Source organism: Sus scrofa, chromosome 2 (assembly GCF_000003025.6).
Source record: "Sus scrofa isolate TJ Tabasco breed Duroc chromosome 2, Sscrofa11.1, whole genome shotgun sequence".
In the NCBI taxonomy this organism is placed as follows: domain Eukaryota; kingdom Metazoa; phylum Chordata; class Mammalia; order Artiodactyla; family Suidae; genus Sus; species Sus scrofa.
Genome location: NC_010444.4, coordinates 10,063,489 through 10,124,436, shown reverse-complemented (window position 1 = coordinate 10,124,436; position 60,948 = coordinate 10,063,489). Strand labels below are relative to the sequence as shown.

Genomic DNA, 60,948 nt, shown 5'->3' with positions numbered 1-60,948 from the left:
TATCCTGCTGTGCAGCACTGGGAACTATGTCTAATCACTTATGATGGAGCATGATAATGTGAGAAAAAAGAATCTATACATGTATGTGTAACTGGGTCACCCTACTATACAGTAGAAAATTGACAGAAATTCACAGAACACTGTAAGCCAACTATAATGAAAAAAATAAAAAAATAAATAAATAAATATATATATATATATATATATATATATATCAGCAAAAGATGCACATGCCACCAGGAAGGACCCTGAGTCAGTAGAAATATGGGCACAAACAAGATAGTTGGCTAGAGACAACACCCCACTCCTGACAACTTGGAGCACTGGCCCCCCATAAAAGCTATAGAAGCCACTCTTATTGTACACAGCTCTTTCTGTAAGCTCACCCCTGTGTGCTCTTTCACATGTACTGTGCTTTTTTTTAATTGGCCACACTTGTGGTGTGCATTGAACCTGAGCCACAGTAGTGACAGGCCAGGGATTGAACTTGAGCCACAGCAGTGACAACACTGTATCTTTAACCCACTGAGCTACCAGGGAATGCCACACATACTGTACTTTATTTTTGCTTTTTTAGGGCTACACCTGAGGCATATAAAAGTTCCCAGGCTAGGAGCTGAATCAGAGCCACAGCTGCCGACCTACGCCACAGCCACAGCAACTCAGGATCCAAGCCTTGTCTCTGACCTACACTGCAGCTCACGGTGATGCCGGATCTCCAACCCACTGAGCAAGGCTAGGAATGGAAGCACATCCTCATGGATAAAAGTCAAATTCGTTTCAGCTATGCCACAACAGGAACTCTCCATACTGTGCTTTTAATAAACTGCACCTGCTTCACGGTCTTGGTCACCTTGCTGAATTCTTCCCCCAAGGAAGATAAGAACCAAGGTCTCTCACTGCCGAACTCAAGCTCATTGTGTTACTCATAGGCCCTGGGTACCAGGGAACCAGGATGCCACAATGATGCTCCTGTGTTTGTTATTTCAATCTTATTGCCTATTTTTAGCACCGATGGGAGCTACTCCTTGCTGTCTATGACAGGAGTCAGCAAAATTTTACTTAAAGGGCCAGATTGTAAATATTTAAGCCTGTGAGCCATATAGTCCTAACAAGTGATGCAACGACTCAGCCTGAAAGCATGAAAGCCTATTACATGAAAGCAGATGTATTTCATGGATGTGGCTGTGTCCCCCCCAAAAAAACTGGAAGAAACAGGTCTTCAGATAGGTGTTTTGGGGAGAAGACTTTATGAACCCAATCCTGGCATCTCCTCATATCTAGAAAAGCGCTAAAATCCTTCATGGTGATGCCTGCTCCTCATGACTAGCGGGAAACTTCACCAAAGGAGAGTAACTTTCTGCTAAATTGTACCACCCCTTTCACCAAAATCACATATATACTGGCATTGCCCCCACTTTTTTGGAGCATTTTTTTTTCCAGAGCTATCTGAAATGCTGCCTCCCAGGCTATAGTCCTCACTTTGACGGCCCAAAAATTTAACTCACAATTCTCACATTGCGCATTTTTTAAAAGTCTACAAGTGTGACATCTTTTTCCTGTCCTACCCTTCCTGACAGTGGGCTAACCCCTATGTCACCCTGAGTCCATTCAAACCCCTTCTTCCTGTGATGGAACATGATGGAGGAAAATGTAAGAAAAAGAATGTATGTATATGTGTAACTGGGTCACTTTACTGTACAGCAGAAATTGACAGAACATTGTATCAACTACAATAAACAAAATTTTAAAAAAGCAAAAAACAACCCTTCTTCCTAGTCCCCTGCCCTGTGGGGTAACACATTTTTACTGCTCCAAATCATAACAAGTTTCAAAGCCCAGTTTACAGGCCATGTCTTGGAAACGTCTCCCAACCCCTACCGAGAGTACTTTGTCTTCTCAACTGCCACTGCACATTGGGGTCAAGTGCTGATTATATTTCATCTTTTGCTCTTATTTATGCTCCTTGAAAGGAGCCTCCAGTTCCGACTAACTTTGGTACCTTCTTCTTCTTCTTTTTATTTTTTTTATTTTGTTTGTCTTTTTAGTTTTTAGGGCCGCAGCCGTGGCACATGGATGTTCCCAGGCTGGGGGTCGAATTGAAGCTGTAGCTGCCAGTCTATGCCACAGCAACCTGGGATCCTGGCCACGTCTGCAACCTACACCACAGTTAACCACAGCGCTGGATCCTTAACCCACTGAGCAAGGCCAAGGATCCAACTTGCATCCTCATAGATACCAGTCAGGTTCCTTTCCGCTGAGCCACAAGGGAAACTCCAACTTTGGTATCTTCTAACTCCCTGGTACATAAATCAGATGCATAGAAAAACCCTACCCCCGCATCCCCTCCCCTCAGAAAAAGACTGTTTACACAAAGGATCCCCAAACTCCACGCCGCATTTGCAGCGCACTGTCGCGCACACTATTTCTCATTTTAAGACCCATGTTAGTAAAGAAACCATGGGACCAGGGCCTATTCACCAACTCTGATCACATTACCACTACTGGCTGCTTCGAACAATTCCTGGTAAATTTGGGATGGGGGCGGGGCGAAAACTGCCCCGCCCTCGGAGTCCTGCAGACGACATCATCTGCTTTCTTATCAGTCCTCTGCCAAAACCCCAGCGAAGTCGGTTCGCGGCCCGCGCTCCTCCCGGCGCAGGCGTGGCCGTCACAAGAGTGCCCCCGGCCCCAGGTAACCATCGAGTGCAGCAGGCGGATAGAAGGGCCCGAATCCAGGGCCGCTCCGTCCCTCGCTTCCGGCAACGCCTCGCTGCTCCAGGAGTGCTGTAGCCGCGTATGCAGTTTCCATGGGGACTGAAGATGGCGCCGCGAGGTGAGGTTCTGGAGGTGTGTGAGTTGCTGGTCCTGATCCCTTCAGTTTCCCCCCCCACCCCGCCCTCCTCTCCCAGCGTCGACCTGAACCCTCCATTCTCCTCACTTGTCCACAGCAGGGTTTAGCAGCCTCACCTACCCTGAGTGCCAGAAGGTCTCGAGATGTGGGTCTCAAATACCCCCAAATCCTTGGCTCAGCCTGTTCTAGGCCGGCTCAATAGGAATTTGCAGCGTGGCTTCACACTGGCCAGTGCTGTCTCTGGGTCCCAGTTTTCCTTCCTAAATAGCGACGAGGTTAGATCCCTGACTTTCACCCCCAAAGCCGAAGCGGTAGAGTTTGATGGCGATTCTGGAAAGGAGGAGATTGAAGGAAACACACACACACACTCACTCCTCATCAGCAAACAGAAGTGCCCCCAGGGACCCTTTCTGTCAGCTGAAACCCCTCCACACTCCGTACGCACACGCGCGTGCACACACACACACACACACACCACACAGACACCTTCTCATCAACAATCAGAAGTGCCGCCAGTGGCCCTTTCCACCAGCTGCGGCCTCCTGTTTCCTCCAAGTTAGACACAGAACCATTCAAATAACTGGGGTTGAGCTGCCTGCCCTCCAGCCCGTCTCTTTTCTCTGTGCTCCTATTTTCAGGTAAACGGTTATCTTCCACCCCCCTGGAAATCCTCTTCTTTCTGAACGGGTGGTATTATGCTACCTATTTCCTGCTGGAACTCTTCATATTTCTGTATAAAGGTAAGGTCTGGGGTTTAACTACCCTTTCCCCAACATCCCTTCCCCACTTCAGCCCAGAGCCAGCTCCCACCCAAAGCCTTATTTTTTCATTCTTTTCTGCTCCCCTGCAGCTCTTCTTCACTGCAAGGTCTCTTCATCAGATGGCTTCCTTGAGAATGATTCAGTAGGAAGCCACTCAGCAAGAATTTCTTGAGTTTGGGAAATGGGGGCTTCTCCCTTCTGACTCTCCCCTGTCACCTCTCTTTGCTGAACTCCACTTTAAGCCCATTGGTGACCCTCAGAAGCTATTCAGCGCCGTATATCCGTGTACATCTGATCTGATAACTGGAGAGTGGCGTCCCCACAGAATCTTTTTTTTTTTTAAGGTTTTATTGAAGTATAGTGATTGCAACTATAAATTGATTTGCAATGTTGCGATAATTTCTGCTGTACAACAGAGTGATTCATTTACACATATCCACATCTCCATTCCTTTCCAGATTCTTTTCCCATGTAGGTTATCACAGAATACTGAGTAGAGTTCCCTGTGCTATAAATAGCAGGTCCCCACTGACCACCCATCCATTCCATATGCAGTAGAGCCCCACAGACTCTTGGAGTTAGGAGTAAAAGCCCATAATTACGAGCCTGCCTCTAACAGACATAGCCGCACCATGAGTTAACGGATCCTGCCCGTATCTCAGTAAGTAGCTCATGGGAAGAGAACATGATAAGACTCATGTTCTCTTTATTCCCAAGTGAGTGGGAGACCTTGTGTGTGCTGTTCGACGTTGTTTGCAAACTCTGGCTTTTGTATCGCAGGTCTCCTGCTACCATATCCAACAGCCAATCTGGTCCTGGATGTGGTGATGCTCTTCCTTTATCTTGGCATTGAAGCAATTCGACTGTTTTTTGGTGAGTGTTGTCCAGAGGCTATTTCCATTCCTTGCGAGATGAGCTGGTATCTGTAACTTGATGAACAAAGAAAAGCACTTAACCTTGGCTCACAATGAGAGAGTGGATCTGGTGGCATATCCCGTTACACCCTCTCTGAAGTTTCAGGCGGCTTCATACTTGGGGTCAAGACTTACCTGTCTATTGCTCTGTTGCGCCACAGGTGGGTGGCGGCATGAGATATTAGATCATTCCTTCCCGATTATCTAACTACAGGAGTGCCTGGTTCCTCTCACTGGTTTCTTGGGAGAAGAGATTTCGTTGTAACTCCATGTCCAGGGCAGTAGATCAGCAATAAGGTCCCCTCCGGTTCTCTGAAAAAGGATTTCTCTAGGACAAGTTTACATCCCCGGAGGTACAGAGCAATCCCTCATGAGTTACCTCATCCCTGAAAACGGTGTTAAAACATACACTGAGGGAAAAAAATAACTTCAACAAAAAGAGGTTCACATAAAGAACTAAGAAAAAGATAACCTCGTTTTAAAAATTAGCAAGGGAGGAGTTCCCTTTGTGGCTCAGCAGGTTAAGAACCCAACTAGTATCCATGAGGATACGGGCTCAATTCCCGGCCCCGCTCAGTGGGTTAAGGATCCAGTGTTGCCGTGAGCTGTGGTGTAGGTCGCAGACATGGCTCAGATCCTGTGTGGCTGTGGCTGTGGCTGGTAGCTGCAGCTTCTCCATTTCAGCCCCTAGCCTGGGGACCTCCATATGCCGTGGGTGTGGCCCTAAAAAAAAGTGCACTGGGAGTTTCTGTTGTGGCTCAATGGCAATGTGCCTGACTAGTATCCATGAGGTTGTGGGTTCGATCCCTGCTCTTGCTCAGTGGGTTAAGGATCTGGTGTTGCCGTGAGCTGTGGTGTGGGTCGCAGACGTGGCTCAGATCCCGCATTGCTATGGCTCTGGTGTAGGCCAGAGGCTACAGCTCCCTAGCTGCGAAACTCCATATGCAGCGGGATCGGCCCAAGAAATGGCAAAAAAAAAGAAGAATCACAAAGGACCAGTAAACATTATAAAATGCCCAAACTCACTAATAAAAAGCAAATTGGAAAAACAAGGTGACATTTTTACCCATCAGATTAAAAAGATTTCCAAATACCCAGAATTCAAATGCCTGTTTGAGGAACAAGTCTCTGTTCCTGCACTCATGTGGGTATTTATATCCCATTTATTTATGGGATATAAATATAAATAAGTGCAGCCTTTTGGCTAATAGTTTTTTTGTTTGTTTGTTTGTTTTTGCTTTTTTTTTAGGGCCACACCTGTGGAAGTTCCCATGTTAGGTGTCGAATCTGAACTGTAGCTGATGGCCTACACCACAGCCACAGCAACTCGGGATCCGAGTCACATCTGTGACCTACACCACAGCTCATGCCAGAACCTTAATCCACTGAGCGAGGACAGGGATCAAACCTGAATTCTCATGGATGCTAGTCGGGTTCATTACTGCTGAGCCACGATGGGAACTCCTAAAATTCATATTCTTAGACCTAACGATTTCACTTCTAAAACTGGTTGAGGGAGTTCCCTGGTAATGCAGCGGGTTAAGAATCTGGCGTTGTCACTGCTGTGGCTCAGGCTCAATTCCTGGCCTCAGAACCTCCACATGCTGCAGATATGGCCAAAACCAAACCAACAAACAAATAAAAACTGGTTGAAAAAACCAAACAGGAGTTCCCATCATGGCGCAGTGGAAGCGAATCCTACTAGGAACCATGAGGTTGCGGGTTTGATCCCTGGCCTCACTCAGTGGGTTAAGGATCTGGCGTTGCCGTGAGCTGTGGTGTAGGTCGAAGATGCGGCTCAGATCTGGTGTTGGTGTGGCTCTGGCGTAGGCCGGCGGCTACAGCTCCGATTTGACCCCTAGCCTGGGAACCTCCATATGCCGTGAGTGCGGCCTTAAAAAGCAAAAAAAAAAAAAAAACCAAAAAACCCAAAACAAACTAAAACAAAAACCCAAAACCATGAGAAATACCCTAAACATCTATCAATACAGGATTAAATAAATTGTGATACTGGCTCAATGAAATTGTTCATAGCTATTAAAAAAGAGTAAGGTAGTTATGTGTAGAAAGAGGGCTATGCGAAGTGGTTAAATAAGTTGCAAAATAGTATGCAGAGTATGATTCTATTTTTATAACAATAAATAGTAATATGTGGAGTTCCCATTGTGGCTCAGTGGTTAACGAATCGGACTAGCATCCATGAGGACACAGGTTCGATCCCTGGCCTCGCTCAGTGGGTAAAGGATCTGGCATTGCCGTGAGCTGTGGTGTAGGTTGCAGACGCAGCTTGCATCCTGTGTTGCTGTGGCTGTGGCATAGGCCAGCAGCTGCAGCTCCAATTCAGCCGCTAGCCTGTGAACCTCCATATGCCTCAGGTGCGACCCTTAAAAAAAAAAAAAAGCAAAAAACAAAACAAAACAAATAGTGATATGTGACTATACACATACAAAAAGTCTGAACAGTATATGCATCATTCTGTAATAACTGCTATCTCTAGGAGGTGAGTCACAGGGTCTTTTAGTTTCTGTATTTTAAAAAACAATTTTCTGTATTAATTGAAAAGTTTTCAGTGATTATGTATTTTTGGTAATACATAAAAAAATTTTCTGGAGTTCCCATCGTGGCACGGCAGAAATGAATCTGACTAGGAACCATGAGGTTGCAGGTTCGAGCCCTGGCCTCACTCAGTGGGTTAAGGATCTGGCATTGCTGTGAGCTGTGGTGTAGGTCGCAGATACGGCTCAGATCCCATGTTGCTTGGCTGTGGTGTAGGCCAGCAGCTGTAGCTCCGATTAGACTCCTAGCCTAGAAACCTCCATATGCTGCGGGTGCGGCCCTAAAAAGACAAAAAAAAAAAAAAAAAATCTGAGGAAGTTCCTTGTGGCACAGCAAGTTAAGGATCATGCATTGCTGCAGCTAGGGCACAGGCCACAACTGTGGCACAGGTTCAATCCCTGGCCTGAGAACTTCCGCTTGCCGTGGTCGTGGCCCTAAAAGTTTTTTTTCCTCAAAGATTCCATTGTCCCTTGACTGGGAGCCAGACTGGAAGCAGGACCTTCCAGTGAATGACCCCAATCCTGTAGCTGCTCCAGAGCCTCTAGTTTGAACACAGGGGGGCCCGCTTTATAAATCTGCACGTCAGCATTCAGAACCATTTCTCTCTGCTTGCCAGTCCATGCCATTCCACCCACCTTTCCTCCAAGGCCTAGGAAAGCAGGCCACTTGGAGGTGACTCCATGGGCTGTGTCTGACAGGTACAAAGGGAAACCTCTGCCAGCGACAGATGCCACTTGGTATTAGTGTGGCCTTGACCTTCCCATCTGCCGTGATGGCCACCTATTACCTGCTGCTGCAGACGTATGTGCTCCGCCTGGAAGCCGTCATGAACAGCATCTTGCTCTTCTTCTGTGGCTCAGAGCTGCTGCTTGAGGTGCTCACCTTGACGGCTTTCTCCAGGTACTGCTGCTGAGGGGCCATCTCCTGTCCCCCGAGGGCTGGGTTCCCATCTCCGGGAGGGGTTCATTCTTCTTCCAAAACCCGAGGGGTCTAGAGGACTTTGACGGGGGAAAAGGGTGTCTGTAGGACTGCCTTTCCCAGCAGGGAGGTTACCCACTTAGGGAACTGGGAAGATATCCTCCTTGTTCTTTGGGGCCAAGAGGCTTGGAATACAGAACCGTTCAGGCCAGCTGCTCTTGTTCACTGGTCTTTTAACATTTTCTTTTTTTCTTTCTGCCATCAGTAGGGACAGGATTTGACGTGCAAAACTGTCAGCCAGCAGCCCTCACAGGCTGAGACCACACACACATCTGGTACTTGAGCCACACCAGTGAGGAATGCTGGGTCAAGTTGTCCTGGGAGAGGTGGCAGCTTTCCCTCAGCACAGACACTTGGGGAACAAACGGAGCCTAAGTCTGCTGGGCACCATCTTCTAAACCAGGCCTATCAGCCCAGGCCTCTTGTGCACTCCCGTATAGGGAGGGGCGAGACCGAGCCTCTCCTGGCCCTTCTCAGAACCAGTTCCCTTCTGACCTCCAGGTCTCCTCTTTGATCGTCGTGGCCAGAGCATCTTGTGCAGACCGTGTAGGCTTCTTAGGTGGGACGTGAGCCACACCCCCGTGTGTGCTGTGCCTCACATGTCCTGTAAACCATGGAGCGCCTCAGGAGGGCCTGCTCCCGGAGGGATGCAGAAGCCTCTCGTCCCATTTCTCAGAGACTGAGCTCCAGGACTTTTTAGTAGCTCATAGTGTTATTTTTCTACTCTCATCATGAAACAAACATTATTTTATAATAAATGTGTATTTTCTGTTGTGGGGCTTGTCGTCTTTTCCTTATGGCATCTGTCCCTAGAATCTCACCCGCTCCAAGAGAAGGTAGAGAGAGACTCTCCCAGCGGTTCATCCTCAGCGCTGCCTCGTGCTCCAGTGTGGACACACAGGCAGCGATGAGGGTGGCCTACTGGTTCTCTTCCCGCCGCTCCAGCGTCAGTTAATCCCGACGGCCCTGCCAGCGCCTGTATCCTGACTGCTTATATTCTTCACTTCTCCCTCAAAGCCAGCATCTTGTCTCCCCTTCCTCTTGTAGAAATTGTTGTCTTTCCAAGGTGAGGCGTGAGTAACTGGAAGAAGCATGTTCTAAACTTACCATTGTTTTCTGGTCATTTGTTTTAGGACTTCAAGTTAACATAAAAACAACACATACTTTTGTTCTTCAAGCTGGAGAAATGTTTCCCTAAATGAGTGTATCATTCCCTTCTCCAAGTAACTAGCTTTAAAGCGGTTTCTCATCCTGCATAATCGTGGCTTTTTTTTTTTTTTTTTTTTTTTTTTTTTTAAAAGCCCCAAGAAGCCACCAGGAATCATAACAGAATCCACTTTAGGAACCCTTGAGCCATATGGCCCCTCTGGTGTCAGATGAGTCCTAGAACATCTGCTCTTACTCAAAAAGTAATTGAACTTTAAGCACTTCATGCTGGTTTTAACTGCTTATTTCCTGTGAGCAGGTCATCCTCATCTAGTGTAGGCCTCCACTGTCCAAAGCGCTAATGCCTCTTCTTGTTTCCTATGTCCTTGCCCACCCCGCCCCAAACTGCCTTTAGGGTCCGTCCAGATGGTAGTAGACAAGTCTCATCAAGTGTGAAACGGTAAAAAAGCCAGTAGGAACCTCCCTGACATTTCAATCACATATCCCACTAATACCTTGATTTTCTGAGTCACTGCTTTTTTGTCTAGCCCTGCTTTGAGGAAATCACTGGCATCAAACTGAGGAAATCATTCTTCATGGCTGTTTCATTTAGAGTTTCATGGCTTAAGGTGACCCTCCCAGCAACACCGAAAAATGAATGGAAGTTCAGTTGGAAGTTTAGAGACAACTGAACTTGTCTCTAAATTGTCTCTAAGTTGAAAGCTTATAATTCAAAAAGGCTCTAGAGATCAATTTAACCTAATCCCCCACTGGGCAAGTTTAGTGATGAGGAAGTAACACAGCCAAGCATCGCACAACTGGTTATGCACTGCTTGGAAACTTGTGTCTCAACCTGGATCAAGTAAATTGCACTCCTTAAGGGCACCACATGAGGATGAGAATGGTTGAAATGGGATAGGATTAGAACAGGAAGTCCTCTCATTTTCTTCATGGTTATTTGGAAGCTTAGTGCATTGTGTTTCCTATGCACGGCTCAATAGATGTTCATCCTTCTTGATGCTTGTTGGAGCCAGCAGTGTGGATGCAGTTGGTCACAGCAGAGGAGAGCATCATTCAACAGACACAGAGTGTGGACGGCAGTCAGCGCAGCTAGTCTCTCAGGGTTAATGTGTCAGAGGCTGTACTCACTGCAGTGTCACGGGAAGCCACTATAGCCCATCCAGACCTGAAGGACTTACATTCTGGTACAGCGGAGAGGACAGAGCAAAGGAACAGGCCCTGGTCACAAGAGCTGGCAGAGGCCTGCTCAGGTATCCACACTCATACTCATACCTAACACTGTCAGGTGACTGCAGTGGCCTTCCCAGGGGCTGAAGTCTGGCTCATTTCAGGAAGCACTTAGGACGCAGACTCACATATCTGGCTTTAGTCCATGGCAGCAATTTAAAGGAGACAAATACTCATTCAGTGCTTGCAGAGTATATTTAATCCATGCAAGTCCTGTAAGGCAGAAAGTAGTCAACGTGGATGTTAATCAGGTCCAAGGGTATTAAGCTTAAACAGTGAACACTGGGATTTAAACCTAGAGGGGACCCTTTTCCCTTTCTATACCTCATGGTGGCCCCTAGAAAGTGAAGAATGTACTTGCTTCCCTAAACTAGCAGTCCTCACACTTCAGTTTACCTAAGTCATCTGGAGCATAAAAACTGGATTTCTAGACTTGAGAGACTGACGCAGCACAGGAAGGCCTTTTAGCAAGCACGGCACGTAACTGAGATGCAGGTGACGGTGGATGAACTCAATTTGAGAACACTGCTTTAAGTTTGGAGAAGCACTCCCGCTGTTTTTTTTCTTTCCTTCAAGTTTCACATGATCACAGCCCCTCAGGGAATCTCCCTTCTACTCGGGTTACTTGTTAACCCTACCAGTTACACATACATCATCCTCTCTCTGGTTCATCTTTCATCATGGGAACTCTTCTCCTGTTCCCCTGGCATTCTAAAAAGCCAGCTTTCTGGAATCCCAAGGATTACCCACAACACCTGCTAAGCGTTCTAGTCTGTACTTCCCTTATACTTCGAGTTGTTTTTAAACATATTCACACTCGTTCTGATTCTGAACACATCCCCTTGTGGAAGGCAGAGCAGCTGTCATCTTACAGGGTATGCGGCTTGTCCATGGTTAGACAGACAGATGGGAGGAGGCACTAGCAAGCTTATCCCACGTGCAAGTCCAGCTGAGAACTCGGGGTTTCGTTCCCCTCCCGAAACCTACCTTGGCCCGTGCCCATGTCCCAGACACCTCAACAAATCTATTCAATGCAGAATCCATGAAATAGCTCACACCCCATTTATTATTTAAAAATATTTTGTTACAAAAGGAAAAAAATACAATGCAGTATAAAAGATTGACAGCGTCATCAAGTTTATTACACAATTTTCAACCTATCAGAAAGACAAACAAATCACCGACAACAGGGGGACGGGGCCTTGACCTTTTGGAGGATTGGGTTTTTTTTTCCTTTTGCTATCAGGAAATAAAACTAAAAAATGTGTCATTGAGTAAAAACAAAACAAAAATGGGGAGAAAAAAAATTCTCCGGGTAAACGGCTTTTCCGGTATTCTATATATCTTTTTTCTCCTTAAACTGTCACCGTACTTGGTTTTTTCTACATTAAAAAGACACCCGGAGCTGCTCTTGTTGATAAGCACATCACTGAACACTTGGCCGGCTGGGCGGGGTGCCATATTCTGAAGTGGAGGTGGGGATGGGGTTGGGCGACAGGGGAAAAAGAGTTACAAACCTGTAGCCTCTGTCCCAAGGGAATGTGCCTCTCCAACCCTGGGGAGGGGGCTCCCTCAGTGCCGCGCTGAGGGCTGTGTCAGAAACGTGCAGGGAACAGAGGGAGGGTTCAATCCAACTCAGTCTCCCCTCTGAGCCAGAAGGGTCTCTGGTGACCCTACAACTCACATGCCACGTCTCATGTTAGATGTCATATGCCCTAGAGATGCATGCAGAAGTAGCATCCGTCGCCCCATGGGTACTGCAGGACCCTGTTGCTGCCGCTTCCTCCAGCAGCAACCACATCACAATTTGGATGTCATGGGAAAAGCAATTCCATTTGCCTGTGTAGAAAATGACCCCCAGAGTGGTGGTCCTTAGAACTCTGAGCTGAGCTCATTCAAGTCAGGCTCCACTTCTTCCTTGCTCCTTATCAGAGGCAGCAAGTACCTCCAGGCAGAGCGAGGGGAGCTATTAAGTCAATAGTCAAAAGCTGGAAAAATACCAAATTTGTGACTTTACCTACTAGTGCCAGGTTATCCCACAATAAGTAAAAGTATGTACCTGGAGGATGCAAGCCCATGCTCACATCAAACCTGAAAAAAGAAAAGCCTATGGAAGTAGGCCATATCCTGCCCAACTTGCCTCCTTCCCCACTCCTAGTACTTCACAAGCGTTCTTCACTGCTGAGGTCCGATATCCCCAACTCCCAATGGCAGTACCTTCCTCTAAAACAAGGAAGCAGCCTTCTTGGGGGAAGGGCTCCACATGTGAAATGGAGAAGCCCCAGGGAAAGGGAACACCTAGTGGAGCTGGTTATTGCAAGAGGCAACCAAGCAAGAAGCAGTAGAGGGTGGCAATTGGCTCTGCCAGGCTCCCCAGCGGAAAGCAACCTCACGGGCCTTCTCTGCTTAGGAGAGGCAAGTCCACTGAGGAGGCTGGGCAGCAGGGAGTTAAAAGGGTGCAGCCCTCTGGGAGGCCAGGGAAACAAACCGTCAATACGTAAGGGGGAAAGCAAGACAGGAGCAGCTTTCCACAAGGTAATTTCTGTTCTCATGGTCCCTCCACAAAGGGCTGGGGAGGTAAAGGAGTTCAACAAAGAAGTGGTATGTTAGCAAGGGGTTTGGACCCTCTTGGCCCCATCAAAACATAGTGCTGAGGGCAGGACCCTGGGCATATTTTGGCACACCTGGTCACTCTCCTACGGATCCCACAGGAGGATCCGTTTTCTTTGGGAAGGATGTCTTCCCATCAACCTCACACTGAACTCCTCCTGGAGAATCAGAAACTCTTATGTTTCCTTGGACAAAGCACCGTTCTCTATGGAGACCAGGGACCTGGACAGGGTTTCCTCCTGTGTGCCACCCTCCCAACCAGATGAAATCTTTAAGTTCTTTACCCTGGCAAACAGGAGTGGGACTGGGAGGGCTGCCAGGCAGTCTTCAATCCTGTAGGGCAGAGGGTATTCCCTGGGGGTCTGGAGGGGGTTAGGGGCTTGGAGGAAGGGGAAGGGGTGGAGCGGCCTCCGTCCTTTAGTCCTGATCAAGGTGAGGAGATGCAAGTCCATTAAAAAAACATTTGCTTCCAACCAGACTCCTGCAATGAGAACATCAGGAGAGAAGAAAGAAAACACAAGTCAGAGGTTACTTGCCAATTAACAGGGGCTTGTATAAATTAACACTAGCATTTTCTAAAGCGACAATGTATAAAGTAGGGGATGTAGACAGAATACAAGCCTAGGAAAGGAAAAGACAGCAGAACTGTCTGGGAGTGCCTGGCACTGTGAGTAGTGAAGGAATGGTTGGAGGAGAAGCTACAGTGACTAGAGGGGAAAAGAAGGACATCTTATTTGAAGGCTGGGGGAAAACAATCAAATGAGGTAGCAAAGCAGTTGGTCTGAAAAGGAACTTGGGCTGGGAAAGTATGGAAGCTACTACATTTCAGGAAAAGTTGCCATAAAGGAGCATGGTGAGTTTAAATACTGTTTCAGAAAACCTATTCTGAGCAATTCATGGCTTACCTTGAGGGGAAGGGGAAAAATCTGGAAGTGGCAGGTACAATGGCAAGAAAACAATCCATCAACCCCTGAACTCCTGAGAGGCCCCAGCAGAGAGCATGTACTTACACAGGAAAACTCCTAAACTCTCTTTCTTCTTTTCAAGAAGCATGCACACACAGAGCCAGAGAAGTTCTAAGCTGTGCTAAAACTCAAGAGATTTTAAGTCTTTCCCCAGACAACAGCTATGGGTGAGGGACCAAGGAGCCTATCAATACCAAGCAGGAGTGATCTGGCCACGCCACAACAGAAAACAGAGCACAGAAAGAAAATGATTAGCAGTCACCGTCCAAGAAACCTAAAAGCGGAGTTCCCGTCATGGCGCAGTGGTTAACGAATCCAACTAGGAACCATGAGGTTGCGGGTTCGATCCCTGCCCTTGCTCAGTGGGTTAACGATCCAGCGTTGCTGTGAGCTGTGGTGTAGGTTGCAGACGCGGCTCAGATCCCGCGTTGCTGTGGCTCTGGCGTAGGCTGGTGGCTACAGCTCTGATTAGACCCCTAGCCTGGGAACCTCCATGTGCTGAGGGAGCGGCCCAAGAAATAGCAAAAAGACAGAAGAAAAAAAAAAAAAAAAAAAGAAAGAAACCTAAAAGCAGTTAAGGACTTCTGCTGAACAGTTAAGTGCTGTTTAGTCACTTGCACATCTCAACCAAAGCTCAGGTCCCTAGTACCCTTGGCCCTTGTTCCAATGCTGCAGTATCAATCTGCAAGGGGTGGCCTGATCCATCTTAGCAAATAAAATGACTGACAGCAAAAAGGAGAAAGGGGGATTAAACTCAGGCTTAGGATTTCTAGTAATGCCCAAACTGGCAACATAGCCTATGCTATAGTTTCTGTAACCTGGAGGAGCTAGCCAAGAAAACATGCATCCATCAGCCGCCTGATCCTTCTACACCCTGAAACGGTACTATTTCAGCTTAAGGTCCTCAGAATCTGTCATGGCCTCTGAATTTTCTGAACATCTATGCAGGCAGTATCTTTCACTCTATTTCAAGCAGGATAATGTCCTAAAATAAAGAATATCCTCACACTCTAAAGCATACACACATATACCACAAGAGAGATGTAATTTGGGAACTGTTCCTACAACACAAAACTCAGAGGATAACTAATGCATCAGAAGTAAGCTACAGTTGACCCTTGAACAATATGGCTTTGAACTGTACTGGTCCACTTGCACGCACATTTTCTTTTTTCCAACAAATACCTACTACAGCACTACACAATCAGAGGTCAGTTGAAGCTGTGAACTGCAGAAATGGAAGACGGACTGTAAAGCTATACTCAGATTTTCAACTATGCAGAAGTCAACCCTCCTAACCCCCATGCTGTTCAAGGGTCAACTGAAGTGCACCCAGTTCTTAGAGGTTATGGCTCCCATTTTGGTGCTCATGTGTGAATGCAGACAGGAGGCCAAAGTGAGTCCGACTTCAGGCCCCAAAGGTGGTGCCCATCCTGAGGAAGCACTGACAAAAAGGTGCTATTCTTTTGCTGCCTCGAGATGGAACACACCCTTGGCTCTCAGGGAACACCTGTCCATACACTATAAATACTATTATTTTCTAACTAAAAGGTGTTATACATAGAGCTTGCAAAGTTCTCAAGGTAAACAAGGCCTAGGCACCATCGCCTCATCTTGAAATCTAAAATCACAACTTGCTAAATGCAGATGGAATTAGGCATCCCAGTCTGAGAATGTGAGAAATCGACATTTTTGGGGTGTCAGAGTCAGTTCTGCTGGACTCGTTATGCAGATGCAATAACCAACATACCTAGAGGGTGACTAGAAAAAAATGGGGAATTAGAAACCTCTTCAAGAGTTAACTTCCTCGTCTGTCACAGGCCCACACCAGCCAAATGACTGTTGGCTGGGAACTACTGGGTTATAGGATTTTTATCCGAATTGAATCATCCTTATGTTGCAAGAAACAGTCCAATTTTATAGGTGGAAAAATGAAAGTCTCATGTTCAAGTGTTCAATCCCCAAAGTACTGACCAATGGATCTCACAATTTGTCTACCAAAAGGCTGTTAGGAGTAAAGCCAGCAGGAAAAGTGACATGCAGTTACATGTTCCAACTACTAAGCTGAGTGCAGCCCGAGACTACAATTGATGCTTTGTACCTACTAAGTAATACCTCCCCGGAGACTCTTATCCTATCAGCTCCAAAGGACACACACGGTAGGGCTGCAGGATTGGAGGAGGGTAGTGATTGACACCGAACCCTCAGGCAACACCAGAAACTGTGCTATAGCTCAAACAAGGAGGGAGTGCTGCTACTGCTACAGAAGGGATGAGACTGGTCAAAGTCCTACACTATCCACCCTGCCCACTCCCTGAGACCGAATTGTGCTCCACCTTCCTTGGAGTCTGATTTCTGGAGAGGTGGGCACCTCTCAAAACTTAACCTATTGCAAATTTAGAAAGAAGTATCCAGAATCCACAGCGTGTTGATTTTCCAAGGGGTATCCATCACTTTCATGATGTCAACCACCCCTAGACTGTGTGGAATAAATGAATGGTTTAAGAACAGAGAAGGGAAAGAGTTCCCACTGTGGCTCAGTGGTAATAAACCCAACTAGTTCCATGAGGATGCAGGTTCGATCCCTGGCCTCGCTCAGCGGGTTAACAATCCAGCATTGCCTTGAGCTGCAGTCTAAGTTGCAGACAGGGCTTGGATCCCAAGTTGCTGTGGATGTGGCTACAGTTGGCAGCTGTAGCTCCAATCCGACCCCTAGCCTGGGAACTTCCATACGCCAAAGCCCTAAAAAGCAAAATAAATAAATAAATAAAACACCCAAAAAACAAAACAAAACACACACACACACAGAAGGGAGGCAGGTTAAAAAAAAAAAAAAAAAAAAAAAAAAGTTAACTTCTCCTTTTCCCACTTATCTGCTTCCTATAGAAGAATTCCCAACTATAAGACCTCTTAACTTAAAGGCAGGCGATGCCAAACAATGAAGTAGAGGACTATAGCCAAACGTAACAAGACTCCTTTCCTGTAAGTAGGTGGTTGTCACTAGACAACTATTTACAGTCCTTGTGAACTACAGGCACTCACACACAGGAAGTGGGGAGAGTTTCTTTTCCCTTCTTCATCCAGTCATCCATCCACATACACTGCAAAGATAGCGAAGAGAACTATTCCGACTCCTCACCCTCTTCAATCACCATCATTTCAGACCAGATCAGCCAAACACCAAGGGTGCTTTCCTAAATGTAATCAATGTGAAACCACAAAATTGAGGAGAGACCCCAAAGTCACCTGAGTCAGGCAACAGTCTTCAGGAACCATAAACAGACCATCCTAGCCAGAGTCTAGACTACTTTTAAAGATCTCCACAGATACAGTCCAGAAACAGTCTTTGTTGGAAATTTGTTTTCAGTTGGGATTGCCAAGCTGGTGGGATGGGACCTGGAGCTGTCTGAGAATGAAAATAATGGAGCTGGAGCCCTTGGAGCCAGGCAGGCCTAACCCAACTTTTCAGTGACTTACTATAGTTCCCTGACCCCAACTTTCCTACTTCTGTTTCTATTAAAAAAACAAAACAAAACAAAACATTGTCAATAAGTTTTTCTAAAGAAATATATCCTGCCACTGAAGTATCCTCCACACAGTCGCTAAAGTTTTAGAGATAATTATTTTCAGGGAGTTCCTGTTGCGCCTCAGTGGTAACGAATCTGACTAGTATCCATGAGGATGCAGGTTTGATCCCTGGCCTTACTCGGTGGATTAAGGATCCAGCATTTCACTGAGCTTCCATGTAGGTTGCAGACTCAGCTTGGATCCCATGTTGCTGTGGCTGGCAGTTGCAGCTGATTCGACCCCTAGCCTGGGAACCTCCATGTGCCACAGGTGGGGCCCTTGAAAATAAAATTAAAAAAAAAAAAAAAAGAGAGAGAGAGAGAAATTATTTTCAGATCAATTTCTGCTAAGTATCTTGACTTTCAAAAATATTTTTTGTCTTTGTTCTTTTTTGACCTCACTGCAGCATATGGAATTCCCGGGCCAGGGATCAGATCTGAGCCCAAGTTGTGACCCATGCCACATGTGCAGCAATAGCCAGATCCTTTAACCCACTGTGCCGGGCCGGGGAGCAAACCTGTGTCCTGGTGCTGCAGAGATGCCACCAATCCTGTTGCGCCACAGTGGGAACGCCTCAAAATCTTTTTAATAGGCGTTCCCGTCGTGGCGTAGCAGACACGAATCCGACTAGGAACCATGAGGTTGTGGGTTCAATCCCTGGCCTTGCTCAGTGGGTTAAGGATCCAGCATTGCCGTGAGCTGTGGTGTAAGGTGCAGATGCGGCTCAGATCCTGCATTGCTGTGGCTGTAGTGTAGGCCGGCAGCGGTAGCTCCAAGCAGACACCTAGCCTGGGAACCTCCATATGCTGCGGGGTGTGGCCTTAAAAAAAAAAAAAAAAAAGACAAGAGGAAAAAAAATCTTTTTAATAGACATTAACTTTTTTGGGGGGGGGGGGCTTTTTAGGGCCTCACCTGTGGCATATGGAAGTTCCCAGGTTAGGGGTTGAATCAGAGCTGGAGCTGCCAGCCACGGCCACAACCACAGCAAAGCTGGATCACTAATCCACTGAGTGAGGCCAGGGATCAAACCTGCATCCTCATGTGTACTAGTCAGGTTAGTTACTGCTGGGCCACAACGGGAACTCCTAGACATTAATTCTCAAATCGTTAATATTGGACCTTGAAAACCTACAAGCCGGCAACGGTCTTACTTTTCTTTCTTGGATAATTTTCCCAACTTTTTCATTTGAAAGTTTGGTGGGGTTAAAATATAATAATGATAATGACAACAGCTATCATCATGAAGAACTTAACTATGTGACGGGTACTATGAGTGCTAAATGTTCTATGTGAATTTGCTCACTGAATAGTCGGCAACCCAATGAAATGGTTGGTTATGTTCATTTACAAACGAGGAAACTGAGGAAGAGAAAGCACTACGGTTGGCGGAGGAGCTGGGATTCCCTCTCTGGCATCCACCTGCACAGTGTGCTCTTAGCCGCTATGCCATGTTGTCTCAGACACCAGGTTAAGGCAGTCCAAAACCAAGCAGAAACTAGCTTACTTTCAGGTCCATCTCAGGGTGGAACTCCTCACAAATAAGCAGAAAACCTGCCCTTCTGAGCCTGTTACCTAAATGAAAAGTCCTCCCGCGCCCTCACTTGCTTTGAAAGGAAAGAGGAATCTTTATCATCCATACTTGCACCGGCCAGCGACGGAGCCTCACCCCACCTTGCTCAGTGGTGCCGGTCCCGTTCTCTATCCCGGTGTCGCTCGTGCTCTCGGTTCCTTTCTTGGAAATAATCGTCATGCCGATCTTCGTTATGAAGCAGGTCCCGGTGCCTCCTGCTGCTTTCCCGGGACCGGCTGGGTGACCTCTCTCGGGACCGATGTCTTTTCCTATTAGAAAGATCCTTCAGCCTCACTCAGAGGGCCTACCCCATTCTTTCTAAGAACACCGTGTTCTGGCGCCTTCTACTATTTGTCTAAACCACTTCCATCACCCTATCATGGGCCTGTGTTGGAGGATGTTAGCTCTTTGAGGACTAGTCTTTTTTGGAAAAACAGTAACGATTGAATTTGTTGAGATCTTACTAATGTATCAGGCACAGTGCTAAGAGCTTTACATGCATTATCTCAGCTCATCTCTACAACAGGTCTGTAAGATAAGTACCACTGTCCTCTTTTGAAAAATGAGGCCTGGAAAGCTGAGTAACACTCAAACTCAAGGTCATACAGGTAGTCGAGTCGAATCAAGATTCAGATTCAAAGCCCATGTTCTTAACTATACCAAATTCTTTTTTCCTAAATAAGTCCACTGCCTCACCTGACAGATTCCAGACAGTGCAACATTTATTACTGGAAACGCTTCATTAATTTCTTCCCCCTTAAAGACATGAGGGCTAGGTCTGCTTTTTCAGCCAGGTCCTTGCCAGATACCCTGGGCTCCTTTCCTCCCCCTGCCAATCCCTGGAAGAGTGCTGCTCAGGGCTGGCAGGCCGCTGAAGCAATCATCAACTCACCTGGATGAGCTCCCGCTGGCACCCACACTGTAAGACTTGGCTTCAATGCCATGAAGACAGTCCTTAAGAGAGGAGATGAGGACACGGCAACGCTCATCATTGGCGACCCGGGACTGTTTGATAACAGCAATGGCTGTGAGCAGCGTCTCAATCGCGTCACTGTAATCCCCTGACAGGGGATGGATGGGAAAGGCCAAGGATGAGCAGAGGCAGTAAACTAACTGATGAAAAGGAGAATTCAGGAGGACACAAACCGAGAGCAACTAGCTGTCCCACAGAATCATGGTAAAATGGATGAGGTGGGTGTGGCAGGCATCCAACTGTATGGCGCCAATATTCCCACGGTCTGGAATCAGCCAGAGGCTCTCAGATACTGCTGGTGGATGGACACGCCGGAATGGCATTGTCTGAGGGCTCGCTGACAGCATTCATTAAAAGAAACACAACGTCCATACTTTTTAACCCAGCAAGTCTAAAAATTTTCTACTACTGTTCACAAGTATGTAGTTTAAACAATGTTTCAGCACTGTTTGCTGTACTAAAGAATCAGAAACAACTTAAAGTTCCTTCAGTAGGGTTTGGCTGTACAAATTATGGAACACGGGTTCTAAAGAACACTACGCAGTTGTTAAAAAGCATGAGGTAAATCTGTATGTAAACAAACAATCCATGTAAAGCGCTTAGCACGGTGCCAGGCACACAGTAAGGGGTCAATAAATGTTAGGTGTTAGTTGATGTAACAGATGTCTAGAATATTTTTAAAAAGTTGTGAAACCTATTCCATTTTTGTTAAAAAAATCAAAATTATATATGTGTTGTAATAGGCACAGAAAAAAAAATCTAGATGATAGACACTAAATTGTAGGTGGTCTTATTGATGATTCCCATACCGAGAACTTCCGTTTACTAACACTGCATATTTCCATGTGTGAACTATTTTAAATCTGTAACCAGATAATGCGTACACATACACTTATATATATCTAAAACATGTATGTTGTATGCACGTACACATATATATACATACACACATATTTTTAATTACGCTGCCATCAAGAACTAGGCCCTTCATTCCTCACATTTGAGCACTGTTCAAGCTCAAGAATAGTGGCTGCTGTGGTACTTGCACAATGCTTTTCCAAATTAAAGCTTTTCCTGCTTTTCAAGAACATTAAAGACAAGACAATGCAAGGAAAGCATGAAACCAGACATGATAATGAGGACAAGAAGCTTCCTGCGTGCAAGGCAGTTAAGAACAGAAACTACGGAAAAACTGCGATTGTGTGAAGGTCTAGGAGCACCAGGATTTTGGCTCCACCAGGGTAGGGAATTTTTGCCTATTTTGTTGGCATTCAATAAATATTTGTGGTCTGGATGACTGGAATGAGAACAAAACAAAGGGAGGAGAGAGGTCTGGTTACTGATCATCTTAATGTGAAGGGCTGGTGGAGAAGAACAACGTTTTCTTTATACTCTGTATATCTGACTTGCTACAGTGAGCATAGGTTACTTTTTAATTTAAAGAGATTTACTCAGATGTCAGTGAAGGTTTCTGGCGGGGAAAAAAAAGAGAAAGAGAGTATGTATACTTTCTGCTTTTAAACTACTCTGGATTCAAATTTTGTAGCCAAAGATGAGAAGTTACGGAAAATGAATGATAACAGAGTTAACTGATTTCTCAGGAGATCTGACAAGCTATATTTACATCCATGTGGGAAATTCACAGGAAGGAAGTGAATATGATGAGTGTTAATGTGACTTGGACCAGAACTCAGAAACTTCCTATGTTCTCTTTTCTTAGGAACCCAAGATTCTGTGCCCATGGCTCTCAAAGGCATGGCTTCTTGTTCTGCCCACTTAATACTCACAGGAGGGCAAAAGTTAGCTAGAAGGGTACATTATGCCTTAAGATGACACCCAACAGTCTCTTTCTAGGATATGCTACATACAGGCTACAAACTGGGCCTCGATTCCCAAATGTCGTCAGATTCCATATCTAACCATCATCTAGTTGAGGCAACAGTCCTGAAAAAGCTGAGGCCTATCCTTAGCATTGGACTCACTACATAGATACCAGACCCGCTGATCAACCACTGAGACAAGATCTCCATAAGGCAGGAATTTCATTCTACAATAAATACCACAATGAGATGGTATTAGTTAGTTATATTTTAGGCACTAAGTTGGTTTTCATGGGGCAGGTCCAGACACAAGCTAAATACATAACACTGGTGGAGCTTCCTAAAAGCCAAGAAATCAGGTTATACATTGCTTTTCAAAATGTGCCACTCTTAAGAATCTACCCAGTGCTCCAACTTTATCTTATTGAACTTCCTGCCAATGGAAATGACAAAACAATGGAAAAACTAAGGTTAAGGATGAGTTACCTGCACTGGCTCCAGATACCGCTTTGGAAATGGCACTGCTGGAAATTGCTCTGTTTCGCTTCATGATCTCTTCAAATTCTGCTTCACTCACTGTAGAGGGCGGAGGGCCCGAATCTCGGCTGCACAGAAATTATGACACTGCTGACTGCCCAGACCCCTTATTATCTTTACCACACTCTAGAGGGCTGTGTTATTTAATTACGCTCTCCTGTGTAAGGTCGTAAGAGGATCTCTGCCTGTTCACATATACGTTCATGCTCTCTACAAAGACAGGATTTATATCATACACTTTTGTAATTTTGCCATAACCCAATTATGCTAGACACTCATGGCATTCTAACAGTGACCTATAGCACTCAATTCAATCAAGCGCCTTAAAAAGGGATACGAAGGACATGGTTTGGGTCCAGGGGTAAGATGCAAACAAAACACCAAATAAAAACATTCTTTAATAGAGTTAACTATTTCCCAGGATTCCATACTACGACAACAGGGTTTTCACAAGGGAAAACACAAGAATTCAGTGCTCACATCCTCAGGGAGACCAAAACACTTAACACACTATCTACCTTACTATATCTGGCTCAGATCTGAAAGGAACGAGATAGTCCTTACCTGCCATGGTGGTTATAGGGTGTCGAGGCCTTCATGTAAGTATCTGGTGGAGGCCCCACTGTGGCATTTGGTGGGGGGAAGAAGGCTGGATTGAGGTGAAGGGCAGGCGGGATGGCCCCGGGGGGAGGTACAGCCAGATGAGGAGGTAATCGAGGAGGAGGGGGCATGAGATGCTGGTAGTGGATGCCAGGAGGAGGAGGAGGGACCCCAAAACTTGAGGAGAGAGGTGGTGGGGGTGGAATTGGGGGTGGGGGCAGACCCATCAGGGGAAGGGCTGAAGGAGGGCGATTGAAGTAGGGCAGCACACTGGGGGGCTTATCCACACGGGCAGATGAGGGTACAAGGTTCTCAGAGGGTGTGGCCCGTCCATCAGCAGAATCACTGGAATCTCGGGAGTGGGCCCGAGGAGGTATTCCTACGAAGCAAAAGAGTTACTATTACTGCCCAAGCTTCAAACATAACCACGGGACCAGCTCATCCTTCAGCATGAGTCATCTGACACCACACTGAAGAAGGTGACAGGTAGCTGAGAAAGAAGGTAAAATTATCTACTGTTTTTACTTTGGCCTCAGAGAAAAAGGTCAGAGGCAACTTAGTCAAGACATAAACCCATAAAGTAATACCACCCTAAATTCTGTATGTCAAAGAATGTCCTTTACCCGGACCTCTCAGTGTTTTTAAGAATTTAAATTATTCTTAGATTTGTTTAGTAACCCACGAGAAGATAATGGCATTGAAGTTTGCTCATTACTATTCAGCTGGATCCAAGCTGATCCGAAACCCCATCTTCCCTAGTAGGAGTTCAGGTACTCTCTCCTCAGTAAGAGTAGTAGCTGACCTCCTCTATCTGCCGTACACTTGAAATTTTCTCTCTGCCATGGCACTTTGGCCAGAGACTGTGGGGGAAGGGAGGGAAGGGCAGGGGACAACACTTCCTCTAGCCACATAACCCAATAATTGGGATGGTGAGGAGATACAGAACAAAGAGTTCTACTAGACTGGAGGAAATGAGAGAAAACGGGAGCTAAGTCAGGAAAAGATGTGCTCACTGAATGAGCAGACGGCACAGAGCTGACATGGGACAGGGACAGGAACTCCTGGCAAAAGCCTGGTGACAAAACATGCCTGAAACCTGGGAAACTCCCACCCCATTTCAATGGCCTAAACGCTCTAGCCCACAAGGCAGCCTACCAGGACCATCACGTGGCACGGGATTACGGTGCTGTGCACAACAGGGGCTCCAAACATGTTTGTATACAGCTGGAAACATGGCTCTGACACTGTCAAATCACTTGGTTAAATGTGCTCCTTCTTTTCAATTTAACATCTACTCTAAGCCTGGTTAACGTGGAATCCAACAGCATGAACTCAAGTGGCCTCGAGAGTCTTGGAGGTAAAAATCTTTTCGTAGACAAAAATCTTTTGGTAGACAAGTGTGGAGAGACAGAAGTGCTCCTTAACCACAAACTTGTTAGGAAACCCTAATTCCTGATTCAAGAATAAGGTGGAATGAACCCATCACAGCATTCTCTTGCTTTTCATGTCTCAAACACATGGCATCTTGCTTCTTCCCTGAGTTCTCTCAAACTGAAGAAAGAGCAGGTATTAGCTAGCGTGGTCCTCTGAGAATTAGCTACCTTCCCAGCTACTGTTCCCACATCTGTAAGAGTTCTTTCTGTATCTATCGCTACAAATCCCAAGAGTAGCAACCATTTTGAAGCAGTTTAAGTCAACCTGCTGAACTTACTGAATTAACAGAGCTCAAGTCCATCAACATGACAGAGCAGAAAATACCACTCAGTCACCACCATCATTTTCAGCAAAGAAAGGTAAAACTGAGGCATAAACAGCCAAGTGACGCAGGACTGTTACTCTCAACGCAGAAGTAAAATCATACACCTTAAGAAAGTCAGGAGAGGGGACTCTGAAACAGAACGGACTTTGGAAACTCAGGTTATCAAGGAAGAAAAATGTTGTGCCTTCTAACTCAGAGCAGCAGGAATTCACAGCACATCCACCTAGGCTCTCAATCTAGTTAGAAGAACACAGTTGTTTCTATGCAAGAGTTGAGTGGCTACATTTCCACCTCCAATCAATTGACACAAGGTCCCAGTGAACTACCCAATCAATAGGAGGGACTATTTTGAGAGCAGCACCTAAGCAGTGTCAGAATGTGGGTGATGAAACTCTGCCATCCCCCAACTGTACTAAAAGAAATGGCAGCTGGCTGTTTTAGGCAGGGGCTTGCAGGGTGGCTGCACCTCTGAGGTCAGGACAATCCAAGGTAGGTCCTCAGGTTTCGCAGGTTCAGAAACTTGATTTTTAACAGTTCCCCAGGGGGTGACTGAACCCTAGGAAATTAAGTCAAGCTATCCAAACTCACAAGAGACTGATTCATAAATCAGAATGCCAATTTATTAATTTACAATGAGAAATATAACTGCCAAGCAGACCGGAATACTTGTGTCGGCTGGTCAGCGCATTCTCTTCCCAGTAGGAGAGCCTAGTTGGGAAACCAAATTAGTATCAGGAGGAGGCTTGGTGAGCACAGATCAGAAAAGAGGGGTAAGGAGAGCTTAAGGGAAACTATCACCAGGCTAAGGCAGCACAGCGCACCTTTCTTTACTAAAGGGCAACATTTGCCAAGCAGACTAAAATAGCAGGTAATGGAAAGGGTACACGCTGCCCTGGACCATGCCGCAGCAACACTGTTCAATTCTCACTCTACGGCACTCCTTCCGGGCTTTCCTTGCAGAGCACCTTTCAGTGCATGTTTAACAAGACTACCGCCGTCTTCATGTACTTGTGCATTTGGTAGTTGCCTCTTAAGAATTTATTATAGACATGTCTTACAACTGTAAGCCCATTTGCCATACACCGATTTTTTTTTTTTAGATAGAAACACATAATTTAGATTTAACAGGAATTTTATACATCGTGTGTCTAGTTCAGATGGGAAAGTAGGCCCTAAGCAGTCAAGTGACTCATCCAAGGTCACACAATGAGTTGGTGGCAGAACCAAACTATAACCTGAACCTTCCTGACTCCTAGCATAGTGGTCTGTCTTACAAACAAGCCTCATTTTTTTTGGCTTACCCATTGCCAGGGTGCCACCCGTAATCACCACCACCCTCCCTCAAACTTCTCCACATTGTAGGCCAAGCCCACCCCACAGAAAACCAACCAACAAGTGCCCCCCTTCATACAGATGGTCTCCACGTACCCCCTCTTGGGACTCGGACGCACTCACGTTTCCGAGCCTGTGCCTCAAACTGTGACAGGTTCTGCCGGGTGGCCGGCCTCACGTCCACTTTTTCTCCATTAAGAACTTTTCCTGGCAGAAGTTCCAACAATTTGTGGACAGAGTTTTCAGAGGCTACCACCACCTCAGCATACCTTGAGAAAGAAAAATTAAAAAAATGAGTGAGATCTACCAGACGACCAAGAGAGGAACACAGAAATTCTCTTCCACTCTTAGTGAACTACCAGCAACGAAAAGGTGTCGGCCTAAAATTTTCCTATTGATTTCGAATGAGAAACCAGCTTTCTCTGCCCCTCAATGGATGGACGTTGCACACTGCAGCTAGGTCCCCATTCTACGGTAGTCTGCCAAAGCCGAGGCAGTAAACTGGGCCAGGGGTGGGAGGGATGACATTACAGGGCCAACATGACAGTACACATCTGTTATCCCAATGGTTACAAACTAAAAGGGGCTTCTCAAATCCGGACCTCACCCTTTGGACTGGCCATTTGCTCGATTCTCTGCAAATTTCAACTCCACCACATCATAGACTCCTATAGAGCGAATAACCTGGATCAGCTGCTGGTCTGTGGTCCACTGGGGCCGGCAAGATGGAAAAGGAAGAAATGTCAAGAGCTACACCCCCTCCCCCAGAATACCCCAAACCCTTCCCCCACACCTAGGATTCTAGTCATCACCATGACCCCCCACAGGAAACCCAGGCCATGGGTATTTCAATCAAGTGCAGATTTTTCCTACCGTCTTCACCCATGGAGAATTCCAAAACCACCTACGCCTGCCTCAACCCCCATCATTAGAGATTAAGAAGATTAAAACCTATTTTAACTTTAACTGCCATTTGGGCTGGCTGGTCAACAGTTTAAACACTGATTACTAGCAGCTTTTGGTTATAGATCTGATAAGCTAGAGTTGATCACTGTCACTAATTTCCCCTCAAGATACATATTTCTTAATTTGAATTTAATTTGACTGGACCACTACCAGTCCCCAAACACGTCACATGATAACTTTTGTTGAATAACAATCACCACCTACCCCAAAAGTACTAAAGCTGTTAAGGTCTTTGATCCCTCTCACCCATCATTATCACAGGACCAACTAATGACTACCAAGAGTTTGAGGTGTCCACTCTGAAATCTCATCCCACAGATGACCCTGGGAGACATAAAGCCCCAGGGTCAGGGGCAGTAACAAGATGGCAGAAAAAGCAACTACCCACTTAATCATTGCTTTCTTCGGCACCAGTACGTCCTCAGGATAGTTCTCTTTCAGAGATCAATCCAACCTGATCCCAGGAAAAAGAAATCCAACCCCATCAGAGCACAAAACAGTGCAACAGTGGTTTTTGAAAATGCCATCACCTCCCAGTGCTCTCCCCCCAGCCCGCCCACAAGCCTTTTTGGTTCTGCATGCTCACCCAGGAGAAACTGCCCACATAGACAGCAGCTCGCCTATTACGCAGGCCACTGTAGGTGTACAGAATCGCAGGGGTCTTGTTATTGGGCTTGGGAGACGGCTCCTGGCGAACAGGAGGAGGTGGCTCAGTGCTGCTGCTTCTGTCATCTGAGGGCTGTGAGGTGGCTGTCAACACGTCATCATACAGGTCAATCTGATCTGTATTGTTGAACTCTGGGTCCTAAGAGATGAGGGGTTGGCAAAGGTGGGTTTGAAAGCCTTTCATTTTGTTCATTCTATTCTACTCTAATTTACTTACAATCCACAGCCAGAGAGTTGATAAAACAATATACACAACTTCCTTATTCTACTCTAGGAAACTAGGAAGAAAAACGTTCCCATTTAAAACATCTTTAACACTTAGTTACGTTTATATAGATGTTTCTTCCAAGACTGGTAGGAGTCTGTGGTGTTTCTAGCTTTTATCAACTGTGAGACTCAAAAGGTACATGATGATTAAATAAGCAAACTAAGAATGCATAGAGATGCACCTGCTACTGCAACCAATGAGGCCAGCTTCTCAAGACCACATCGAAGATAATGAAAATTTATTTTCAACATCATATGCTACTTCCATACACTACTCTATTAGAAATAGAATATACTTATTTAGAAATGGAAAGCAGGGGAAACACATGTTAAAGTGGGAACCAAAATACAAAAGAGAATGGGAGTTACTAGTTTAGACTACTTTTTTTTCTTCTTCCGTGGCCACCCCACAGCATATGGAAATAGAATGGGAGTTACTAGTTTAGACTACTTTTTTTTTTTTTCCTTCCGTGGCCACCCCACGGCATATGGAGTTCCTGGGCCAGGGATGAGATCTGAGCTGCAGCTGTGGCAATCCTTAACCCACTGTGCTGGGCCGGGGACTGAACACGTATACCAGCATTCTAGAGACACCACCGATCCCACTGTGCCACAGTGGGAACTCCTGGTTTAAACTATTTGATTTACACAAACGATTAGGGAAGCTCTAAAACTCATAGTACACAACCCCATCTTTCTATTAACCATCAAAAGAAATTAAAAAACAAAAAGGGAGTAACTAGCGATTTTCCCCTTACAGGTTCCACTTCTCACATGACATGCAGATCTAATGCATTATCGTGACATTTATGAGACATCTTTGAGCAACACCAGAGATGTTCAATGATACACAAAAGCAGTGCAAGAGCTCTAAGATATAAGGGTCAGGAAATGGAACAAGCGCCCATATCATAAGCATTTACAATATGAGCATGTATTCTGCAAGACAGGCAAAGTATACTTTTGCCTATGTAACATACTGCTATTATAGACTGGAAGTCTGTGTCCCCCTACAGAGAGAAACCCTACTCCTCATGGGACGGTATCAGGGGGTGGGGCCTTTGGGAGGTAATTAGGATGGGATGAGGGTGGAGCCCATGAAAGGGGTTAATGCCCTTAGCAGAGTCCAGAGAGCTGCTTGCTCTGCTTTGCTCTTTGTGAGGATACAATTTGGCAGCCTGCCACCAAAAGGGGCTGCTCACCAAAACCTTAGCCTGATCTCAGCCTTCCATCTTTCAGAACTCTGAGGGAAAAACTAGCTGTTGATAAGCTGTTCGGCTTTTGGTATTTTGTTATAGCAGCCCACGTTAACACTCGTATCAAAAATCCTAAAACCACAAGAACTACTATTAAGGGACCTAATGTTTCAGATTTTACAACATCATTATCTCTGAGAGGACCTTTTTATTTTAAGGATCAGACAAATAATTTTTCAGTTAACATTTGAACATATCCAAACAGGGAGTTCTCGCTGTGGCACAGGGGTTAAGAATCTGACTGCAAAGGCCTAGGTTGCTGCAGGTTTGATCCCTACACAGTGGGTTATAGGATCCTGTGCTGCCCAGCTGTGGCATAAGTTGCCAACTGTGGCTTGGATTCAATCCCTGGCCTGGGAACTTCCATAAGCCATGGATGTGGCCATAAAAATAAATAAATAAACAAAATATCCAAACAGTGCTAAATATGATACTGCCAAAATGACAAAGACAGGAAGTCTGGAGTGTTTTAAAGAAACTGCACCTCATTCATGTCATTGCTGTCTTTTAAAAGAGGCAATAAAGAGAGTTCCCACTGTAGCTCAGGGAGTTAAGAACCTGACTAGTATCCATGAGCATGCAGGTTGGATCCCTGGCTTAGCTCAGTGGATTAAGGATCCAGGGTTGCCACAAGCTGTGGCGCAGGTTGTAGATGCGGCTCAATCTGGCGTCGCTGTGGCTGTGGTACACACCGGCAGCTTCAGCTCTGATTCAACCCCTAGCCTAGGAACTTCCATATGCTGCAGGTGCAGCCCTAGAAAGAAAAAAAATACTAAAAATTAAAAATAAAAAAGGGAATAAAGGAAGTGCCCATATTAAGGGAATAAAAAAAGAATTTATATTAGGTAACTTGGTTAGATCCCTGAAGAAAGAGAATCATTTCCCCTAATTCAACTCAGGACAGGAAGCTCCAGTACCACTCTTCCTTCAATACCATCGCAAGAACTGCTATTTCTGAAGTGAGACTGGAGAGAGACTCACTACAAAATGCAATCTTAGACCCCACCATCCATCAGAAACTTTCAGAAACAATCTTTCAGTTTCTCAGAAGTACAAGGGTAGACCTCTGCACACCCAGACAATCCTACTGTCCTGCTGATGGGGGGGGGGGGAGGAGGCTACTTCCTGAGGCATGTAAACAGCTTCAAATATTACAAATACTTAAGAAGCCCAACAGAAGAGGAATTTGAACATTGCTAGGGATTGAACCCAGGCCACAGTAGTAACAATGCTGTATCCTTAAGCTGCTGAGCCATTGGGGAACTCTGAGAGTAAACTTTTTTTTTTGGTCTTTCTGGGCCACACTGGTGGCATATGGAGGTTCCCAGACTAGGGGTCTAATCGGGGCTACAGCTGCCGGCCTACACCACAGCCACAGCAATGCCACATCCAAGCTGTGTCTGCCACCGACACCACAGCTCACAGCAATGCCAGATCCTTAACCCACTGAGTGAGGCCAGGAATCGAACCCGCAACCTCATGGTTCCTAGTCGGATTTCTTTCTGCTGTGCCATGACGTAACTCCTAAAAGTAAACTTTTAAGGGCAACATAGAGCAAGAAAAGGAACCAGGCTCGCACTAACGAGCCCAACTAGCACCCGTGAGGATTATGGGTTTAATCCCTGGTCTTGCTCAGTGGGTTAAGGATCCTGCGTTGCTGTGGGCTGTGGTATAGGTTGCAGATTTGGCTTGCACCGTGTTGCTGGGGCTGTGGTTGCAGCTCCAATTCAACCCCTAGTCGGGGAACTTCCATATGCTGCAGGTGTGGCTTTTAAACTAACAAACAAACAAAAAAACAAGGCAAAGGGAATCAGTGAGGCAAATAAGCCCAAGAAGACTTTAAGTAATCAAATGTGTAAATAAGGACTGCATAAAAAAGGATGAGTATATATGTGAGGAATGGGGAGAAGCTAACATTGGAAAGCACAGAATGGATAATAAATTAAAAAGGTGAAGAAAGCTGGGGTTAATAACTGGACATTTTGTGTGTGAAATACTCCATCCACAGCCTTATGTCTCAATCCTAACTCTAGACAAACCACTTATTTATTCATGTACTAAGAATATTTGCCCTTATGGTTCAGGGTAGAGAAAGGACTTAGAAACCACCCAATCCTCTCCAATGCTCTAATCCTTTGCAGTACCTCACATTTCACACCAGGGCGTGTATATATATATACATATATATATATATATATATATATATATACGTCTATCAAGGATTGTGAAATGGAACTTAAAGGGAATGAGGAAACGACGTCTTGGATGGTCAGTGGAACCAAACTGGAATTCCTTCCATGCGGTATCTGTGATCCAGAGCTGCTTGTCTAAAAGTTGTAAAACATAAACCAGTGCTGATAACTGGGTAGTAAACATGCAGATTTGGACAGCTCAAAGATCAAACATGAAATCCCCCATACTGTAAGCCTAGGCAAACAACCTACTCTTTCAGTGTTCCTCAGAAAATATGATGGACTCAATCCTGGAAAATCCTGGTGTATGGATTACCTTATCACAAGATTCAAACGGTCTCTTTAGACCATAGAGGCCCAGTTCAAACAAGTTTATGGGAACTGTTCTTATTTCTTATGCACAAGGAGGACCTGTTGAAGGTTCTGCTGAAGATTTTATTGAAGAAACAACATATCAAGTGTTTGGATTTAAATCTGCTAGCAATATCAGCTAATTTTATTCTTCAGCTACTAAGACAGAAAAACAGCTGAGGGCCTGAGGTTTTTCTGATTACCAAATGAGCTGGTGATTTCCACAGTTTAAGCAAAACCTAATTCTACAACTTAAGTGGAAAAACAGAATGTTTTATAGGCATTGATGCTGAAGGTTTCACTCCAGGGAGATTAAAGAAAAATGGGAGTTCCTGCTGTGGCACAGTGGGTTAAGAATCTGACTGCAGTGGCTAGGGTTCCAATCCTGACCCAGCACAGGGGGTTAAAGGATCCAGCATTGCTGCAGTTGCAGCGTAGGTCATAGCTGTGGCTCAGATCTAATCCCTGGCCCAGGAACTTCCATATGCTGTGGGTGAGGCTGTTTAAAAAAAAAAAAAAGAAAAGTAAAAAGGAGTATATATTTAATACTGAATTAATACCAGATAAAAATTGTGTGGGTTTGTTTGTTTTTGACTTTGAGGGCCATACCCATGGCATATGGAAGTTCCCGGCTAGGGGTTGAATCGGAGCTACAGCTACCCTCTACAGCCACAGTAATAGGGTATCTAACCTGCATCTGTGACCTACACCACAGCTCATGGAAACACCGATCCCTGACCCACTGAGAGAGGCCAGGGGTTGAACCAGCATCCTCACGGATACCAGTCTGATTTGTTTCCATTGCACCACAATGGGAACTCCAGAATTGTGTGCTTCGTAGCTGTCTCAGGAAGCTTTTGGTTTTACAAAAAAAAAGAACTTGTATGATTTTGAGTTTAAATAAGAACTTCTCAGAGTCCCAGGTGGCCTAGTGGTTAAGGATCCAGTGTTGTCACTGCTACACTGGGGTTCAATCCCTAGCCCAGACACTTCTGCATGTATAAGCCAAAGAAAGAAAGAAAGAACAAACGAACTCCTCCCCCTGTATGCTCAATGGACCTACCTGCTAGCCCTTTTCCTGATAGCTACAGGGGAATAACAAAGCTTAAGATATTTTTCCCCAAAGCAACCTATTTGATATCATTGTTTCTTTCAACTGTAACCAAAGCTCAGTTCTTGGCTCTGTAATTACTACTTCCACAGTTCTCTCCTCACACTCTCCTTCCCTGTCATTATCCATTGCCCTCAGCCATCAAGAATGGAACCTTTTTTGAGCACAGAAATCCATTTTTCCCCTTTTAGCTCGCTAATCCTAAAGCGGTGCCTAGCAAACAGAAGTAGCTCAATAAATACTTGTTGATGAAAGTAAGGAGAAAACTGGGCGTACTGTGCAAAGTGCCTGTCTCAGCAGAAGAAACAGAACAGAGGCAAAATACTCAGCAGAATGGTAGCTCTCAATTACTTTTCCAGAATTGTCCTCTCCAGCCCAAGAGGCAGCTGTGAATCCCAAGACTCCCAGTGTAACAAGAGTTAAGTAGTTAGTTCTACAAGAGGCTTTTGCAGCATGCGTTGTGAGAGATCTGGGAGTCCGCATGTAGGGCTCCATCTAAGAACTGTGCTTATTTTCCCTGGGGAGCAAAGTACACGTGACAAGGTTCTTGTGCATGGGTAACCTTGGGGTGAATCAATAACATTCTTGAAACATTCTAAAACACAATCTGTACTGGTTGCCTTCCATCTAAGTTTGCTTCTAACAATTCTAGCCAAACAGAGCTTTTACCACTTCTTTAGCAGCCTCCAAATTGTACCAAAACCAGATTGGCTAAAAATTAACTCATTTGTGGGGGAAAAAAGCACCCCTCCCCTGGACTTCCCCAAGACACAGACATTTGAAATCTATACCTTCTTCAACTTATCAAGCATTAACTACTGTCTATCTTGTATAAATGTCGACTAGGTTTCACAAATCATTTTTGGGCTGTCTTAGACCTATTAAAAAAAAAAATCGTTTAACTAAAGAGATCAGAGAACAAATAGCTGAGGCCAATGACTTCTACCCTGACAAAGCAGTGACCATTAGATAAGGCTTGTCTTGTCTATGACCTACAAGCTATACCGCTTAAAAATTACGAAATCTCATCTCTCAGACCAATGAGGCTTGATTTGTGGTCTAGAATCCTGTTCTCCATTTCTAAAAGTGAAATCAGCAGCTTAAATACTCAGTAGAATGTTGCTATTAACCCACAGATAAGGAAATTAAGGGGAAAAAAGGTGTTGGGGGGGCTGCCCTTGTGGAATGTGTAAATTCCCAGGCCAGGGACTGAACCTGGGCCACAGCAGTGACCCAAGTCACTGTAGTGACAATGTCAGATCCTTAACTCGCCACAACACAAGGGAATGCTGAGGTTTTTCAATTAACAGAAAAGAACTAAAGGAACTTTCTTTTCTTGCTATCTCACACTGTTAAAAAAAAAAAAAATCAACATAACATAAAAAGTAGTGAAAGTCTGATTCAAAGTAACATGCAAAAGTCAGGAAAACAATGGTTTGTAATTAAATATACTAATCCTTTCTTTTTATCCGTAAATAATGATTTGACTTGTTTGAAATTTGTAAAACTTTAACATACTCAGGTTAATCAGCAGTAATATACAAATTATTTCACTTTGCCTGAGAAGACATGGGGAAATGACTAACTTAAGCAAGTGAAAGAAATGACATGTATCAACCTCCTCCATTGCTTCGTATCAAAATCAGGGTCCATCAGGGCACTTTCTTCTCTAGGCCGTTTTATTTGTGGGGGGAGGGGGCACATTCTCAGCACACAGAAGTTCCAGGGCCAGGAATCAAACCTGCACCAGAAGAGCAACCCGAGCCACTCTAGTAACAATGCCAGATACTTAACCTGCTGAACCACAGGGGAACTCTCTAGCCTGTTTTTTTTAACCCTCTTTCCAGGTCCTTACATACAGCCATTGAATGCTGCCAATTGAAAGAACCAGCTTACTCAAGTAGAACAGTGCTGAAAACAATCCAGGCATGATATTAATAAGCTTTAAATAGACACTTTGGAACGTACTTGAGGTGTGTTCTCAAGAGCTCAGAATTAAACTGTATATGAGATTATTGTTTCAACGGAGATCGCTGTACAGCGTTCCTTGACATAACACAAAGAGAACAACGACCCCAAGTTAAGAGTATATTGAGTGAGTCTATATCTTCTTCCTCTCCTTTTTTTTTTTTTTTTTTGGCTTTTTAGGTCCAAACCTCCGGCTAGGGGTCAAACCGGAGCCACAGTACACCACAGCCACAGCTATGCGGGATCTGAGCAGAGTCTGCGACCTACACCACAGCTCACTGCAACGCGGGATCCTTAACCCACTGAGTGAGGCCAGGGATCGAACCTGCGTCCTCATGGATCCTAGTCGGGTTCAATAACCGCTGAGCCACGACAGGAACTCCCCTAGATCATCTTCTTAATTGGTTTGTTTGACACCATTACCTCCTCCCACCAAGCAATTAGATACATCACTAAAATTTATTACACTAAAATGTCTACGGACTTCTCAAGACTGGAGTCAAGCCTGGAAGGAAGGAAAACAGAAAACAACTGGAATGCAGCTGAAATTAAACGTTAAAGTATCTTTCATACTGTGCCTTGCGCTGCCTCATGGGGGAGGAGAGTACTCCAGCTGCGCTTTGAGAGAATCTCAAAGGAACAGACATCAATGTTGTCCTCGTGAATACCAGAGCAAATCTAATTCTGATTTCTAAGCGTGGTTAGTCTTTGAAGAGACTGACACCCAACTTCAGCTTCCTAGGGGAGCAAGTTCCACAGGTTGATACACCATTCTATTAAACCTGATTTTTATTTGCTCTTAAAGCCTTTAAAATGAAGCCTGAAGACTTAAATTAACATAAGCGGAATGGTCAGACGTCCTCAACGTCTGTGCTAGAGGGGAAATTGTTAGATCTGACATGATGTCTTCAGACCTAGTAAATCCTCAAGGACTGACATAGCTTGGAACCACGGCAAGTTTGCCGCAAGGGCTTCCTCCGCTGACACAGGGAACTCCCAAAGCTCCAGATGACCCCTCACCTGATTGAATTCCTCGTCAGCGTATATATCAATTAAATCCACTCCTTCTGACATGGTTCCGGAAGAAAGATCTCGAGCCCGGAGAACGCACAAGGTAAGAAAGATGCCACTGCGGTATCCAGAAAGAAGCAAGAGTTAGAAGGCATGAGGGTCCCGGGTGGGGAGGAGGGCATTGGTTGCCAACCTCCTGTCTCCAGAGACGCAGCATCCCGGCAGCCCAAGCTCGGCCCCACCCGCTCCGCTCCGCCCCGCCCCCGGCCTCGCGCCGCCCCTCGCTCTCCCAGGCCGCTGGGGCTCGCGGGGCTCGCTGCCCATCACCCTCGGGCCCGACCAGAGTCGCGGCGCGGCTGCCCGTAGAGCGATGAGAAAGTCCAGGCCTCTGTTCTTAGGGGCCCTCGGATGGCGCTGCGAAGAACGACCGCGGCGAAGCCCGCAGCCTCAGCCCGCCGCACCTGCCTAGGCCCCAAGCGGCCCCGGCTAGAGTCCCTGCGGGTACCAGCGCTCCAGCCACCTTGGCTCCACACCCAGGCCTAGTTTCTCGCCCCGGGGTAGGCCCGCCCCGCTCCCTCCCCACAGACCCGGCCCGACGCCCTCGGCCCCCTCCCTCAAAGGCCCGCGCCTCCCGCCGCCCGCCAACTCCCGCTGCCCCAAACTCAACCGACCCCCTCCCCGCCTCGGCGCCGTCCCCGAGCCCTCTTCCGGCCCAGCCGGCCCCCGGCCGCGCGCCCCCGTTACCGGGAATATGGCGGCGGCGGCGGCGAGTCCGGACTAGGCCCGAAGCGCGCGAACCGCTCTCGGTCCCAGGTCCCGCCCCCCCCGCCGCCGGCGTCACACGCACAGCCACTTCCGCCATGCGCGAGGACGCATCTTCCGGCTCAGACAGCGTCGCTGTGCCCGGAAGTTCCCGGAAGTGGACGGTCCGCAAGCTTCCGATGCGGGACGGGGGAAATGGCGGTGGCCACCGTATTCCCGGCTCTTTCGCGGGTGAGGAGAGTGGAGGTTCTAGGGTCCTGAGCAGGACACAGTGGGAACTGTGTCTCGTCTTCCTCCGCAATCATGGAGTCCGCGAGAAGCATAGAACTGCTCAATAACCCAGGGCAAGGGCAGACCCAAGGAGAGGTCGATATTGCAACGTAGGAGATTCAGGTCGCATCCATCCTTGCCTGAGCCCACTGTGTGCAGGTCTCGTGATATCGTTGACCGATCAGTCTTCGTGGAAGACCTAATTTAGATTTCACCTATTTCCCCACAGCCTTTGGGCACCCCTTCTCCCTGTTCTTAATTCTCTGTGTTCTTTTTCGGTCTTTTCCAGTATCTCTCATGGTTTGACGTAGCTTCATACGCTCTTTCTTTTTGGCTATAGGCTGTAAACTTCTCTCTTAGTACTGCGTTTGCTGAGTCTCATAATTTTTTGATGTTGTGTTTTTGTTTTTCTCCGTATATCTTCGAACTCCTTTTTGATTTCTCCTTTAATCTAGTGGTTGTTCTAGAATGACCGTGTTGTTTAATTTCACATATTTGAATTCTCCAGTTTTTACCTTCTGCTGTTGATTTCTAGTTTCATTCTGTTGTGGTTAGAAAAGATCTTTTATGATTTTAGTCTTTTTGTTTCATAACCTGTTTCATAAACTAATATGCTGTCTATCTTGGAGGGTGTTCTCATTGTATTTGAGAAGAATGTGCATTCTGCTGCTGTTGGATGGAATGTTTTGTATATGTATATTTGGTCCATTTGGCTTACAGTATTCACATCCTCTTTTTCCTTACTGATTTTTCTGTCTGGATGGTCTATCCATTACTGAAAGTGGTTTTTGAACTTTCCAATTATTATTGTGTTGCTGTTTATTTCTCCCTTCAGTTCTGTCCATATTTGCTTCATACATGAGGGTGCTTTCATGTTGGTAGCATGTGTATTTATAATTTTTATATTCTCAGGGTGAATTGACCCTTTTATCATTATATTATGTGCTTTAACTCTTGTGACAGTTTTCGACTTGAGGTCTGTTTTGTCTTTTATAAGCAGGGCCATCTCTGCTTTCTTTTGGTTACCATTTGCATGGAATATATTTCAAACTTTCACTTTCAGCCTACATGTTCCCTTACACCTAAAATGAGTTTCTTGTGGAGCTCCCATCCTGGCTCAGCAGTAACGAACGCAGCTAGTATCCATGAGGACTTAGGTTCAGTCCCTGGCCTTGCTCAGTGGGTTAAGGATCCAGCATTACCATGAGCTGTGGAGTAGGTCTCAGTCATGGCTTGGATCTGGTGGTGTTGTGGCTTATGTGTAGGCTGGCAGCTGCAGCTCCGATTTGACCCCTAGACTGGGAACTTCCATATGCCTTGGGTGCAGCCCTAAAAAGCAAAAAAATATAATAAATTAATTAAAAATAAATAAACATAAAAGTCTCTGTCTTTTAACTTAAAAACCAGAATTAAAAGTGACTTAGCCACCATCGTTACCATGTCCCGGTACCCTGTGTTTGTCATGTACATACCTTACCAGTGAATTTTATGCTTTCATATGCTTTTTCTTTTGCCTTTTTTTTTTTTTTTTTTTTTGCCTTTTCTAGGGCCGCTCACGTGGCATATGGAGATTCCCAGGCTAGGGGTCTAATTGGAGCCGTAGCTGCCAGGCCTACGCCAGAGCCACAGTAACTCGGGATCTGAGCCGTGTCTGCAACCTACACCACAGCTCACAGCAACGCTGGATCCTCAACCCACTGAGCAAGGCCAGGGATCGAACCTGCAACCTCGTGGTTCCTAGACAGATTCGTTACCCACTGCGCCACGACGGGAACTCCTCATATGCTTTTGTGTTACTAACATCCTTTGGATCTTTTGGGCTTCTTCAATTTGGATGTCCATTTTTTCCCCCCGGTTGGGGAAGTTTGGTGCCATTATTCCTTTAAATAAGATTTCTGTCCCTTTCTTTCTCCTTTCTTCTTCTGGGACTCCCATAATGTTTATATTGGTCTGCTTGGCGATGTCCCGTAAGTCCCTTAGGCATACTTCACTGTTTTTCTCTCTTTTTTCTTTTTCTTCCTCTGTGTAATTTCAAATGTCTGTCTTTGAGTTCACTGATTTGCTTGATCCAGGCTGCTCTTTAATCCCTGTTGTGAATTTTTCAATTTGGTTATTCTTCAGTTCCAGAATTTGGGGGTTTTTTGTTTTTTGTTTCCCTGTCTTTTTTAGGGCTGCATCTGAGGCATATGGAGGCGATTCCCAGGCTCGGGGTCGAATTGGAGCTATAGCCACTGACCTGCACCACAGCCACAGCAAAGCAGGATCTAAGCCCCATCTGTGACCTATACCACAGCTCACAACAACGCTGGATATTTAACCCACTGAACGAGGCTAGGATCGAATCCACGTCCGCATGGATACTAGTCAGATTTGTAGTATCCATAATGGGATACTCCCAAAATTTGTTTTTTTAAAATATTTCTCTGTTGATATTCTTATTTTGTTCTGTATTGTTTTCCTCAGCTCATTGAACATTTTGATGACTGTTATTTTGGGCTCTTTGTCAGCTAATTCATAAACCTCTGTTTCCAAGGTTGGTTTCTGGAAATTTATTTTATTGTTTTGATGAGGCCTTCCTTGTTTTGGTGTTTTTTTCATGTCCTTTGCAACTTTGTGCTTAGACCCATGAATTTGAAAAAACAATTACCTTTCCTAGTCCCTTGGACCAGATTTGTACAAGGAAAGACCTTTGCCAGTCAGTCTGGCTAGAGAATCTGGGGCCTCTCAAACCGTATATGTGGAAATATCTTCTCTAGACTTGTGTGCATGTAAATTCCCAACTGGAGGAATTTGCTGGCTTTTTCAGGAGCTAATAATCTCTTGCTCCCTCTAGTGTCTGTTTTTGGTGCTGCAAGCCTTTGCAGCAGCCCCCAGTCTTCTGGTGTATCCTGTTTTCAAGTTGGCCAAGACAGAAAGCAGTCCTTTGTGCTGCCCCTTGAAAAGCAGGCGCTTTGGATGCATGCTCCTCTCCTTTCTTTCCATTGGTCTCTCTGTCTCTGTACTGTGAGTCCTTAGGAGCAGCAGCAACCTGCCCAGCCATTTTTTGTTGTTGTTGTCATTTCCCTCTTTTTTAGGATCGCACCCATGGCACATGGAAGTTCCCAGGCTAGGGGTTGAATCCGAGCTGCAGCTGCCGGCCATGCCAGATCTAAGCTGTGTCTGTGACCTACACCACCGCTCATGGCAACCCCAGATCCTTAACCCACTGAGCAGGGCCAGGGATCGAACCCACATCCTCATGGATATTATTTAGGTTTGTTACTGCTGAGCCACAATGGGAACTCCAGTCTTTTTTTTTTTTTTGCCCAGCTTTCTTTTATTTTCAGAGGCACCCCAGGTATCTAGAGCATGCTGGGTCCTGTCAGGACTCTGAGACAGGCAAGACAGAAACCATTCTCTCAGGCAGCTCCCTAGAAAGCTAGAATGGCAGACACACATCCTAACTCTTCCCTCCCCAGAGAGAAGCCAGGAGTTGGGGCTTTTCTTCTGCTTGTTCTGTGCTGAGCCAGGGGTAGGGATGATAGTGAGTGTGTGCCAGTCCAGACCTTCACCTAGATCTCAGCAGCCCCCAGCCTGGCACCCTGTCACACTTGGATGCAAACAAGACAGAAGCTAGTCAAAGAGGCATCCCTGAGAGGCTACATGTTGGATGTATGTTCCAGTCTTTTCTTTCCCCTTCTCAGGGAGAAGCCAGGAGCTGAGGGTTTTCTCTGGTTACACTGGTCCGGGCCAGGGGAAGGACCATGGTGAATGAGTGCTGTGAATTTTCCTTCCGGCTATAACACAGCTGATTTTTTTTTTTTTTTTTTTTTTGTCTTTTTGCTATTTCTTGGGCCGTTCCTGCAGCATACGGAGGTTCCCAGGCTAGGGGTGCAGTTGGAGCCGTAGCCACCAGCCTACGCCAGAGCCACAGCAACACGAGATCCGAGCCACATCTGCAATCTCTGCCACAGCTCACGGCAACGCTGGATCGTTAACCCACTGAGCAAGGGCAGGGACCGAACCCGCAACCTCATGGTTCCTAGTCGGATTCGTTAACCACTGCGCCACGACGGGAACTCCAATACAGCTGATTTTATGCTCACCCAAGGTTCAGGAGCCTCTTCACTGGCTTCTGGATTTCTCATAAAGGGAATCAGTCCGAGTATTGTTGGGGAGTTGGTGTCTCCATGGGAGAAGAACGTGGGGCTTCCTATTATTCCACCATCTCGCTGATGCCACCACCCTCTCATTGCATTTGATAGTTTTAGCTCTTCTCTAGATTGGGAGATTTGGGCGGATTAGGGACCATGACATCACTGTATGCTCAGATTTTAACTCAGGCAGGGGACTAGAATGCAAACCATGGTGTAAAAATTTTAAGGGAATGCAAAGGAATGAGAAAATATTTCTGCTGGTGAGTTTCTGTAAGGTCCTGCCTAAGAACATGTTGCAGTTAGGGTTGGGTTCCAGTGCTCACCGCAGTTGCTATTTGGGTGACCTTGGTAAGTCATTTAACCTCGATGAGCCTCGACTTCCTAAACTATAAAGTGGGGACTGTATCAGCACAACTTTTTTTTTTTTTAATTGTGGTATAGTTGATTTACAATATTTTATAAATTTCAGGTGTACAATGTAGTGATTCACAATTTTTAAAGAGTATTCTCCACTTATTATAAATCAGCGTAACTTCTTAAGAACTAAAGGAGATCGGACACATTTTCACCTAGTAAGTGCTGAGTGAATGACAAAGGTGGTCGTCCCTGTCGTAAAGATGTCTGTGGCTTATTTGTTTCAGGGGCTTGCTCTGTCAAGGCGCCACCTTGTGTCTCCTTTGTTCAGCGTGACATCCTTCAGACGCTCCTACCGAGGTGACAGCCCAACAGATTCCCAAACGGACATGATTGAAATCCCTTTGCCTCCGTGGCAGGAGCGAACGGATGAATCCATAGAGACCAAAAGAGCCCGCCTGCTCTACGAGAGCAGAAAGAGGGGAATGCTGGAAAACTGCATCCTGCTTAGGTAGGGCAATAGGAGTCTGGTTGTCACTTCTCTTTGGCTGGAGACAGCCTTTTTTTTTTTTTTTTTTTTTTTTTGTCTTCTGTCTTTTTTAGGGCCATGCCAGCGGCATATGGAGGTTCCCAGGCTAGGGGTAAATCAGTTGGAGCTACAGCTGCCAACCTACACCAGAGCCACTGCAACACCAGATCCAAGCCGAGTCTGCGACCTACACCACAGCTCATGGCAGTGCCGGCTCCTTAACCATTGATCGAGGCCAGGGATTGAACCCGAAACCTCATGGTTCCTAGTCAGATTTGTTTCTGCTGTGCCATGATGGAACTCCTGGCTGGAGACGGCCTTTTCAACTTCTTTCTCTTTCTTATTCCTAGCCTCTTTGCTAAGGAGCATCTGCACCAGATGACGGAGAAACAGCTGAATCTCTACGATCGCCTGATCAATGAACCCAGTAATGACTGGGATATTTATTACTGGGCTACAGGTACTGGGCATGATAAGCAGCACTAAGGTGAACTGTAGGATGACTTGGGCTGATTTGAGTCTGAAATTGTACCCTGGGCAATTTTTTTTTCTCTCTTACCACGTGATAGCCAACCCAAACACTTCAACTTTTTCCAAAGTGTACAAAATTTGTTTTGTTAGTTAAGGTTCTTTGTTTGCAAGCAATGGAAACCTACTCTGACTTAAGCCAAAAAGGGATTTAGTGGAACTGTGTAGAAACCTCACAGTATCTAAGGGAAGGTAGAAGAAAAATGAGGCCAGGCTGTGGCACAGCGAGTGAGGATCCAGCATTGTCTCTGTGGCCACTTGGGTGGCTGCTGAGGTGTGGGTTTGACCCCCGGCCTGGCTCAGTGGGTTAAGGATCCAACATTGCTGCAGCTGCGACTTGGATTTGATCCCTGACCTGGGAACTTTTAAATGCTTCGGGTGCAGCTGAAAAAGAAAATAAGCAAAAACTGGAGTTCCCGTTGTGGTGCATCGGAAATGAATCCGACTAGGAACCATGAGGTTGCGGGTTCGATCCCTGGCCTCGCTCAGTGGGTTAAGGATCCAGTGTCACCGTGAGCTGTGATGTAGGTCACAGACGAGGCTTGGATCTGGAATTGCTGTGGCTGTGGCATAGGCTGGCACCTATAGCTGTGATTAGACCCCTAGCCTGGAAACTTCCATATGCCGCAAGTGCAGCCCTGAAAAGACGAAAAGACAGAAAAAAAAAAGCAAAAACGAGGCCAGGAGTGGAGTGCAGTGAACTCTGTGAGTCTGCACAGCTCAGCGTCCTCAGGAGACTCTGGCACCGCATTTGTGAGGAGTGAATTCTCATTGTGTATAGTTAGGATCAGCTTTGGCTGTGAATTTAAAAAAAAACCCAAAAAAATACAAAACAATAATGGCTTAAACAAGACAAAACCATGTTTCTCTTTCTCATAACAGAAGTCCAGAGCTAGGCCCTCCAGGGTACACAGAGTTGTTTCAGAGTCATGAGAGCCAGATTCCTCCTGGCTGTCTGCTCCTTCACCCTGCACATGGGCCGGCTTCCTCATGTCCCAGGATGGCTGCCAGGGCTCTGCCTGTCATATCCATGTTCCAGTCAGGAAGAAAGAGGAGCCATTTTTTTTTTGGGTCCTTTCGAAGAAACCTTAAGGCCACCTCTTTTCTGCTGGCCGCAGTTTAGTCACATGGCTGCACGTAGCCATAAGAAATGGTGTAGTCTATTCCATGTGCCCAGCTAAACCGGCATGGGGGGGGGTTCCTACTAACAAGGAAAAATGAGCGAATAGGTATTAGGGAACATCTCATCCATTTCTGTCATGCTCTGCATCTCCTGTTTTTGTGTTTCCCCTCAAACCTTATATCATAAAGCCATTCCGTGGGTTCCAAGTGTGATGTGTGATGATACAGTACAGGGTCTAGAGGCTTATGTAACCATTAGAAAGCCCACAGAGTGGGAGTCCCCATTGCAGCTCAGCAGAAACGAACCTGACGAGTATCCATGAGGATGCGGATTCAATCCCTGGCCTCGCTCGTGGGTTAAGGATCCAGCATTACCATGAGCTGTGGTGTAGGTCACAGACGCAATTCAGATCTGGCATTGCTAGTGTTGCTGTGACCATGGTGTAGGTCTCAGCCTCAGCTCCGATTCGACCCCTAGCCTGGGAACCTCCATATGTCAAAGGTGAGGCCCTTAAAAAAAAAAAGCCCACAACGTCTACAATATTTATTACCTGTTCCTTTTAGAAAACATTAGCCACCGACTTAACATAATGCATTTGCCATTCATCCGTGTTGTTGTCTCAGTAGTTCATTCTTTTGTGTTGAGTGGAATTGCCTTGTGTAGATGTGCCAATTGTTTATCTGCTGACTGGGTGAGGGACATTGGGATATTATGAATATGGCCACTGTAAATCTTTGCATACTGGTTTTTGTGAATGTCGATTTTGGTTTTTCTTGGGTAAATACCCAGGAGAAGTGTTACTGGGTCATATGGTGAAGTGTGTGTTTAGCTTTCTAACAATCTCTTTCTATAACGAGTCGGGTAGTATACATTTTAGGCTTTACAGACCATTCAGTTTCTGTCATAACTGTTCAACGCTGCCATTGTAGCATGCAAACAACCACAGACAATCGGAAAACAAGAGTGTGTCTGTGTTCCAATAAAATTTTACTAGTGGACGTTAAAATTTGGGATTTTTTTTTTTTTTTTTTTTTTTTTTCTGGCTGCACTTGTGGCATGTGCAAGTTCCCAGGCCAGGGATCAAACCCACACCACAGCAGTGATCCAAGCCACTGCAGTGACAGTGCTCATACTTAGTCCTCTGTGAATTTCATATAATGTTCATGTGTCATGAAATATTGTTTTGGCTTTTTTTTTTCTCAAACAGTTAAAAATCATTCGTCGCTCACAGGCCATACCAAAACAAGCCATATGCCATGGTTTGCCGGCTCCTATGCTAAGTGAAAGAGACTCCAAGGCTACATACTGATGATTCTATTTATATGATACTATGGAAAAGGCAAAACTGTATGGGCAGAAAACAGATTAGTAATTGATTGCCTGGGACTGGGAGTGAAGGGAGGGGTAGATTATCGGGGTTTTACTTGTTTTTGTTTTCAGCCATTCTAAGACGTCAGTATCAGCGTATCGCTGTAGTTCTAATGGATGCACAGCCCTAATGACTAAGGCTAACGAGGGGCTTTTCAGATCATTTGCCAGTCCTACCTCGTTGGCAGTGTGTCTCTTCAAATGTTCCTCCCACTTTTTTTTTTTTAAATTGAGTTTCTTTTCTTTTCCAGTCTAAGCGTTTGACGCTGTAAATTTCCCTCTAAGCACTGCTTTAGCTTTATGTTACAGGTCTGGGCATGTTATGTTTTCATTTTCATTCAGTTCAGGATAACGTCTAATTTCCCTTGTGACTTCCTCTTTGACCCCTGAGTTACTTAGAAATATGTTTAACATTCAGGTATTTCCAGATTTTTTTTCTGTTGTTGATTCCATCGTGACCACAGAATGTATGTTACATAATTTCAAGTCTTCTCATTTTCGTGAAGCTTATATTATGATTATTATTTTCTTTTTAGGGCCGTACCCGTGGCATATGGAGGTCATAGTTACTTTATTTCCCAGGCTAGGGGTCCAGTTGGACCTACAGCTGCCAGCCTATGCCACAGCCACAGCAATGCCAGATTCAAGCCACGTGTGCAACCTACACCACAGCTCATGGTAACACCGGATCCTTAACCCATTGAGCAAGGCCAGGGATCAAACCCGAACCCTCATGGTTTCTAGTCAGATTTGTTTCTGCTGCGCCACGATGGGAACTCCACGACCATGTTAAATCTTTTTTTTTTTTTTTGTCTTTTTGTCTTTTGTCTTTTGTTGTTGTTGTTGCTATTTCTTGGGCCGCTCCCGCGGCATATGGAGGTTCCCAGGCTAGGAGTTGAATCGGAGCTGTAGCCACCGGCCTGCGCCAGAGCCACAGCAACGCGGGATCCGAGCCTCATCTGCAACCTACGCCACAGCTCACAGCAATGCCAGATCGTTAACCCACTGAGCAAGGGCAGGGACCGAACCCCCAACCTCATGGTTCCTAGTCGGATTCGTTAACCACTGTGCCACGACAGGAACTCCCATGTTAAATCTTTTGATGAGTCTGTTGAGATCATTCTGCTTATAGGCTACTATATTTCTTTGTTGTTGTTGTTGTTGTTGTTGTTGTTGCTATTTCTTGGGCCGCTCCCACGGCATATGGAGGTTCCCAGGCTAGGGGTTGAATCGGAGCTGTAGCCACAGGCCTACGCCAGAGCCACAGCAACGCAGGATCCGAGCCGCGTCTGCAACCTACACCACAGCTCACGGCAACGCCGGATCGAGGCTACTATATTTCTATTTTTATTTTTAACATTTCCATTTGAGTTTTACAATTTCCACCCCTCTGTTGGAGTTCCTTAGCGGTTTGTTTTTTCCTGCTTTTTCCACTGGCACCTTTAGCATAGTAGTCATAGTTACTTTATTTCAATTCCCCATCTAATAGTTCTAATATCCAGGTCATCCCTGCGTCTGTTTCAGTTGATTGCTTTGTCCCTTCACAGTGTGGGGTTTTTTGTTGTTGTTGTTGTTGTTTTCACTTTTCTTTTGTGTTTGCGTATTTCATAATTTTATTAAATGCTAGGCATCAACTGAGATAAAGAGTGTTTATGCCCAGAAATGGGCATACTTCACCTGCCAGGCTCTTTAGAATGGGAATCGAGTCAGTCTGGTTAGGAGGTACGCTCACTTTGGATTTTGTTCCTGCTTCAGCTGCCGGCGGTTCATCCCCCGGCCTCTACCGTTTCCATGCGCTTAGGATGGGGACATTTCCAGAGGGTGTTCCTCAGTGGTTTGTTCTACCCTCAGCTTTCGGCCTCCTGGTATTTTTGTGCCTCAAAGGGAATCTCTGTACGTTCCTGCCCTCCCTCAGCAGTAGATGCATGTTGATTTCCACTTAGTGCTTTTGTTAGGTTGGGAGGGACCATCGGCAGGGATTCCTTGTTATCCTGGTCCAGCTTCGGTCCCTGGGGCCGGGGATCTCCTGCGGGTCCCACAGAGGTAGAGGGTTTTTTCTTTCACGCTCTGCCAGCCCACATGGGTCCTCACATGTGCTCTGTATGAGTTAGGATTCACTGACCTGCTTCCAGTTGCTTTGGGCTTTTGTGCTGTAGAGACAGACCAGGCTGGGCTTTATGCTGTTTGGCCGAGAGCTGCCCCCCTCCTCCTGGCCTGCATCCCTGAGGGAGGCCCTCTCCAGCCTCCTGCTCTGGACCAGGCTCTGTTGGGCGTGTCCTCAGGGGGCTTGTTGAGAAGAACCTGCAAATTCCTTGTGTCTCTGGCTCCCAGAGGTTTATACTCTCGCACTAGCCTGTGTGAAGCTTTGGCAGTTGATGGGAGCTGAGTTCTTCTCACCCATCTGTAGGGTGCCCAGTGCCTCTTCCTCCTGTGCCCCGCGTCAAGTGAGCCTGTGTTCCTGTCCATTGTCTCCTTTGAGGGGCCTCTCTTGCTTTAGATTTTGTTCTCTTTGGGTGCCCTGTGACCTCAGCTCTCCGATGAATCCAAGAAAGTTCGGATCTTTCCAGTTTGGCTTTTTCTTGTGGCGTGAGTGCAGTGTGCTTGATAACTCAACAGCCTGGGAGGAAGCCTCAGTCTCCATAATCCGGTTTTGATCCTCAACCCAAAACACCAATGCCAGGCTCTGTGCCGAGAGAGGGGAAGGCACACTTTGCTGTGAGGAAGTCCCTCTCCTAGCCTCGCTTTTAGTCGCGCCAGGAGGCTCATTCCGGAGCACAGTACCTCCGCTTTCCCAGCGGGAAACTCTGCTTGTAATTTGAACCTTCAGTGAGTGTCTCAAGGGTGGAAAGAAAGGTTGGTCGCCCTTCCCTGCCCTGAGGCCGGCCTCCTCCGTCCTGTGCTCGTGGTGCCTTTGTTGCCTCTCCATCCAGATCCGGTTCTTCAGGTTCTTGTCAGTTGTCTGGGCCTCTAAGAACCTCCAGTACATTCCCTCCTGCTCACCTTTGCTAAAGTTGCCAGTTGCCAACCCTGGCATCCAAGGACTGTTGCCTCAGGAAGTTTGTAGACTGGAAGGGAAAACCCAGTGCCCAGAAAACAACTGAAGCACCAAATGCAGAACAGAACAGTACGGCCAAGACTGGAGAGGCCGGGGGCAGCAAAATGGTTCATGCCAGACCAGATAGTAAACGTTGTGGTCCCGCAGCTCCTTGGTCTCTGTGGCAGCTCCTCAGCTCTGCCGTTGTAGCGCAGAAGCAGCCACGGACACGATGGGAGCAAGCGAGAGCAGCTGTTCCAGGTACAGGCTGCTGCAGGTTGCCAGCTCTCGGTCCAGGCCGCCTTGTGTGTGCAGAGGAAGAGCGGGCTGCTCTGGGTATCCACTGGGGTTCTTGGCCAAAGCCAGCGTTTTGAGTTTCAGAATCATCAGACCTGACAGATGACTGACCACCGTGATTCTTGTTGCCCATCTGTCTCCTAACAGAAGCAAAACCAGCCCCAGAAATATTTGAAAACGAAGTCCTGGCCCTGCTGAGAGACTTTGCTAAGAACAAGAACAGAGAGCAGCGCCTGCGGGCCCCGGATCTCGAATACCTCTTTGAAAAGCCTCGTTAGCTGCACCCAGCTGCTGCCTGCCTGGCCTCCGGCCACGGTCGCTCGCTCCTCGCGATGGATCCCGGCCTCGCTGTCCTGCTTTTCTCCTTAGACAGACGCTCAGCCCACCCAGACCGCTGGTCCTTCCACCCGGGACGGGCCCTCCTCACTCTGAGGACATGTAGGTGTCCAGGGTATCCCATTTTAAGACCTTTTGGCTCCATTCTAAGCCTCAGATGTGGTTGGTCCATGTTCCCGGTGCTCAGGCCCACTGTTTCTCTGGCTCCCGTCTCCGCGGCAGGCCTCTGCCACCGAGGCCACGGTAGGGGAGCGACTGGGCCGCTCACTGCTTCAGCCAGAAGTGCGTTCGGTGGAAAGGAGCCACCAGCTGCACCTGCCGTGCTGGTGGAATGCTCCTTGGGTAGCCCAGGGCTTTGTTCCGGTGAAACTCCCCCTTCCAACCCGGTGTGGTGCTTGCTGCCACGGGAAGCTGATCCAGGCCCCCCTACCCCCACCCCCAGCGGAATCCTTCAAAGGCCCAACAGGCAGAATGAGGGCAGCCAGCAGGAATGGCGGGCCATGCTGCTTCAGAAGCAACTTCCCCATCGGGTTTGCTCTAAAAGGTCCCCTTTGTAAACTGAACGATAATTGACTATTAAAGAAGAGTTTAAAAAAGGAAAATCACAGAGTTCACTGGTGACCTCGTGGTTAAGGATCAGGCATTGTCACTGCTGTGGCTCCGGTCACTGCTGTGTCATGAGCTCCATCCCTGGCCTGGGAACTTCACGCGTTGTGAGTGAGGCCAAAATAATGATAATAAATAAATGAAAATCACATCTCACAAGATCATTTCCATTTTGTCAGTACTCGTAAACCCACAGTCATAGCTGTTTGTAGAGCCTTACAAGGTCACAGTCAGGTTTTATCTCCATGGAGCACTGCAGCAGGCTTGTCTGTTTCTACAGTCTCCACAGTTATTTTAGTTAACAAATGAGTGATGTTTGCAGTCCATGTTGTGGCTCAGCAGGTTAAGAACCCAACATAGTGTCTGTGAGGATGCAGGTTCGATCCCTGGCCTCGCTCAATGGGTCAAGGATCCGGCGTTGCCATGAGCCGTGAGGTAGGTCACAGACACGTCTCGGATCCAGCACCGCCATGAGCTGTGGTATAGGCCAGCAGCTTCAGGCAGCTCTGATTCCGCCCCTAGTCCAGGAACTTCCATATGCCTCAGTTGTGGCCGTAAAAAGAAAAGAAAAAGTAATTTCTGAGACTGAATTAGCTAGAAGTGTTCAGCTCTAGGGCTGGAAGACTTTTGTGTTACCAGGAGGGTGGTCTCATTGGAGGAATTTGCCCCCGGAGCTGTAATCCGTCACCAGGCTGGGCCAGGACCATTAAAGGTGTGAGTGGGAGGAAGGCTGGCGGCTGGTGAGCCCAGGGCTGCACGCAGGCAGGAGGCACACCCCTTGGGGTCGAGCTACTGGGTTCCGCAGAGCCTCAGCGTCCTGGTGGAGGAGAGAAGAGAGAAGCAGCCTGTGTTTACCCACGTGATCTCAGCAGAGCTTCATGGCTCTCCTGCAGACAAGTGGGGTTACACCTATCTTGTAATGAGAAAGTGGGCTCGGGGAAGACTGGTTTGTCCAAGATCAGGTCACTGTATTTGGTCAGAAAGGCAGAATCTTTCTTAGTTCCATCTGCCTCCAAAGCGCATGAACTGTCTACTGGAACACACCGCCTTCCTGGTGGATACTTCACAGAAGTCTACGCTTCGAGAAGTTAGGGCAAAGAAACTTGGCAGTTCTAAGCCATGGCCTGTGTGTCACATAGGGGACAGGAAGCCACCAGTTCCTTCCTGAAGTGAGCGCTTGGTCACCCAGGGTAGCTCTCAAAGTGAGGAAGCAGTGCTGGCACTGGTTACAAGTTAGATCCTGGCTCTGCTCCTTCCTTGTGGGGTAGGTGAATTGGCCTGAGCCTCCGTTTCCTCGTCTGTAACATGGAGATAGTGACGCTCCCTGACCTAACTCTTGTGAAGATCAGACGTGAAGAGATAAAGCGCACCGAGCTCTTCCGTGGTCCCCAGCGCACAGTAAGCCCTGGACAGACATTCGGTGTCAGCGTTTGGTCATAGCCTCAGCCCGAGTTTGGAAACCTGTCCTAACAAATGGCCTGGCATATCAGCAAGGTCACGGGCGCTTTCATGCTGAGGCAGAGTCCTCTGCAAATGGGAAAGCAGGGCCTGGTCAAGAACCACAGGGTCTTACAAGCCGGTGAAGGCTGGAGAGAAAACAGACCCTAGTGTCGGGGCCTTTGATGGCAACTTCTGTGGCTCTCCCCCCTAAGCAGGGCCTGGGAGTGAGCGCGGGGGCAGACGTGGCTGTCACTCTGGGAGCTTACTGCAGACGCTGGCCAAGTTCTCGGGCCTTGTTTGCTGTGCTGTGTGGAGAATGTTAAACAGGCTTTACGTGGAGGGACGCCTGGACTGTCCAAAGTGCAGCTGGGTTAGGCAGTGACTTACCCGTCTACCCTGGACTCTTACACAACAAGCCCCAGCCGCCAAGTAAGCAGTTTGGGCTTTCTCCCCCTGTCGTCTGAGCGCTCCCTACCCTGATCTTTGCCTTATTTAACATGACGTTCGGCCGCTGCCACTGTCACCCGGCATGGCATGCTTCTCAAGGAGCAGTTTTCTTCCCAGGCTGCTGGCTTGTGTCATCTCTGAAAGTGAAGGATCCTGCTAACTTCAGCTGCTCAGTGTCAGACCCGGGGGTGCCGTATAAACAGTTTTCCCCTTTATTAGGCATTGAGTAAAACTAGGCCGGCCACAGGACATTTTAAAAAATTAATAAACACAGAGCAAGGGCCAACAGCCCCGCAAGGATCCGTGATGAACAGAAGCTGGGCTCATTCCTCTCCGCCGGATGCATCGCTGCTCGCTGACCTCATTCGAAGCCTGCACAGGCGCACGGGGAGTCCCACCCTGCACGGCCCCACCCCACCCCATCTGAAGTTGTCTTGTGAGATCTGGCTCCCCTGGGACACAAACTGGAACAGTAAAGGCTGTTCTCTCCCCATCATTTCCTCTCTTAACCATCTTGTCTGTAAAATCCATAAGCCAGGAGTTCCCATTGTGGTTCAGCCGTAACAAACCGACTGGTATCCATGAGGATGCAGGTTCAATCCCTGGCCTCACTCAGTGGATTAAGGATCTGGCATTGCTGTGAGCTGTGGTGCAGGCTGGCAGCTGCAGCTCCAATTCAACCCCTAGCCTGGGAACTTACATATGCTGCAGGATTAGCCCCCAAAAGCAAAACAAACAAAACAAAAAACCCCATAAGCCAAACACCTTTTACCCGAGCCCTGAGCCTTAGATGGGGTCTATCTGTTGGGGGTCCTCACAGAGCCTCCTCTGCCTGGCATTGGCTAGAGGTCTGATTCTGATTCTGGCACAAACCTCGTTCATGTTCTTAAACATTCCCGAGGAAAGATTCCCCTGGGAAAGTTGAGAGTCTCATGCTTATCCTTCGGTCCATCCGCTGCTGTGGTGGCCACACAGAGAGGGAGGGTCCGTGATGAGGGAATCACGCAGCCTCAAAGGGCAGGCAGGTCTGGGAGACTAGCGCTGACAGCCCTTCTCATGGGTACAGCCCACCGGTCGAGAGGATGGCGGAGGCGCCGTCCTGCTGGTCCTGCTGCCATCGGGCTGAGGGTGCTGACCTGCTTCCAGTTAAGCCACCTGGTTTCCCAGGGAACCCTCTGGAATTGAGGACCTGTGTGAGGTTCTTCCCCAGTCAGGTGACCTGAGGCAAGGAGCACTCTCGCCTTTAAGAAACAAATGGCTGTCAGCAGTCAGACCCTGCAGGGCGGTGATAGAAAAGCTGAAGCTGTCCAAGAGAAATAACATCAGGCCTCCAAAGAGAAGACGGGTGGAGGAGACATCTACTGCCTTGTAACCTGAGAGGCACAGTCTTTCGCTGGGTCCCAGGTCTCACCTGAATCCAGATCCTCCTGCCAAGAAGACTGTTCTCTTAGAGTTCCTGTTGTGGCTCAGTGGGTTAAGAACCCAACACAGTGTCCATGAGGATGTGGGTTTGATCCTTGGCCTCGCTCAGTGGGTTAAGGATCCAGCGTTGCCACGAGCTGTGGTGTAGGTCACAGATGTAGCTCTGATTTGACCCCTAGCGGGGGAACTTCCATATGCCTCGGGTTCAGCCCAAAAAAAAAAAAGAAAAGGAAAGGAAAAGAATCTTCTCTTTCAAAAGGACAATATGAATGTTTTACATAACTGCACATCACAGCATGTAGTTTTTGGTTTTTGTTTTAGGCCGAACCCGTGGGCATGCTGAAGTTCCTGGGCCAGGGACTGAATCCATGCCACAGCAGTGACTGGAGCCACAGCAGTGACAACATCGCATCCTTAACCTGCTGCACCACCAGGGAACTCTACAGCATGTAGTTTGAAAAACCCTGGTGACCTAGTGGTTACAGGTCCAGCGTTGTCACTGCTGTGGCACAAGCTCCATCCCCAGTCCAGGAACTTCTGCATGCCATGGGCGTGGCCAAGAAAAGGCCAATTATGATGTTAGGATGTATGTTTTGTTTCCCAGTGGATTTCAGTTAGTTAGTATGTAATGAAACGTTCACCTTTGGGGATGCCCTGGGACATGTGTGGAGGAGAAATAGAGCCAAGCAGGGAGACCTGCGTAGAATCCTGGCTCTCACACTGGTCAGCGGGGGACCTGGGGCACGTCCTTCGACCTCTCCATGCTCCTGGGTCTCCTCTGTAAGAAGGAAGGTAAAGGAACCCCACCTCGCCTTCCCTGTGGGTGTCAGGACTAAAGAAGTCACGTGTGTGAACTGCACAGCACCACACCTGGCACCCGCGTGACACTCAAAATCACATCTGACAGTGTCATTTGCTGATGGCGTGCCAAGCACCGCTAAGAGCTTTCCAAGGGTGATGTCACTCAGGCCTCACAACAGGAATAAAAGACGGGCACAGCCATCCTTCCCCTTTCACAGAGGCGGAAAGTGAGCCCTGATGAGATTAAGCTGCTTGCCTGAAGGCACAGGCGGGACAGGGAGGAGCTGGAATTTGAAGCTGTGGGCAGTGGGCCTCCAGGGCCTGTGCACAGAGGCCTCATCTGCTGCGTCAAAGTGGGTTAAGGTTCCAGTGTTGTCACTCTAGTGGCTCAGGTCACTGCTGTGGCACAAGTTCAAGCAATCCCTGACCTGGGAACTTCCACATGTCAAGGGCATGGAGAAAAAAAAAAAAAAAAAAACGCAAAAAAACCCCCAACTGCCCCAAAAAACCATTGTCATCATTCTTCTGCTCCCGACCCCTCATCAGCACCCTGTCTTGGTCCATGGAGGACTGCTGTGTGGAGGGCTTTGCAGAGACCGGCTCTCGGTTCCCTCTAGGCCCCCCTGGGCCCTGACTCTCGCAGAGATGACGTCGCAGCCTCAGCAGCTCCTGCAGTAACACCGGAGCCCTCCAGGCAGGACAAGCGCAACCTCGCTCTCCAGGGGTTGGTCTGGAGTTCAGAGAAACTGCCTTCGGATCAGCAGGGAGCCAGGGGGCAGGGCTCAATCTCTGCCCTGCTTCAAGCCTTTCGTCCTCACCCTGAGCAGCAGAGGTGGGGATGGACGCTTTCTGGGCCTTGCTGTCACGGTCTGTCCTTTCCCTGTAAGCCACAGGCTGTCTCCGAGAGCCGGATGTGGCTGGTCAGAAAGACCCCGTGAATTGCATCCCAGGTCCCCTAGGTGAGCCAGCCAACCTCCCTCGTACCCACTGGCTCCAGCCCTTTTGCCGACAAGCCAGTGCTGGTTCCTCTAAGGGCGGAGTCTCTGATGCCAGGCTCCCTGTGAGCGGGACCCCTCCTTCCCTGTTTCTCTTTGCTCCTGCCCCTCAGCAGAGTCATGCAGCAGGGAGATAGTTTTAGTAGAGGTTGCACTAGATACTGTGTTTCAAGTGCAGGTGGAAACAGGCAATTGGCTTGGTCCGCATAGGAAAAGTGAAGCTCAGAAATCTGATTTGAAAGGTACACTGTGATCATCTTTACTGCATGCTGAGGGTCAGAGATGCATGTGTCTTGTCTCTTCTTGAGGAATTCGCTGTTTCTTCTTTCACTGTTTCACCCACTGACAAGCAGAGGTTGTCTGCCCCTGGCTCTAGGTTGTAGGCCCAGTGCTGGGCCCAGGAGAGAGATGAAAGGGAGAAAGGAAGGAAGGAGGCAAGCCTATGCCCATGCCTCGTGGGGTGGGCCCACCCCACACCAGGCCGTAGAGCTCGAGACACCTGCCCTTTTCTTTTCTATTTCTCTTCCTCCGTCTGTCTGTCTGTCTCTCTTTCTTTCTTTCCTTCCTTCCTTCTTTTTTTTTTTTTTCTTTTCTTTTCTTTTTTCTTTTCTTTTCTTTCTTTCTTTCTTTCTTTCTTTCTTTCTTTCTTTCTTTCTTTCTTTCTTTCTTTCTTTCCTTCCTTCCTTCCTTCCTTCCTTCCTTCCTTCCTTCCTTCTTTCTTTCTTTCTTTCTTTCTTTCTTTCTTTCTTTCTTTCCTTCCTTCCCTTCCCTCCCTTCCCTTCCTTCCTTCCTTCCTTCCTTCCCTTCCCTTCCTTCCTTCCCTTCCTTCCCTTCTTTTCTTTTCTTTTCTCCCACAGCATGCAGAAGCCTCCAGGCCAGGGATCAAACCTGCACCACAGCAGTGACTGCACTGGATACTTAATCCAAGAGGCACCAGAACTCCTGAGACACCTACTTTTTGTGTGTGTGTGTGTGTGTGTGTGTGTGCTTTTCAGGGCCGAACCCACAGCTTATGGAGGTTCCCAGGCTAGGAGTTGAATCAGAGCTACAGCTGCCAGCATGCTCCACAGTCCCAACAACGTGGCATCCAAGCCGTGTGTGCGACCTACACCATAGCTCACGGCAACGCCGGATCCCCAACCCACTGAGTGAGGTCGGGGATTGAACCCTCATCCTCATGGATCCTAGTCAGATTTGTTCCGCTGCACCCCACAACTGGAACTCTGACACCTACTTTCAGTATCCTCGAAATAACTTCCCTTATTCTGAATTCACTCCCAGATCAATTTTCTGAGGACCTGGTCAGTTCTTAGCCCCTGTAGTCATGCCCTTTGCCATGTGACTCTGTAGGGCCCTCCTCTCTGACTCTGAGTCAGCCAGGGCCTTGCTGGGCCCATGGGATGGGTTGTCGTGAAGCAGGAAGAACCTTGAAAAGCACTTGCACAATTGGGCTTGCCCAGGCTCTGTACCTCTGCCACCACCTGAAGGCCTGTCCACATTAAATTTCCAGAGAATGAGAGATGCTTTCAAATCATTCCCCTGCCCTCAGCCAAAGTCAGCTGATAAGGTAGGGAGCCCAGCCGAGACCTGAAGAGTTATCCAGCCATGACCAGTCCAAACTGCAAACTCAAAGACCCTTAAGCTAAATAAATGCTTAGTATTTTAAGCCACCAAGTGTTGGGGTGATTTGTTACACAGCATTAGTATGGCCATCAGTAACTGATACAGATGGTCATAGGTCTTCCCACAGAGATTTTTTTTTTTTTTTTGTCTTTTTTTGCTATTTCTTGGGCTGCTCCTGTGGCATGTGGAGGTTCCCAGGCTAGGGGTCTAATCGGAGCCGTAGCCACCAGCCTACGCCAGAGCCACAGCAATGCAGGATCTGAGCCGCCTCTGCAACCTACACCACAGCTCACAGCAACGCCAGATCGTTAACCCACTGAGCAAGGGCAGGGACCGAACCTGCAACCTCATGGTTCCTAGTCAGATTCGTTAACCACTGCGCCACGACGGGAACTCCAGATTTGTTTATTGAGGAAAAAAAATCACCAATTGGCCAGCATGAGTGAGTGTGCTGTTCCCTGGACAAATGAACTCCTCACTTTATACTTTTTAAAAGGTGGCTGTTTAGTGTATCAGATTCCTCTGAACTTAGGGATTGGTCTCACACGAACACACATTATTTGAATAGCAGCAGTAACAGCCAACATGTACCTAATACTTACTCTAGACCACACATCAAGCTGCCAGAGGACCTGCTTTGACTCACTCAGTTCCTGTACCAGCCCTGTGAAGTAGCTTGTGCTGGCATCTTCATTTTGCCAATGAGGAAACAAGCCCAGAGGAATTGAATTACTTTCCTGTGGTGACACTGGCTTAGACCTCGGGCAGAAGTGATCAAAGGAACTGATGTGGGACCCTCGAAAAGTAGGTGATCTGTGTTCTGCACAGCAAAATGCCTGCCCTGACAGGGGAGCTGCCCCACATGTGTTTTCCAGGCTGGCATCTCACAAGGAAGAGGACTGGAAAGCAGAAAACAGTTATCCCTGTTGGCTACTGTTGGCTGCATTTGGTGAGGCTTTACAAGGAAGAGATGAGCTCTGCAGAGAATGGTGCTCAGAGTTCTTTTTGTGGCTCAGTGGTAACAAACCAGCTGGTATCCATGAGGATTCTGGTTTGATCTCTGGCCTCACCCAGTGGGTTAAAGATCTGGCATTGCCGTGAGCTGCAGTATAGTTCGCAGGTGCTGCTCAGATCTTGCTTGTCATGGCTGTGGTGTAGGCTGGCAGCTGCAGCTCCGATTCAACCCCTAGCCTGGGAACCTCCATATACCTTGGGTAGGCCTAAAAAGAAAAAAAAAAAAAAAAGAATTACCTGGTGTTTAAGTAGAAATGAAAGGAAATAGAATCCAGAAATCTTGGGCCTTCTGGGGTTACAGATCTACATCTAAAGTAGAAAAGATGAGATGTAAGCAAAGCTTTGGACAACAAAGGCCAACAAAACTCTTCCTTGAATGAATTGTTCAGGACAGGATCAGGTCAAAGGCGTGCCTCCTAGTTATTGTTCCAAGAGCCTCAAGTTAGACATTGAGGGCAAAGGGAGCGGTATGGAGAGGAAGCAGCAACACCAAGTCAGGCTCAAGAATCAGGTCTAGGAAAAGACCGGGTGAGTGTGGCTCCTGGGTGGGAAAGCTCTTCCTTTCCTGCTCTTCACAACCCGTCTTCTCCAAAGGGTTGACTACACGCGTCTCCACTTCCTTATCTCTCATCCCCTCCTTGTCTTCACCTCTCCAGCTTTTCACCTCCTTATTTTGTGAAAGCATCTCTCACTAAGTTCACCCAGCACCCTCCTCGTTGCTGAATCCAGTGGACATTATTCAAGCTCTACTTTTCCCTCTGACCAACATAGGAACTCCCACCCTTGGTTTTTGTTCTTTTTTAAAAAGATTTTTATTTTATTTTTTCCATTATGGTTGATTTACAAGGTCTGTCATGTCGGTACAGCCAAGTGACCCAGTATCCTTGGTTTGCATGATTTAGCTTCCGTTCCAGCTGTGCACACTATCTGCTGCGTCAAAGTGGGTTAAGGTTCCAGTGTTGTCACTCTAGTGGCTCAGGTCACTGCTGTGGCACAAGTTCAAGCAATCCCTGACCTGGGAACTTCACATGTCAAGGGCATGGAGAAAAAAAACGCAAAAAAAACCCCCAACGCCCCAAAAAACCATTGTCATCATTCTTCTGCTCCCGACCCCTCACCAGCACCCTGTCTTGGTCCATGGAGGACTGCTGTGTGGAGGGCTTTGCAGAGACCGGCTCTCGGTTCCCTCTAGGCCCCCCTGGGCCCTGACTCTCGCAGAGATGACGTCGCAGCCTCAGCAGCTCCTGCAGTAACACCGGAGCCCTCCAGGCAGGACAAGCGCAACCTCGCTCTCCAGGGGTTGGTCTGGAGTTCAGAGAAACTGCCTTCGGATCAGCAGGGAGCCAGGGGGCAGGGCTCAATCTCTGCCCTGCTTCAAGCCTTTCGTCCTCACCCTGAGCAGCAGAGGTGGGGATGGACGCTTTCTGGGCCTTGCTGTCACGGTCTGTCCTTTCCCTGTAAGCCACAGGCTGTCTCCGAGAGCCGGATGTGGCTGGTCAGAAAGACCCCGTGAATTGCATCCCAGGTCCCCTAGGTGAGCCAGCCAACCTCCCTCCTACCCACTGGCTCCAGCCCTTTTGCCGACAAGCCAGTGCTGGTTCCTCTAAGGGCGGAGTCTCTGATGCCAGGCTCCCTGTGAGCGGGACCCCTCCTTCCCTGTTTCTCTTTGCTCCTGCCCCTCAGCAGAGTCATGCAGCAGGGAGACAGTTTTAGCAGAGGTTGCACTAGATACTGTGTTTCAAGTGCAGGTGGAAACAGGCAATTGGCTTGGTCCGCATAGGAAAAGTGAAGCTCAGAAATCTGATTTGAAAGGTACACTGTGATCATCTTTACTGGATGCTGAGGGTCAGAGATGCATGTGTCTTGTCTCTTCTTGAGGAATTCGCTGTTTCTTCTTTCACTGTTTCACCCATTGACAAGCAGAGGTTGTCTGCCCCTGGCTCTAGGTTGTAGGCCCAGTGCTGGGCCCAGGAGAGAGATGAAAGGGAGAAAGGAAGGAAGGAAGCAAGCCTATGCCCATGCCTCATGGGTTGGGCCCACCCCACACCAGGCCGTAGAGCTCGAGACACCTGCCCTTTTCTTTTCTATTTCTCTTCCTCCGTCTGTCTGTCTGTCTGTCTGTCCTTCTTTCCTTCCTTCCTTCTTTCCTTTCCTTTCCTTTTCTTTTCTTTTCCTTTCTTTCTTCCCACAGCATGCAGAAGCCTCCAGGCCAGGGATCAAACCTGCACCACAGCAGTGACTACACTGGATACTTAATCCAAGAGGCCACCAGAGAACTCCTGAGACACCTACTTTTTTTTTTTTTTTTTTTTTTTTTTTTTTGTGCTTTTCAGGGCCGAACCCACAGCCTATGGAGGTTCCCAGGCTAGGAGTTGAATCAGAGCTACAGCTGCCAGCCTGCGCCACAGTCCCAACAACATGGCATTCAAGCCGTGTGTGCGACCTACACCATAGCTCATGGCCACGCCGGATCCCCAACCCACTGAGTGAGGTTGGGGATTGAACCCTCATCCTCATGGATCCTAGTCAGATTTGTTTCCGCTGCACCCCACAACTGGAACTCTGACACCTACTTTCAGTATCCTCGAAATAACTTCCCTTATTCTGAATTCACTCCCCGATCAATTTTCTGAGGACCTGGTCAGTTCTTAACCCCTGTAGTCATGCCCTTTGCCATGTGACTCTGTAGGGCCCTCCTCTCTGACTCTGAGTCAGCCAGGGTCTTGCTGGGCCCATGGGATGTTGGTTATCATGAAGCAGGAAGAACTTTGAAAAGCACTTGCACAATTGGGCTTGCCCAGGCTCTGTACCTCTGCCACCACCTGAAGGCCTGTCCACATTAAATTTCCAGAGAATGAGAGATGCTTTCAAATCATTCCCCTGCCCTCAGCCAAAGTCAGCTGATAGGGTAGGGAGCCCAGCCGAGACCTGAAGAGTTACCCAGCCATGACCAGTCCAAACCGCAAACTCAAAGACCCTTAAGCTAAATAAATGCTTAGTATTTTAAGCCACCAAGTGTTGGGGTGATTTGTTACACAGCATTAGTATGGCCATCAGTAACTGATACAGATGGTCATAGGTCTTCCCACATAGATTTTTTTTTTTTTTTTGTCTTTTTTTGCTATTTCTTGGGCCGCTCCCACGGCATGTGGAGGTTCCCAGGCTAGGGATCTAATCGGAGCCGTAGCCACCAGCCTATGCCAGAGCCACAGCAATGCAGGATCTGAGCCGCGTCTGCAACCTACACCACAGATCATGGCAACGCCAGATCGTTAACCCACTGAGCAAGGGCAGGGACCGAACCTGCAACCTCATGGTTCCTAGTCAGATTCGTTAACCACTGCACCACGATGGGAACTCCAGATTTGTTTATTGAGGAAAAAAAATAACCAATTGGCCAGCATGAGTGAGTGTGCTGTTCCCTGGACAAATGAACTCCTCACTTTATACTTTTTAAAAGGTGGCTGTTTAGTGTATCAGATTCCTCTGAATTTAGGATTGGTCTCATACGAACACACATTATTTGAATAGCAGCAGTAACAGCCAACATGTACCTAACACTTACTCTAGACCACACATCAAGCTACCAGAGGACCTGCTTTGACTCACTCAGTTCCTGTACCAGCCCTATGAAGTAGCTTGTGCTAGCATCTTCATTTTGCCAATGAGGAAACAAGCCCAGAGGAATTGAATTACTTTCCTGTGGTGACATTGGCTTAGACCTCGGGCAGAAGTGATCAAAGGAACTGATGTGGGACCCTCGAAAAGTAGGTGATCTGTGTTCTGCACAGCAAAACGTCGGGTACAACGAATGCCTGCCCTGACAGGGGAGCTGCCCCACATGTGTTTTCCAGGCTGGCATCTCACAAGGAAGAGGACTGGAAA

General features: G+C 47.2%; 3 protein-coding genes across 11 annotated transcripts; 2 read left to right on the top strand and 1 right to left on the bottom strand.

Annotated features, from left to right (window-relative positions):
• Positions 2,171-16,839, top strand: TMEM216 (transmembrane protein 216). Of its 4 annotated transcripts, XM_013994240.2 has the most exons (6): positions 2,175-2,850; positions 3,493-3,594; positions 4,171-4,276; positions 4,396-4,488; positions 7,784-7,985; positions 8,269-16,839. In XM_013994240.2, the coding sequence occupies exons 4-6, from the start codon at positions 4,443-4,445 to the stop codon at positions 8,282-8,284; spliced, it is 264 nt and encodes an 87-aa protein (XP_013849694.1). In that variant the 5' UTR covers positions 2,175-2,850; positions 3,493-3,594; positions 4,171-4,276; positions 4,396-4,442; the 3' UTR covers positions 8,285-16,839. The 4 variants fall into 4 exon arrangements, with proteins under 4 accessions (XP_013849693.1, XP_013849694.1, XP_003122685.1 ...); XM_013994239.2 differs by lacking the exon at positions 4,171-4,276 and having other exon boundaries at positions 2,171-2,836; positions 8,272-16,839; XM_003122637.4 differs by lacking the exon at positions 4,171-4,276 and having other exon boundaries at positions 2,177-2,836.
• Positions 11,508-36,856, bottom strand: CPSF7 (cleavage and polyadenylation specific factor 7). 6 transcript variants are annotated; one of them, XR_002341469.1, is made up of 11 exons: positions 36,723-36,804; positions 35,988-36,096; positions 27,743-27,961; positions 27,545-27,610; positions 26,798-26,901; positions 26,287-26,459; positions 23,064-23,478; positions 22,449-22,567; positions 20,062-20,230; positions 19,271-19,438; positions 11,508-13,548 (listed from the first exon to the last, which is right to left on the bottom strand). XR_002341469.1 is itself a non-coding variant. In XM_021082934.1 (10 exons), the coding sequence occupies exons 2-9, from the start codon at positions 36,039-36,041 to the stop codon at positions 19,276-19,278; spliced, it is 1,389 nt and encodes a 462-aa protein (XP_020938593.1). In that variant the 5' UTR covers positions 36,042-36,096; positions 36,723-36,819; the 3' UTR covers positions 11,509-13,548; positions 19,271-19,275. The 6 variants fall into 6 exon arrangements, 4 of the variants coding, with proteins under 4 accessions (XP_020938593.1, XP_020938592.1, XP_020938591.1 ...); XR_002341470.1 differs by having other exon boundaries at positions 11,509-13,548; positions 26,314-26,459; positions 36,723-36,803; XM_021082934.1 differs by lacking the exon at positions 27,545-27,610 and having other exon boundaries at positions 11,509-13,548; positions 26,314-26,459; positions 36,723-36,819.
• Positions 36,252-49,472, top strand: SDHAF2 (succinate dehydrogenase complex assembly factor 2). Its single transcript, XM_003122636.3, has 4 exons — positions 36,252-36,971; positions 41,788-42,011; positions 42,380-42,489; positions 48,527-49,472. The coding sequence occupies exons 1-4, from the start codon at positions 36,936-36,938 to the stop codon at positions 48,655-48,657; spliced, it is 501 nt and encodes a 166-aa protein (XP_003122684.2). The 5' UTR covers positions 36,252-36,935; the 3' UTR covers positions 48,658-49,472.

Excerpts from the sequence above, each read along its gene's own strand:
- TMEM216 (XM_003122637.4), top strand. The coding sequence starts at position 2,800 with ATGCAGTTTCCATGGGGACTGAAGATGGCGCCGCGAG. Across the intron at positions 3,595-4,395 it reads CTTCATATTTCTGTATAAAG|GTCTCCTGCTACCATATCCA; the intron begins GTAAGGTCTGGG and ends TTTGTATCGCAG. Across the intron at positions 4,489-7,783 it reads AGCAATTCGACTGTTTTTTG|GTACAAAGGGAAACCTCTGC; the intron begins GTGAGTGTTGTC and ends TGTGTCTGACAG.
- CPSF7 (XM_021082932.1), bottom strand. The coding sequence starts at position 36,840 with ATGGCGGAAGTGGCTGTGCGTGTGACGCCGGCGGCGGGGGGGGCGGGA. Across the intron at positions 26,902-27,742 it reads ATGTGGGCAGTTTCTCCTGG|TGGACCACAGACCAGCAGCT; the intron begins GTGAGCATGCAG and ends TGCCGGCCCCAG. Across the intron at positions 23,479-26,286 it reads CGTCCGAGTCCCAAGAGGGG|GAATACCTCCTCGGGCCCAC; the intron begins GTACGTGGAGAC and ends TTTGCTTCGTAG.
- SDHAF2 (XM_003122636.3), top strand. The coding sequence starts at position 36,936 with ATGGCGGTGGCCACCGTATTCCCGGCTCTTTCGCGG. Across the intron at positions 36,972-41,787 it reads TATTCCCGGCTCTTTCGCGG|GGGCTTGCTCTGTCAAGGCG; the intron begins GTGAGGAGAGTG and ends TATTTGTTTCAG. Across the intron at positions 42,012-42,379 it reads GAAAACTGCATCCTGCTTAG|CCTCTTTGCTAAGGAGCATC; the intron begins GTAGGGCAATAG and ends TCTTATTCCTAG.